This window comes from Bactrocera neohumeralis, chromosome 4 (assembly GCF_024586455.1).
Source record: "Bactrocera neohumeralis isolate Rockhampton chromosome 4, APGP_CSIRO_Bneo_wtdbg2-racon-allhic-juicebox.fasta_v2, whole genome shotgun sequence".
Lineage (NCBI taxonomy): Eukaryota > Metazoa > Arthropoda > Insecta > Diptera > Tephritidae > Bactrocera > Bactrocera neohumeralis.
Genome location: NC_065921.1, coordinates 72443607 through 72512613, shown reverse-complemented (window position 1 = coordinate 72512613; position 69007 = coordinate 72443607). Strand labels below are relative to the sequence as shown.

At 35.5% G+C, this 69007-nt stretch overlaps 13 protein-coding genes across 16 annotated transcripts in view; 6 read left to right on the top strand and 7 right to left on the bottom strand.

Moving 5' to 3' along the window:
- The window catches only part of LOC126755185 (golgin subfamily A member 1), a 4754-nt gene extending 4743 nt beyond the window's left edge, over positions 1 to 11 (top strand). Inside the window, exon 6 of one of the 2 annotated variants that reach the window (XM_050467575.1) lies at positions 1 to 11. This exon is cut by the window's left edge and continues 726 nt beyond it. The gene's annotated coding sequence lies outside the window, so the exon portion shown is untranslated. The other variant, XM_050467574.1, reaches the window with a different exon arrangement.
- Positions 12 to 318: 307 nt separating this feature from the next.
- On the top strand, positions 319 to 831 carry LOC126755206 (uncharacterized). The gene is made up of 2 exons (XM_050467603.1): positions 319 to 428; positions 508 to 831. Exons 1-2 carry the CDS (start codon positions 382 to 384, stop codon positions 659 to 661), a joined length of 201 nt encoding a protein of 66 aa, XP_050323560.1. The 5' UTR covers positions 319 to 381; the 3' UTR covers positions 662 to 831.
- On the top strand, positions 790 to 2008 carry LOC126755203 (mitochondrial import inner membrane translocase subunit Tim10). The gene is made up of 2 exons (XM_050467599.1): positions 790 to 943; positions 1564 to 2008. The coding sequence occupies exons 1-2, from the start codon at positions 793 to 795 to the stop codon at positions 1689 to 1691; spliced, it is 279 nt and encodes a 92-aa protein (XP_050323556.1). The 5' UTR covers positions 790 to 792; the 3' UTR covers positions 1692 to 2008.
- A 21-nt stretch (positions 2009 to 2029) lies between these two features.
- On the bottom strand, positions 2030 to 4528 carry LOC126755199 (leucine-rich repeat-containing protein 10). Its single transcript, XM_050467595.1, has 3 exons — positions 4140 to 4528; positions 2490 to 3074; positions 2030 to 2416 (listed from the first exon to the last, which is right to left on the bottom strand). Exons 1-3 carry the CDS (start codon positions 4317 to 4319, stop codon positions 2174 to 2176), a joined length of 1008 nt encoding a protein of 335 aa, XP_050323552.1. The 5' UTR covers positions 4320 to 4528; the 3' UTR covers positions 2030 to 2173.
- Positions 4529 to 8695: 4167 nt separating this feature from the next.
- On the bottom strand, positions 8696 to 10486 carry LOC126755190 (GPI mannosyltransferase 1). The gene has a single exon (XM_050467583.1). The coding sequence runs from the start codon at positions 10356 to 10358 to the stop codon at positions 8943 to 8945; it is 1416 nt and encodes a 471-aa protein (XP_050323540.1). The 5' UTR covers positions 10359 to 10486; the 3' UTR covers positions 8696 to 8942.
- Positions 10487 to 10593: 107 nt separating this feature from the next.
- Positions 10594 to 10841, bottom strand: LOC126755207 (uncharacterized). Its single transcript, XM_050467604.1, has one exon. It carries the CDS (start codon positions 10839 to 10841, stop codon positions 10644 to 10646), a length of 198 nt encoding a protein of 65 aa, XP_050323561.1. The 3' UTR covers positions 10594 to 10643.
- A 45-nt stretch (positions 10842 to 10886) lies between these two features.
- On the bottom strand, positions 10887 to 11193 carry LOC126755204 (uncharacterized). The gene has a single exon (XM_050467600.1). The coding sequence runs from the start codon at positions 11191 to 11193 to the stop codon at positions 10918 to 10920; it is 276 nt and encodes a 91-aa protein (XP_050323557.1). The 3' UTR covers positions 10887 to 10917.
- Positions 11194 to 12403: 1210 nt separating this feature from the next.
- LOC126755205 (cx9C motif-containing protein 4) lies at positions 12404 to 12823 on the bottom strand. Its single transcript, XM_050467602.1, has 2 exons — positions 12642 to 12823; positions 12404 to 12570 (listed from the first exon to the last, which is right to left on the bottom strand). The coding sequence occupies exons 1-2, from the start codon at positions 12703 to 12705 to the stop codon at positions 12419 to 12421; spliced, it is 216 nt and encodes a 71-aa protein (XP_050323559.1). The 5' UTR covers positions 12706 to 12823; the 3' UTR covers positions 12404 to 12418.
- A 546-nt stretch (positions 12824 to 13369) lies between these two features.
- LOC126755189 (uncharacterized) lies at positions 13370 to 16781 on the top strand. Its single transcript, XM_050467581.1, has 3 exons — positions 13370 to 13924; positions 14178 to 14250; positions 15180 to 16781. Exons 1-3 carry the CDS (start codon positions 13883 to 13885, stop codon positions 16691 to 16693), a joined length of 1629 nt encoding a protein of 542 aa, XP_050323538.1. The 5' UTR covers positions 13370 to 13882; the 3' UTR covers positions 16694 to 16781.
- Positions 16782 to 18404: 1623 nt separating this feature from the next.
- LOC126755182 (PAN2-PAN3 deadenylation complex catalytic subunit PAN2) lies at positions 18405 to 33501 on the bottom strand. Of its 2 annotated transcripts, XM_050467567.1 has the most exons (19): positions 33220 to 33499; positions 32897 to 33087; positions 32539 to 32829; positions 31433 to 32461; positions 31249 to 31363; positions 31056 to 31177; positions 30891 to 30987; positions 27167 to 27253; positions 27003 to 27106; positions 26757 to 26930; positions 26495 to 26688; positions 26275 to 26428; positions 26129 to 26210; positions 24493 to 24676; positions 24214 to 24403; positions 23806 to 24035; positions 23153 to 23374; positions 22577 to 22686; positions 18405 to 19529 (listed from the first exon to the last, which is right to left on the bottom strand). In XM_050467567.1, exons 1-19 carry the CDS (start codon positions 33263 to 33265, stop codon positions 19360 to 19362), a joined length of 3792 nt encoding a protein of 1263 aa, XP_050323524.1. In that variant the 5' UTR covers positions 33266 to 33499; the 3' UTR covers positions 18405 to 19359. The 2 variants fall into 2 exon arrangements, with proteins under 2 accessions (XP_050323524.1, XP_050323525.1); XM_050467568.1 differs by lacking the exons at positions 18405 to 19529; positions 22577 to 22686; positions 23806 to 24035 and having other exon boundaries at positions 23261 to 23374; positions 33220 to 33501.
- Positions 33502 to 33847: 346 nt separating this feature from the next.
- LOC126755201 (uncharacterized) lies at positions 33848 to 34447 on the top strand. The gene has a single exon (XM_050467597.1). The coding sequence runs from the start codon at positions 34003 to 34005 to the stop codon at positions 34327 to 34329; it is 327 nt and encodes a 108-aa protein (XP_050323554.1). The 5' UTR covers positions 33848 to 34002; the 3' UTR covers positions 34330 to 34447.
- On the bottom strand, positions 34390 to 35598 carry LOC126755198 (MRG/MORF4L-binding protein). The gene is made up of 2 exons (XM_050467592.1): positions 35001 to 35598; positions 34390 to 34918 (listed from the first exon to the last, which is right to left on the bottom strand). Exons 1-2 carry the CDS (start codon positions 35440 to 35442, stop codon positions 34725 to 34727), a joined length of 636 nt encoding a protein of 211 aa, XP_050323549.1. The 5' UTR covers positions 35443 to 35598; the 3' UTR covers positions 34390 to 34724.
- A 710-nt stretch (positions 35599 to 36308) lies between these two features.
- LOC126755183 (uncharacterized) lies at positions 36309 to 65856 on the top strand. Of its 2 annotated transcripts, XM_050467571.1 has the most exons (7): positions 36309 to 37720; positions 37872 to 38167; positions 61293 to 62538; positions 62595 to 63041; positions 63097 to 63687; positions 65169 to 65295; positions 65358 to 65856. In XM_050467571.1, exons 2-7 carry the CDS (start codon positions 38138 to 38140, stop codon positions 65743 to 65745), a joined length of 2829 nt encoding a protein of 942 aa, XP_050323528.1. In that variant the 5' UTR covers positions 36309 to 37720; positions 37872 to 38137; the 3' UTR covers positions 65746 to 65856. The 2 variants fall into 2 exon arrangements, with proteins under 2 accessions (XP_050323528.1, XP_050323527.1); XM_050467570.1 differs by having other exon boundaries at positions 36309 to 38167.
- Positions 65857 to 69007: the final 3151 nt, after the last annotated feature.

Sequence of the window (69007 nt, the reverse complement as noted above, 5' to 3'; positions counted from 1 at the left end):
CATTCCATTTTGTATGTATAAGCATTTTGATACATATTTATTTATATATATGTACATATATATTTTGTAAACTTTGTTAATTTATTTTGTTGTCAAATTTTATATATTAAAAGATGTTAAACACGAAAAACAGCAAACGCATTTTAATTATATAATACTCATAACCAAAGGCAAGTACTGAAACTTTGTTTACAAAAAGGTGAAGGTCCAACCGAATGTAATATTCCTTATATACTCGTGAGGGGTATACACATTGCTGAAATCGTCTGGCTACAGCAATAAATGTGGCAACACATTTGCGGCTTAGCAGCTGTCAACGACAAAAACATTGAGGTTATGTCAAAACCAGCTGAGATTACATCGTTGCTTCACTAAAATTTCATGAGGGTCATGTCTTTGGGTTCATTTGGAAAAATTGCTATTTGTTGGTACGTAAAGTGTACAATTATTATTATATTAAGAACGAATATTTAAAAAAAATTATATTTCTTTTTACAAAAATACCAGGTCAGTCATTACAGTTGCTGGTGTGTCTGGGTTTATTTTGTCGAAAAATTCTGTAGATCGCCGTCGTTATCAGGACATGCAAATACGTGAACGCATGCGAAAGTCTAATACTGGTGAATACGAACCTGTCGGTGAAAGAAGCTTCAGCGGTTAAATTAATCAGCAGCCATTGTTTACTAAAGTTTTGTTCCCCGGCAACAATCAGCTCTTTGGAACCAACGCGCATAGTGTTTAATTAGCATCAAATCTCTTTATTAAAACCAAAAACAGAATTAGATACGCAAAATGGCCATGCCACAAATTAGTCAAGCCGACCAGGCTAAATTGCAGTTAATGCAAGAAATGGAGATTGAAATGATGTCCGACTTATATAATCGTATGACAAATGCCTGCCACAAGAAATGCATACCACCACGTTATGGCGAAGCTGAATTAGGTGAGTAAATATTCGTCTCAAAATTAGTGACGTTCTGTGAGTTTATTTTGATTGCGGCTGTGATAAAAATGTGTGTGTGATACATTTGTAAACCGACACTCGCTACAAACTTCTTAGGATTACTACAGCGCAAAGTAATCAGAGTAAAATTATAACCGTTCTCACGAAAGTCGGGTTAATATTATAATGTCCTGTGTGCAATGAGTATCAGCATGACGTAGTTAAAGTTCTTGCATGCCCAATGAAGCCTAGTCATCTACAACCGACTCCCTGTGGGCCGAACCTCTCGAAACCTCACGATTCCTGGGCCTACCGTCAGATTACAAACAATTTAAACTCAACGGGGATTAGATAACCGTTAAAACAACAGCAATAATAACAGTATGGTATAAAAAAACTGGAACGGATGATGTCCTGATAATTTTTTGGTGCTGTTTTCCGTTGCTACAATAGCAATAACAACTAAAATTTAGTGAGAATTCAATCATATGTTTGATTTTTTAAAAAAGTAGAAGCGTATATTGTGGGAACGTGTTTATAGTAAAAATTTGTACATCCTGTAGAAAGAAAGCTACAACAAAAGTAAAATTATAAATAAATACATTCTTTTTTGTTCACAGGTAAGGGTGAAATGGTCTGTATTGACCGCTGTGTGGCCAAATATTTGGATATACATGAAAAAATTGGCAAAAAACTAACTGCTATGTCCATACAAGATGAGGAGCTAATGAAAAAGATGTCTGGCTAAGCTACTTAAAAAGCCAACAACAACTCGGGCCGCAAAACTAATTTAAAAATAAACAAACCAATAATTTTTACTAAAGTAGTTTTAAGTTTGCTGACTTTAAACGCCAGTTCTGCGCTGTTTCCAACTTCCTTTTGTTGACACTTTCCTTAGTATGGCTGTCGATGGTGCGATACTTGACAGCACACCATTGCAACATTTTGCTGTGCAAAAATATAATATTTGAATGTAAATGTATGTGACTGCATTTCATATGAGTAATCCTACTCCACTTATAGTTCAATAAAAACCATTTTGTTTTAAAATAAAATTAAAACGTTTTTTTTTTCTGTTTTTGTTTTGTATAAGTTTAAAAGTTTAGAAGTTATCACATATTTTCAATACCAATATTAAGTCATATAAATATATTTTTAGATATGTCTGTATGTATGTACGTTTGAGAGCACAGCTACCAAAAATACGCTCAAGTCCATAATGCGCATCGTTCATGTAAAATTCGTTATATAGCGTGAAAGTTCTGGTATAAGCATGGAAATATCTTCTAAGTCATTTTCGGGACCACTCTCATCTGTAGTATCCAAGTCACTAGTTGCTATACTATTCTCCCAATCAGAATTTACATCACCCTCTTCTTCGTCTTCATCTTCACTTTGCTCATTATTGCGCGTCGCCAGACGCTGTTGTCCACCCAAATCGAAGCGCTCTTCACATTGAACGTGCATGTGCTCCTGTAAAGAATATAAAATATTATAAATGAAATTATATATTTATTTCTTGCACACTTCCTGTGACCACACTCACTCTAAGCAATTGACGCGTTTCCTCCTCGTTGCACAGTGGGTTCTCACACAGGTTCAGCACACGCACAAATCGTGTGCTAAAAAGATCTTCCTCTGCGGGCATTGTCGCTATGCGATTGTTATTAAGAAAAACAAATTGCAATTTACGCATTTGACGCAGGCAAGCGGGAACTTCAGTGAGTAGATTACTCTTGAAATTCAGATGCACCAGCTTGGTGAGTGCACCGAGTGTGGCGGGTACATCAGTCAGTTCATTCGATTCGAATGTGAGCCAACGTAAATTCGTCAGCAAACCCATACTGTTTGGTAAACTAGTCAACTTATTGCCACGTGCGCCCATCGTCTCGAGGCGTTGGCAGTTGCCAATCTCTTCGGGAATTTCTAATAGACCCGTATTATTGCACCAGAATGTTTCTAATTGTGTTAGATGACCGATTTCCGGTGGCAGTTTAGCGATTTCATTACAACTAAGATTAAGTATACGCAGGTTGGTCAATTGACAAATGACGACTGGGAAGGCATCCAAACGATTGTAGTCCAGTGTTAACACCTGCAGGCGTGACAAATTGGCGATAATGGGTGGCAACTATAACGGAAGAGAATTTACATGGAATAAGATTTGGTTGACTTTTATTAAAAATATTCAGGCAGGTGTTTATTGTATATAACTATAAAATTATGACGGTTCGACATTAAGTCCACCTATTGGAGGAAACAATATTAGCGACGGTAAAGGTACTAGGTACATTGCTTATCATCTACATATATCGCTAATAACAAATAAATTAAAAATATAGCTAATATTGGTTTATGCATTTATAAAAATAGATGGAAATAATTGTTGCAAACAATATAAGCGATAGTAGAAAATCATAAAATTGAACTCTGGTGTCAGATGAAATATTTTGTTTAATTTTTATTTAATTACCAGATGCCGCAGATTTGAAAATGCTTTATAAAATTTTAATTATTTTGCTTTAATTCGGCAGAGTTTGGTTTTATATTTTACATTTTGCTGTTCTAATATCTTATTTCACAACGCATTAAATTTTGTTATTAAAATATTTATAGCTTTATTTTAAACTAATTTCTTCTGAGCTAAGCCAATGTTCATTCTACGCTTCGTAAACTGAATTTCATTTCAATTTATCGTATTTCCGTTTCAATTCCAAACTTTCCAATAAGCCATTGACCGTGACCTTCTCAACAAAATGATAGTCAATATAAAACTCACCCTCTTCACTATATTTGTAGCCACAAAAGTAATATGATTTGTACTATTTACCTATTTTTAGTTTTTAACAAAAACAAAGTCTGCATTTTAATTAAAATTGCAGCATGCAAAGTCAGAAAATACCCAAGAACCTAAGCAATATTCTTAATAAAAATGATAGTCGCTGTACACATTTATACGCGCAATCATACGAAGACATGAAAATTCTGTTTTGTTTACACTCCTTTTTTATCCAGACAAAACAAAAACTTTCCAAGCACAACGTAGTAACCACTCAATGCAAAAAATATCCCACAGCGTACCTACGTACATCAATCAAATAACATACTGTTATGTATGCACGTAAATAAGCTGCATTTGCATATTAAACATTAAAAACGTCATTAAACACTTTGGTGTAATATTCGGTATACGCACCTTCGTCAAATGATTGTGATTCAGGAAGAGTTTCAGCAATATTGGACACTTTTCCACCAAATCAGGCACATCAGGCATCTCGAAACGTGACAAATTCAACGTAAACGATTTGTTATCAATGGCATCCTCGCATATGGCCAGGACGTGATTGTGACGGAAGAACTGATAAATTCGATTCATGTTTACTATTTTGCGAAAAATTTTTAAACGTTTGTTGATACGACACGTTGTTATATAAATTTTTGCTACGTCTGTTTTGTAATTTTGGCCTTTGTTTTTGCATAAAATTGCTGTTTTGTATGTTTCCCCTTTCCGCTTCCTCAGCGATTTATTTGCTTTCGCTTTCGTGAAGCATACGAAGAAATATTTTACGTCAATACTTTTTGATGACTTTTACAAAGTTCTATTAAAACACTCCATGACATTTACAAACGAAAAACAGTCGTGTGTGAAATTCTTTAAAAATTTTTTAAGTTTTTATTTTGCACATTTAAAGTATTTATAGTCACCAACGAACTTTGCCGGGTGAAACGGCAGCAACACAACACATGAAAGCAGGTACTCTACTGTAATAAAGGCAACAGCGTAGCTGGGCAGGCAGTGCAGCGTTGAAGCAGCTGGTCGTTAAAGCACTGATTATGCGAACACACTAACAAAATATGCACCGAAATTGGCAAACAACTGCTGAAATCTCCTATATACATACATATATTTGTACATGTATATAAATAAGTACAAATGTATGCCGCGTCACTTGTGTGTGTTAACTTGTATTATTTCTTGCGATTCGTGTTGCTTTTGCTCGTCTGCATTTTTCGTAAACGTTTTACACAGAAATTTAAAAAAAAGTGAATATATTATGTGTATTCGTGTATAAATAGTTGCATTTCGTAAATAAGCTTATATGCAATTCTTGCGTCCAGCACACGCGTTCACTTCAGCTGCTCGCACAGGTGTAATTGAAATTTCAAACTGCTTCGCTCCAAAACTACCTACATACATACTTATGTACTATATGTGGGTTTGCTATAAACCTGCTCGCATGGGCGGTGCGAATAGTCGGCGTGTGCGTGTTTACTTTTGCCGCAGCGTCGAACGACAGAAGGCACGTCGTAACATTCAGTTTCAATAGCGAAATAGCACGCTAGAGTCTACGAGCACTCACTTTATACCTTCTAAAAATATAAGTAAGCACGCTACTAACGCGTCACTAGCCATACTGTTTGCTACTACAAATGTTATTGTTGCGTGCTGAGCGTGTTTTGCTGTCGGCGTTTTATTGACGACCCTTGTAGTCACAGACGTATGTATGTATGTGCATATGTATGTACGTATACTCTACGAGTTCCAGCGCCTTCGTCGTGGTTCATGTATTTCGCTGGCGTATTTGTTATCGTACTCTCTCTCCCCTTTCACTATTTTTTTCTTCATAAATTTGCATTTTGAGCATTCGCAAATTCGGTTTTTGCGAATTTAAGCGGCGTTTATGATTCACAAACTAACCAACACAATAAATAACGCTAAAGTATTGGCAATCTCTGGCTATTTAAAATAAAATTCAAAAACGTGACGTTTTTCTATTAAACCGGTTTGAGTCGCTCTCAATTCAAGTGTTGACGCACGTGAACAACGGTAGTACTACTACAGCTCATGGCAGTTCGATGAATTTTCAATTCAAAATTGTAATCTTTAATTGACTATTTATATAAATATTGGGGGAGTTCATGGTCCGTAGACATCGATCGTGTCTATACATATGTATATGTGTATACAATATAAAGGGTGTTCCAAACAGATGAAAAAACGTTAACTGCTGCTGCACCGAAGCTGTAATACACTTCACATGTGCATTCCTTATAGCACAAAAGGGTATAAAAAGATCTTGATTGCGATCGCATATTGTACCGTTGGCTTGGAAAATAACCCATGCTGAATTTCTTCAAAATATACATATTTTCAAACGAAAAATGTTTCTATGCAAGAGCTTGATTTCTAGGGTGATCCGATGTCTGCGGTTCCGTCAGATGAGCATTTTCTTGGCAAGAAATGGTCGTGCTCAAATTTTCAGATCAAATTTCAAAAACTGGAGTCGGACAAACTAAAGCTAAATGGCTCAACTCCTCGCTCTGGTCAATAGACTATGTTTATAAACCTAGAGCCTAGTATAGTTAGCAGACGTATAAAAGTATAAAATGGGTTTATATAGGCTTCGTCTTATTTCCTATATTACATTAATCCTAAAGGTATAGATACATTACTAGTTATCCGGAATGCTAGCGCTGCGTACTTTAGTTTATATAATAATTTGTTTATTATGTAAGCTTTAATAAAATAAAATAAAAAAAAAATTGTTACCCGGGGTATGCACCCGGAAGCTTTGTATCGAAATTAACAACACACCTCAAAAATGTCCGTCAAACCACCCGTTATAAACATGTAATTATAAATGCATACACGCACTCACACGATACGCAGCCACAGTGGGTAGAAATCTCGTGCTCAAAACACAATTTCGATTATGTCAATATGTACTTGTCTTATTGTCGTTAATCTGCCTCGTTCACTTATCACCGGACAGGCCCCGATTCTGCTGATCTCATTGTGCATACAAACAAGAGGAAAATAACGATTGTGAACATAGTCAATACCGCTAATCGTTATCACACACTTACTTATAAATGCACCAAAGTACGAGTTCGAGTACTGGTGTACTGGATGCGGGCCGAGGGCCGCGGCACGTATGCAATATGTATGTATGTATGTGCGAATATATGAGTTTTTTTTGGAATTTGTATTTTGAAGCGATAGTATTCGAGGGAATCTCGTAGTATTTATTTAGTATTAATAATATTTATAGATTTCTGTTCTGAGTATTTTTGGCATTGCATTCTAGGTGCAGTTAATTAAAGTGTGTAATTGAGGAGTTGATACCTCTAAGTTAAATTTAAATTTAAAATTAAGTACGTTGTTTCACTTTCTGCTTCCTTGTCCAGATTTTGTGAGACTGAGGTTGATACAACTCGGCAGTCAAACTTTCGGCAACCTCAAAGACCCACGTGTAACGGAACTAGCCGCCTCAACAAATTTGTGATAACCTCAAGGCGGTTTGTCGATTCATGAGGGTCTTTATGGTCACTATACATATAATAGTTTTAGGTAACACAACGAACTGGCACTGTAAGCTTAACAAATGAGATCCCTGTTGGCGCTTGTAACAGGATCGATCTTTTAACCTAATCTAGCCTGACGCTATTTCTAAATCTCTTCGCACTAAGAAAATCTAATTAGAATCTTGTTATATTGGTTTCCGGGAAGCAAGTTTATAAGGCGCTATAGACACAGGGTATTCTCATAATAACAACAATTTTGTATCCCCACTGAATAATAAAGGGTATAATTTCTCTTTAGCACTAAAAAATTGACGGCCTTATCAAAAATGTTATTAAAAATAGTGCCTTGAAAATGTGATCTATTTTATATGTGAATATTTATAGATGATGAACAACGTGAGTACGAAATCGTTGCAGTATACAGTACGACACAAAATTATGAACACTAAACGGGTTTTTATTGACCAATCAGAATACAATAAATAATAATAATAAATAATAATAATAATAAATAATAATAATAATAAATAATAATAATAATAAATAATAATAATAATAAATATATCGTAGCTTGATACGCATTGACACACTCATAAACCGATTGTAAGTTGTAATAGTGATTGATTAGTGGACTTTACAATAGACATGTCTTTATTAATAATGTATTAATTGGAGTTCTTCATCTGGTCTGTATGTACATACTCAAATTTTTCCCTCAGCTTTTAAGATATCGATCTGAAATTTTGCCCACGCCCTTTTCTCGCCAAAAACCTGCTCATTTATAGAAACCACTCATATCGGCTCACTATAGCGTATAGCTGCCATACAAATTGAACGTCCGGAAACAAGTTTTTGTATGGAAAACTTTTTTATTTGACAAAATATCTTCACGAAATTTGGCAAAGATTACTTATAAAATATTCATATACCTACCTTCATACATATGTATGCACTATATGTATATGATGTTTATAATCATTCCATTGGCGAGTACATTTCTGCTTAATACTACAAAATTTTTGAGATACTGTATACGCCAGAATTAAACCAACTATTTCATCTAATCTGTTAATTATATAAACAAACGCTTGCGGTCCAGATGTACTACATAGAACAAAGGTCAAGCATTCACTTTTGGATCCAGCGGAAACTAAATATAAACTAAATGCATACATACTCATATATGTATAGATGTATGTAGAACCTAGCGCTTAGATGGCCAACACGCTGAATATTAACACGCTTCAAACACTCTTAACCCTATGGAAGAGATAATTAAGCAACATTTCGATGGCATGAGTGACCACATGCTCTAGATGCGATAAGCTTATGCATTATCGTCTGGACCGGTGCTTGAGCGCTATTATATCATCGCCGCTGTAGGCTACATAGGAAAGCAGGCTTTATAGTAAAGAGGGCTTCATAGTAAAGATTAAACACTTCATCTGTAATTTACGATTTGTATTCACATTAAAGCTTTTAATTTTATTGTATTGCATTTTATAAATATTATTATTATTAGATTTAGATTAACGCATATTACAAGAGAATTGAATTTGAAATTTATTATAAAAAAATACTTTTGTAAGCATTCCTTGTATTCTTTTTTAATATTTCATATTTTTCAAAGTGCAAGTATTCAAGTGTCCATATGTGTGTGTGTTTAGTACTATATGTATGTATATATGTAAATTTAAAAGAGTTTTTTAAAGTTCACCTTAAAGGATGTAAAGCTGTAGTGTTCAATCAGACGCATTAGCAGATAACTGTTGATTAAGAAGAATAAAACACCTTGCGCGCCAATCCAATAGAATGTGTTCCAGGTCTTGAATTCCAACAGATAGGCGGGCAGCAACCATAACGCTTGCCCTAACAACCATGTACCGAAGTAGATGACAGCACGCGCCAGCGAAATCGCTTGTAAGTTATTGAGGCAAAGCGGCAGCAGCGCCAAATACCAAACGAAGTATTGCGACGTCACCACCGAATTGAAAGTGACCATAACGAAGGCCAACGCAAACACACAGAATGTGAGCGTCTGACGAAACTGTCCAAAACTGAAGCTTAAATAGAGCAATAAGCCTAGTTGTGGTGCCAATATGAGCAGCTTCTCCAGCAGCGATGTTTCCGTTGCATTGCCACTTAGATATTGCAGTAGGAAGTAGAGCGAAAAGTTATGTCGCACATCGCGTCGCACAAAATGATACAAATACGCTTCGTGTATATACTGCCAACCGTAGAGCGTATAGAAGAACCCGGTAACCGTGAAGAGCGCAATACATGTTCCCACAACTAATAACATTTGGCGGCATGAGGGAAATAAAATTTGTCGCAGCAGATCGCGTGCGCTGCGTGTTAGGCTCGTCGACAAGCAAAGATAGTAGGCGAGACTGAAGAGCAACGGATAGAGGCGTAAATGTATGGCGAAGCCATGTGTGAGGCCGGCGGCGAATATTAGCCAGTTCGCGCCGCGTTCCGTATCTTCGGATTTTACGAGCAAATAGACAGTTAAGATGACAAAGAAGCTGGAGAAGCTATCACCGTTACCGCGTGTCGATATGATCGCCGTTAGTGGATTGTAGAGCCAAAAGCAAGCGCTGGCACGTGCAATATTCTCCGGACGATTGCGTGCATCGGTTTCATTGTACTGCTGCGCCGATCTGATTTTGCCAAACTTACTCAGCAATGCATGCACCGCTTTGCGGCATTGCACTTGTAATTGCAGGCGCACAAGCAAGTAAATCAATATCGCCACAAATATATCGAATGCAGCATAGATGACTTTGCCGACGGCTGGATGTAGCAGCACATTGGGCAGCTGCATGTATGCCAAAATGGGACTGTAGCGGTAGGTGTGTCGGTTGAAAGGGCTGCCGTCTTGCAGCACATGCCGCGCACCATCAGTGACCACTTTGTAGTCGATGTCAGTGTAGGGCACCTCCGAGTGCGCGTCATGCCAATGGCCGTAGGTGATAAGCAGCAGACGCAGTGCTATAGATATAAGTAGGTGCGTGCGAAAGCTAAGCTCAAGTAGCAGTGTGCCGCAACGGCTTAGAAGCGTTTTAGTTGGTTGTGGGATGTTTTTCGCTGCAGTGTTAGACATGGACATGTTATATATGTTGATTATAGTTAGGTTTTTGTACAAATAGCTGTCATGCGCTTATAAACTATTTGGTTAGTTCAAGCATATGCAGTTTATTTTGATTGATTGTTTAATATTTTGACTTTGTATTTATATTATTATACTTTTGCATTAAATATTTGTGGGAATTAATTCGACATTTTGACTAACCCATTAATTTGTTTTCATTGAATATGTCAAAAGTAATAAATAGCATCAACAGTTTGTATGAAAAATTTCCATTTATAACAATCCAGCATTTACAAGTACGTTTTACAATTTAGTTTTCATTTCTTTTGCTGCTTTCTGTAAACATTCACTGAACTGCTTGAATTCCTTATCGCAAATATGATGCTGCACATTTAAATCTCGTGTCACACATGCCGCGTAAACAGCTGCCTTATCAGCACACTTGCCCAGTAGCACGGGATAATTGCGTAGTCTCTGCTTAGCTTTGCGCACTGATTCCATTACTTTAATTCTTACATTAACTGTTGACTTTACTCGTTGATATCGTTTCGAGTTTTACTGCACTTTAGTTGCTTACTTAACGTCTATGACCTGGTGGTGGTCCACCTTTTGGTGGCGGTACGGGAACGGCAATGAAGGCGTCGTACAAAGGCTTTGAAAATAGTACCAACAATGAGGTGGTGATAAAGGTTATTTGAAAAAGCCGTGGATTACGTTGAATCCAAGTGCGTTTTGGCAGCACTGCTGTACGACGACGTTGTCCACTCTCTTGTTGGGTTTGTTTTTGCAACTGTTGTATTCTTTCTTGTATTTCAGGTGACGATTTGTAGGGCGGAATAGAAGGTTTTTGCATTATTCACTGAAATAGAAAATCCTACAAATAAAAGATATAATTATAATTTGTTTTGCTTTTTGGTTCTTTGTTTTTACAAAAAAAAGTATAAGAACATACGAAACACTATAGAAGCTTATAAGAATTATGAACGCCAGTGTACAGAAAATCAGCAAAAGCAGTTTTTAGAGCGTTTATGGGGGAGTAGGGTTGTACACTTAACCATTCCCGTCACAGTGGGGCCTACGTTACGGGAACGGATCCGGATTTTTATCTGGCCATGACTTCTCATACCGGCAGCATTCCTCCAAATTACTTCGTTTTTTTTCGAACGTTTTCTCTACAACTAACGTTTTCAAAGTCGGTTGCTTTCCCTAACTTCAAAATTACACTTTGAACACTATTTCTATACGTAGTTTGGAAGGACCAGCGTTTTCTTTTCAAATTTGTTAATATTTTTGATTAATTAATAAATTTTTGCGCAAAAAGTAGCGTTTTTTTTTCTTCAGTGTTCCCAAAACTTCAAAATTACACGTTGAACACTATTTCTATACGTAGTTTGGAAGGACCAGCGTATTAATTAATAAATTTTTGCGCAAAAAGTAGCGTTTTTTTTCTTCAGTGTTCCCAAAAACGAGAAATATAGAAATTTCGAAAAACTCTAAGCGATACCTGAGGAAAACGATTGGATTTCAGATGAACCAACACCGACTTGAACTTTTTTCGAAGACGCTCTAGAAAAATTGTATACTATTAAATATTTCTCCAAGAAATTTTAACAGAACATTTTTCAAATGTCATACTATAATTTACCATTGGTTTCTAAAAATATATTTTAATGGTAATCAACACTACCTGCGCTATTACAAATAAAGAATTTAAGAAACTAATGAAAATTGGTTTCTGAAAGTCGAGCCTACGTAATATTTTTATCACCTCAACTTGCATCAACATCATTACCTAAAATTAACATGCATTTACAACTTGATTATCAACCTACACACGTTCTAAAACCATATTCCACAAATTGTTGTTGCAGCGGCGCAAAACATTTTGCTAATAATTGAAAGGAATACTGCCAGTTCACAGACCGGTCCATGGACGTTGCCTTTACAAAGACCCAACTGTCATGTCACGAAAGCAACATTAATTAATTGTAATTTTAATTTTATTAAACCAAACTATTAACTTAAAAACTTAACACACTCCTACCTTTTATTCAGTAAATGTGTTCTTTGTTATGGCTTTATGAGTTCTGCTTTTGTTCGTCCTTGCCAACGAGGTAACTTCTTTCTAAAATTATTCCTGAACAACAATTTGATTCCTTATGCCACTTTAAGCAACATAGACGCATTTGTTCCAGGACCTCCAAGCACTTGCTCTCTTGATAGTGATTTTCTTTGGAAGCAAACCAAAATTATATAATTTTTTTTAGTACTCCAATGCACACGTTTCCAAAAAATACTCACCGCTCAAGCAGGCCTGTATTTTACATGCGTTTGCCTTACAAGGATCTTTGCGCTTACTGGACATCAAAGAGGAAAATAATTTAAATATTCAATGTTCATTTATAATTTTTATTTACAATTTTTTATTCTACTGTCGGCTTTTTTGCGGTGCGCCCTGGCAGAGCTGCCAGACATGTTTTTTTTAATCTCGTATTCGTTTAACTAAATTGTGATATTTCAGAGGTTTTTGTTAGATTTTCCTGAGTGTTTTAAAGCGCATCTCTTTACAACCTAATCTGTATAAAAATTTATTTGCTGTTAAGGTTAAAAAGTTCAATAGTTGCTCACTATTTACGAAATAACGTTTTCCCAATCTAACATTACATATTCCATTTATTTCATATGATTGAAACTGTTACCCACTCGATATAGTTTAACGAAAATTTCAAAATATTTAAATATGTAGACTGAAAGGTTTTACACAAAATGTTCCGTATGGTTCTTATGACTTCTACGTATATAAGTAAGTAATCATACATTCTCCTGGTTAATGTTTCTTTATATTTTTAATACATATACTTATAAAGATTTCTTCAAAAGTGTTTATAGACTTTTACTACCCTTATACAATATTCGGTTCTTTGGATGATCCCAATATAATACGTTAATTCGTTAACGTTTTTACGTTTTACATCGCTTAATGTTTCTGTACTAAAACGTTCGTCAATACAACTCTGTTAAAAAATTTGACAGCTGCTTCGGTCGTCATATCAAATAGAGGAAAATCTAAGCCGTGTCAATTTTTCTTGTCTAGAATTTTTAACTACTGAGAAAAACAATATTCTATGTTACAGTTTTTCATATTTTGTACGTTTCAATTTCGATTAAGTGTCGTGGGGGAAATAGTTAGTTTATTTGTTGGATGGAAGTGAACTATTTTCTCAGTAACACAGTATAAACATCAACCCCCTCCATTTAGAATTAGAACAACAAAACCAAAAAAAAAAAAAAAAAATACACAAGCAAAAAGCTGCTGTCGACGCCAACGCCAACGTTGTCATCGGTAACGACAGTATTGAGGAAGTAGTTAACGCAGAAGTTGTGATATTGGCGAAAACTGGCTGTAACGGCAGTAAAGATAAAACAAAGCAAATCAGACACCAATTGGACAACATTGCATATATAAAATAAAAGTAAACTCATAAAACAGTGTTTGTTTTTACAAATAAAATTTACAAAACCACTGAATTCATTGCTGCAGCATGCCGTCAAAGAAGAAGAAATACAATGCGCGTTTTCCGGCGGTGAGTGCTACACTTCATCGAAGTGAATGGAAGTGCGAGTGTGTTGTAAAAGAAAACGCGGTAGCTATGAAACAGTAAATGCTATTGTTTCTGCTAAAGTTTCTGTTTAAAGCGTCGTTGTCGGTTCTCATACGCCCCTTGCGTTTATTCGTACGAAAGTTGCGCGTACAAAACTTACACCCATACACACTCACACGTACGCTTTCATTTCGCACAGCGGAAATATCTGATAAGATTTGTTTTTGTTTTGCAGGGTCGCATCAAGAAAATAATGCAGAGTGATGAAGACATCGGAAAGGTCGCGCAAGCTGTTCCCGTCATAATCTATATCCTTTTGAAAATGCTAAGCATGTTTTCATAAAAAGAAAATATTTAAATGCTTACGTTACTCTTCGTGAAAAATCTTGAATTTCGATAATTAAGGGATTACATAAATTTCTTATGCTTTTATTTGATTTTCAACGAAAAGTTCTACGTCAGTTTTTCATGCTAAAAAAAAATATAATTTCATAGTTAAAGCAATATAACTCCAAACGCAAGCAACCAAGTGCGAATTATAAATATTATTTATTCGAATTTACATAATTTGATAACACTACTTTATAATATTTCTTAGAATTGCTTATGACACAAACTTCGCTTTTCTAGTGATTTTAATTTATAATATATTACATACATATATATACACAAAAAATATTTTAATTCGTAGAACGTGACTGGGAATTATATTGTTTTTTTTTTCTAATTTTGCCTATGTACATACATAAATTATCATTATACAATGTGAATTTACTCACATGAACATGTAGCTCAGTGCTAATACATACATATGTATATGCAGTGCATATTTTGTATATACGCTCTAATGTACTATTTTATATTAATATCGTGCAGCCATATTTTCATATCCTGAACAGGGTATATTCAACAAGCTTGTAAAACCATAAAGCAAAATGTCGAAGATCCTATAAAGTATATATGTATTTAAATGATCAGATTTGCCGTTTGTCTGTATCGTTTGCTAATTTATCGGACCACTATTAGCATCAAACTCAAATCCCCGTATGGCAACCTTTTATTTCTAATAAGATGACCTCACGAAATTTGGCATAGGTTATGCTCCAAGCCAACGCTATATTATATTTCTATATTCACGTTATTTAACATAATTCAAACCCTCTTTATAATTTCATTAATCAAGGAAATCGAATTTCCTTAACTGGTATATTGTATATTTTAATTTCCTTATATATACCTAGGACATTGGAACTCTTTGTGGAATCGCTTTTGACGAAAACATTAAGAATAACAAATTCGCGAAATGCAAAAACACTTTCAACATCCCACATGAAGCAATGCATCATGTCCGAGCAGCGTTTCGACTTCTTGCGTGAATTGGTGAAGAATGTGCCTGATATTAGTGTAGCAGAAGAGGCAGCCAACTATAACGAAGAGGACGGGCAGAGTTCACCCGATGATGTTTACCCAGATTCGGATACACCATACGATCTGAGCATGCCATCCACATCAGGCGGCCGCAATCAATACCGTACTACGACTCCTGGACAGCCGAAAGTCAATGGCGGACAAACACATTTCCAGTACAAACAACAGCAGCAGCAGCAGCAATACCAATTAACGCCGCATAACGGTAGCACTATTGACACTGCGGCCATTGAAGCAGATTTAAGACAACGCTTACGTCAACGCCTCAATAACACACGGAGTGTAATTGTGCATACGGCATCAGTTGCACAAGCTGCGGCAGCAGCAGCTAGGCCACCACCAGCCTCACCTACAACAGCAACACCAGCCGCAACGCCAACGCCAGCACGAGGTGCTTATGGCAATTATGTACAGCCCATAAAGTTAATGCGTTCCGAATCGTCACCCGCCAATGCCGCCCAGCATTTGTGGCAAGTATCATCCAATTCGGCTACACAAAAGCAAACGGGCCAGAAGCGTCTACGACATCAGGCGTTATCAGTGCCGTGCAACAACAATAATGACAATTGTACCGGTGCATCGCCAGCCAAGCGGCAAAAGCCCGATTCAATAACACAACAAACACATTCACAAACTGCCATACCCGCGCCCGTTTTCAGCTACGATCTTTGCAATAAGCCCGTTGTAAAGATCGATTACAGCAATTTACCGTTAACGCCTGCCACTTTGGGTGCCAGCGAACAGCCACACACAACACCCAGTATGAGCAATTTGCCGTTGAGCGCGCCCGTGACCAATGCAAACTTCAATTTCAGCGCCGCTGCACCCATTATCAACATTGATTTGTCCAACATTGTGACGAATAGCGGCGGCGGCGGCGACAGTAAATTGCTGAGCGCAGGCAACAAACCACCGGTCCCAGCTGTTGCCACCATAAGCATTGGCGCTCTACCGGTTGAAATGGCCAGTGCTGTGGCCTCACCACCAGCCAGTGGTGTGTGCAGCAACATTGGTGCAGTGGTGAAATCGCCACCTACGTCCAGTACTCCGCCCACAAATCAATTATCTGACTGCAAAATAGACGGCAACGCCGCAGCCGGTGAATCAACATCATCAGCCTCGTCGTCCTGTTGCTCACCATCGTCATCGTCACTGGCATCGACGTCTGCCAACAGCCTACAGGGCGGCGGTAGCAAAAGCATGTTGAAAGCTTCAAGCGAGATAATGGCAAAAATGACTGCAGCCGGTACAAAAACACTTGCTGCAACGTGCAAAAGTTCGAATACACTGCTCGAACTAGACGAAGACTATGACAATATTTGAATTTAATGTTTTAAGTTTTAAATCTTAACATAAACGTTAAGGATTTCTTTCCTCTTTTTTTTAATAAATCAGACTACCAAAATGTGAAGTTGTTATTGTTTATTAGACTGGTATCAAACAAACGCCGTTACTCGGGTCTTTCTCACTTCTCTACAATTAGCTTGACACTCTCTTTCACTAAATCCACAGCGACCATATTCATGAACTGAACGAAGGAGTACAGACTGTTACTTTCGAAAGCTTGTGCTCCTCCACTCTTCATACGACCGCGATTATTGCCAAATTACAGAGTCGCAACAAAATTCTCAAGTCGCTAGCTGGCAGCTTCCGGGGAAAATGACAAGGAAACTTTGTTGACAACATGCAAGGCAATCGGCCGGCTGGTCATAAATCACACTGCACCGATATGTTCGCCTGGATGTAGTGAAACGCAGACAAAGAAGCTTCATACGTGACAAAATGTAAGGAAACGCAGAGAAAGAGGCTTTAGACGATTTCAGGATGCCGCTTAATGTCTCCGTTTGATCCGCCTTCTGGGAACAACATGAGATCTTTCCTTGACAACGTTGACGACATCGAACAGTATGCCGCCCAGTCTTCGGACGCAACAAACATTAGACGTCCAGCGTGAAATGAGTCCCTGCATGTCTCTAACCACCTCTTTTTATGCCTAGCGGACCCCTTCCGACCAACCCCGTTGAAAAAGCACGTTTCCTGGCCCTACCGTTAGATGACTTCGACGACAAACTCCTCGAACCTTGCCAGCCAAGCGGGGATTAGATGAACGCTACAACAGCAACAGGGAAAGCCGGGACCTAGGAATGACTGTAGTGGCAAACAACTACAAAGGAATTGCCTCCGGTCCCCTCTCCTTCCCTGCATATTCATCATATACAAATATCCAGCTTCCTCTTAACTTTCTAAAGTTAAGCCGTCAAAGCCAATAATTTGAAATTCTTTGTTTGAGCTGTTGTTGTTGTTGTTGTTGCACCCCCTTAAATAATTTGGAGTAATACAGCTCAGTTTGTTTTAACTGTTATCTAGTGCCCGTTAGGGGGGTAAGGTTCAGAGAAGTTGTCCTCGAGGTCATCCAACAGTAGGCCCAGAAAACGTTTCGTTTCGTCGGTGTCGGACCTTAGGGTGAGGGCATCTAACACCCTTCTGTCTATGGTCCGACCGCGGGTTAGCTGGCCATGCAAAGACTAGAATAGAGTTTGATAAGTCAGAGTCGATTCTGTATAAGTAGGAGTTTAACATGCTACAATATCTAGAACGAAGCTTCGCAAGGGTCACTCTCGATTCTCGCGCCAACTCGAGCTATTCATCTACAATGGGTGGTGGTTTGACTCCAAATACGTCATTCACTGAGTGGAAGTCGGTGTAGGTGTTTATGGCTCCACAATGAATGGCAGTCAGTGCTTGTCAGAAGTTAATTGCATGAGAAGTCTGGTCAGAGTCTGAATGTCTTATATCGTCGATGTAGTTGAAGAAGGATCTCTTGATGCTCCTAAAAGACCGTTCCGTTCCAATGACAGCAGGTATGATTTCCGCACCTCAGCAGAAACTGTCCGGAGAGTAGTTCATTAGGCTCCTTAACTGTGAGCATGCTTTTAGTCGGATAAAAATCCGCTTACGTAGACCGGATTGTCATGACATCTGTCTTTAGCTACATTTAAAACCGTTATGTGCCCTTAATTTCAAAACACCGCTGTTTGCAATATATATATAAAAAGATTTTATTTAACTTTTCAAAAATATAATTTGATTTTTTTCCTTTCGTTATCTTGTGGTTTTCTCTCTTTTTATACTAAAAATAAATATTGTTGCAAATTTCAAAAAAAAAAAATAAGTGTGTCTGCACATGTAGTCGATATCATTGTAATGTGATTGTATTGGGTGTAGTTTTTTTTATTGAAGACGTAGTAGTTGAGTTTACAAAATGGACAAGAGAGTGTGATTGTTATGCTTTTATGGACTACACCAAATTTCCGGACTGTACTCGAATAGCAACGAATTGCAGCGTAGTAAATAATAATGTTTTTTCTTTTTTTTTTTTTTGTAATATTTAACAATTTCTTTCACAGTGTTTCATGATAGTGTATATATTATTGTTTAAAAACAAACATATGTAAGTATGTATGTATGTATGACAAAATAGTGTACATTCTTTAAAAATCTTCCTTACTACACGTTACACTTGTTCGCGTTCGTATTATTATCTCGTTTTTGTTTTAATTTCTTAAGATCAGCTCGTTTAGTTTAAAAAATGGAATAACAAAGTAGTGTTTTTTCTTAATATTTCTTTTTTTTTTTTGCATTTTTGTTGTTTCTCACGGTTCGGTGTCGTTTTTGTACTTTTTGCCGCAGTATTCTTAATGAGTATGAGTTTTTTTTTTCATTTTTCATGTTTGTACGCATACATAAATTGTGGTGTGTGTGTGTGTATGAGTGTGTGCAGTAATGTTTTTGTGCATTCCATTCACAGTTATGAGCATGAAATCATGTTATGCACATTGCTGCCGCAACAAACAAACGTCCAGTCACACACCAACTCATGAAATTTCTAACAAATCATTCTTATCATTAAAAACAGCCCATCCACACATCCATACAATCGGTCGTCAGTCGTCTGTCGCGCACGCGCACGCGCTGTAACGCGCCAATATTCATTCGTTTTCAGGCACTTTCCATTGCAACTGCTTGCCACGATCGTAAAGCGTCTTCAGTGCGTTGGTGAACTTCTGCTCCGCCATCAATTTCAGGTAATGTTTGTACAGTTGCAATGTGGTGCGCGCATCCTCGACGGAGTCGTGGGTTTCGGATTGAATTTTGGTACCTTGAAACAGGGAAAGATAAATTGTATATAAATGATTTTTTGAAAATATATATGTATGTATGTGAAAGCATACAGTGATACAAATAATGCCTTAAAAGGCAATTGAATTAACTTTTAAATAATTTTTTTATTTTGTTAACCCAAAAATTTAAAAATTTTGATTAAAAATAATTTACAAATTTCGAGTCCCAAAAACTGGCTTGAAAAATTAAAATTTTAATACCAAATACCGAATTGAAAAATTAAAATAAATAAAAATAAAAATAAATTTTAAACTGAAAACTAAAAATTTAAATTTTAATCCTTAAAACTGTATTAAAAATTAAAAACCTTAAAACTGTATTAAAAATTAAAAATAAGAAGCTTAATCCCAAAATTGAAAATTTTAATAGCAAAATCGGTTAGAAAAATGAAAAAATACATTTTATGCACAAAAATGGAATTAAAAAATGTGATTTTTAACTCTAAAAACCGTATTGAAAAATTAAAAATTCGAATCTTAATACCAAAATCTATATTGAAAAATTAGAAATGAAAAAGTTGATCAAAATTAACAACGGATTGAAAAATGAGAATATTAATCCCAAAACCGGTATTGAAAAATTAAAAATAAATTTGTAATCCAAATATCGATTTAAAACTAAAAATTAAAATTTTAAACTAATGAAAAATGTGAATTTTAACCCTAAAACCCGTATTGAAAAACTAAAAATGAGAATCTTAATCCCTTAACCGTATTAAAAAATTATAAATGAAGATTTTAATCTAAAATAAACGAATTAAAAAAGAAAAATTTTAATCCCAAAACTCGAATTGAAAATAAAAAATAAATTTTAAATCCAAGCATCGGATTAAAAATTAAAATTTTAAAACTAAAAACCGCGTTGAAAATTTAAAAATGACAACTTTAATCCCAAAAAACGAATTAAAATATATGAAACTCTAAAAACCGTATTGAAAAATTAAAAATCAAAATTTTAATTTAAAATGACAACGAATAAAATTTTTAATATCGCATAGAAAAATTAAAAATAACTTTTTAAATCCAAATAATACTTAAAATCGCGTTGAAAAATTAAAAATCCAAATTTTAATTCCAAAAATCGGATTGAAAAATTAAAAATATAAATTTTAATCCGAAAACCTTATTGAAAAATGTGAATCCAAATTTTTTATTTACACACTTTTAAATTTAAAAAATATTTTATCAATTTTTAATTAATATAAATTTTTAATTTCCATTTTTAAATCTGTAGATTTCGAATTAAAAATTAATTTCCACTTTTTAATTTAAATCTCATTTTTAATTCCAAAATCAAAAATTTAATTAATTAATTTTTTAAATTATTTTTTTAATTCAGGATTAATTAAATTTCCGTTTTTTTTTTAATTCGAATATGCAACTGAAAATTTAATTTTAATTGATTAAATTTGCAATTTTAAAATTAAAAATTAAATTTTTAATTATACAATTTTATCAATTAAAATTTAAAAATTTTTCCAATTATTAATTAAGTTTAAAATTTTTTTTCCTATCATAAAATTCTTAAATCTGTAGATTTGGGATTAAAAATTATATTTCCATTTTTAAATTCTGATTTTGCAATTGAAAATTAAATTTTAATGAATTACAATTTTTAATTTAAATCTCAATTCTAATTTCAAAATTAAAATTCAATCAATTCATTTTTTTTAATTAATTTTTTTAATTTTTAAATGTATATTTTGGAGTATTGAAATTTCCGTTTTTTAATTCTGAATATGCAATAGAAAATTAAATTTGTATTAATTAAATTTGCAATTTTAGAATTAAGAATTAAATTTTCAATTATCGAATTTCCAATTTCGGCATTATAAATTTCTAATTTTTGAATCAAAATTTTATTTTTAATTAGTAATTACAAAATATATATTTATAATGCCGAAATTGGAAATTCGATAATTGAAAATTTAATTCTTAATTCTAAAATTGCAGATTGAATTAATTAATTGATTTTAATTAAATTTTCTATTTTTAATTTTAACGTCACTTTTAAATACAAATCGGCAATTTAATCAATTATAAATAATTTTTTTATTTTAAATTATCATTAATTATGTTCTCAATTTTTTTTAATTAAAAAAATGAAGAAATCCTTAAATCTGTAGATTTTGGATCAAAAATTAAATTTATATTTTTTAATTCTCATTTTGCAATTGAAAATTAAGTTTTAAAATTAATTAGATTTCATTTTTAATTTAAAAATCTAAATTCTTTGTTAATTTTAATTAAATAATATTCTATAAATTTTTAAATGTATATTCAGGGTTAATAAAATTTCCGTTTTCAATTAAATTTTTTTATTGCAATTTGGGACTAAAAACTACATTACCATTTTTTATTCTGATTTCGCAATTAAATTTGAGTTAACTACATACATACGTATGTATATTGCCAATTTTTTATTTAATAGTTGAAATTTAATTCTTAATTGCAAAATTGGAATTGACATTTTTTAAATAATTAAATTTTTAATTTTAATGTCATTTTTAAATCCAAAACAGAAATTTAATTAGCGAAAATTTAAAATTTTTCGGATTACTGAAATTAAAAAATTTTTTATTTAACGGAAATTTCTAACTTTTTGAAATTACAATTAATTAAATTTCCAATTTCTTAAATTAAATTTAATTGTTAAATTCAAATAAATAAAATTTCCAATTTTTCACTGTTCGGTTTTAAATTGGAAATTTAGTTAATGAAAATTCAATTTATAATTATTAATTCCAAATTATTTTTTTTAATTATAAAATTTGTTAATTAATTAAAATTTAATTATACATTTTTTTAAAATTATCATTAATAAAATTCCCAATTTTACACGGTTCAGTTTTAAATTGGAAATTTAAGTTTTAATACCAAAGCTGGGTTTAATTAAAATTTAATTAATTATAATTAATTTTAATTAATTGCTTTTATAATTAATTTTTTTTTACATTATACAATTTGAAAACCACACAATATGCATACATACATACATAGTATGTATGTATGTAAGTGTGCTTACCCAAAAAGTGCCAGGCGAGAAATCTCAGCGATACCATGCGATGATGTGGGAGATGGAAAAGATGCACAGTGTCGATAATTTGCTCTGACGGCACATAAATATTTATAACTCTGAAAAAAACACCAAAAGAATATAATTAATTTTTTGTAATATTTCGCCCAATTTCGAACTGCTAATGCAAGGTTAACTGCTACATCACAGGGCACCCTGAGCACAAACACTTTTTAAACGAAATCTGCATCGTTGCACCAAAATTACACCCTTTAAAGGTAAACAGCATACTTTTGTGAGTTTATAACAACAAATCAATAATATATAGAGACATATAACATAGCACACGTTATGCCACACGAGCTCGAATAGACAACTTGTTGATATGCGCACACAAAGCGTACATTACGCACTAACCAATCGGTCGTGCGCGCGCATGTGCCACAATACACATATTTTTCCACTATGCACCGAAATAATGTTAGTTTTTTTTAAGCAAATGTACGTGAGTAAAAAATTTTATAAAAAAAAAATTATAAAATTCAAAAAATAGACGAATTTAAGCAAACCAGCATATGTGCACACCTGAAATCATTCTTCAATCCGTGTCCCACAAAAATAACACCAATATCCACTAAATATTTCAACTTTTGATATGAGTTTTTGAGCGCCGTCAGTCGTTTGCTGCTGAAGTTCGCATCCAAATCGCCCGGTTTGATGCCCGAAAATTGCGTCAGATAATCGACAACCTTCTCCTGCGTTGATATGTAATCGTCCATGAAGGGTACACCCTCATCGGGACCTTGACTGGTGGCAACAACAAAAGATATGCAAAAAGTATTTACAAAACATACATACATATATAAGAAATGGTATCAATTTGAACACAACTAGCAACGAAATGAAATCAAATACGAAAAATACTAAAATCTCATTTTTAACTAAGGAAATCAAACAAACAAAATGGAAATTAGTGTAAAGAAAAACTGAAAAATCAAAAAACATAAAATATTGTTGCGGCAATTTTGAAGCTGCTATGGCATAACGCATAGTTGGTGGGTATTTGGGATTGATTTGAGCCAATTGTAAGCTTTGCAACTTGTCTTCAGTTTACTTCCGGAATGCCCGCACACACCAACTACATGCCAGCAACTTCAACATTTGCTTTGCACGTGCGGTTGTTTTTTAACATATATTTTATGGGTTTTTTGAGACGACAGCGCTGCTTATCCGCTTACCCGCGTATGCATGAAATACGCGCCACACTCATGTGACATGGTTTTATGGTTGCTGTTTTGCCATCCGGACGTATTTCGTTCTCTTCGGGATTCAATGTGACAAATTCAGCATCCATAGCGACCAAATCACCTGCCTGTGGCATTTCATTCGCTTGCAATGGCTTAAATATAACATCGCCCATGCTGCTTGGCGCTGACGCTGGCGCTAGCTGTACAGGATTTGTTATATCCTGCAATAAGGGGGTAATTATATATAATAAAAAATTGTAATTGAAATTCGCTCTCTCTTTTCTCTGCTTTGGCAAATACTAACAAAACAACAACGAAAAAAATAAGTATATGGATATGTTCTCATCTCATGTGGAATATGAAAAGAAAAATAAAACAGGCAAGAGACACTTAGTTTACTTGTATGAATGGGTTATGTTGGGGTAATTCCGCTTCCGTGCTGTTCGTTGGCATATCACCTTTGGCGGCTGCAGTTGCAGCAGACGACATAGCCGACGTATCCATATTTATGCTGCTGTAGAAGAGTACGCACGGCACTTTCCAGTCCAGTGTGAACCAGACGGACTCCTGTATCGAAACGGGTGAAATGCTGTTGTGAAAAAATACAAAAACAAAAATTATTAACTGTTCAAATGTAGCAAATGGTGTATGCCATAAGTAGTGCCGTTATTCACTTGCCTGAAATCATTAAAAATGTACCATTGTTGTTGCTCTTCACCACTGCTGCCGCTAGACGCCAATTTTTGTATATGATATTTTTTACTTACGTTAATCAGCGAGACCAAGTTCTTCTGGGTGCCATCGTCAATTTGACAGACCACAGCATGCAGCGCATATTCACGGTACGATTCGCTGGTACTCGCTGCAACAAGAAGAAATTGTAAGAAAAAGCGAAACAATAGAAAAAGTTTATAGATTCTGCAGCTACAACAACAACAAAAAGATATAGAAAAGTCCGTTCCCACGACAGTCGGGTCTAAGTAACCAGAACGTACCCGGATTTTTAACCGGTCAAGGACTGTCAACTCGGCACAATGCCCTGAAATTACTTCAGGAACATAAAAGGATTTGAATATGATTTAGTAGTCCGTTAGTGGCGCTTCCGACAAATGAGCAGTTTCTTGGGAAGTAAAGGATGTGTCTGTTGGTGGATTGGTTTTCTAGTCCCCGCTTAGGTGATAAGGTTGCTTGTCATCGTCATCATCTAACCTAACTCATAAAATCTAACCAGGAAATCTACTGTTCCGAAGGGGTCGGGTCATAGTGAGAGGGGATAATCGACCTTTCCCACAACAGCCGGGTCTAAATAACCGGAGCGGACTCGGATTTTTAGCCGGCCAAGGACTGTAACTCGGGACCATTCCTCGAAATTACTCCAGCAACATAAAAGGTTTTGATTTTGATCGATCAGTTTATATAATTTTTCTGTCCTGGGGAGTAACGGACTGTGAAAAAATTCAGGTGGATATTTAAATAACCGAGTGACTAAATTGAGTTGTTATTGTTGGCGCGGTTAACTAGTCCTCACTTAGGTGATAAGGTTCGGATTGCTTGTCATCGTCATCATCTAACCTAACTCATATAATCAACCAGGAAACCTACTGTTCGAAGAGATCGTTTTATAGTGAGAGGGGATAATCGAACTTTCCTACAACAGTCGGGTCTAAGTAACCGGAACGGACTCGGATTTTTAACCGGCCAAGGACTATCAACTCGTGAGAGAGGGGTTAGCGGGATTCATTGGATATGCAAAGAGACAGTTGGAGTCATGCGGAAATCATTGCACATATATCTGGTATATCGGGGTCTATTCTGGATAAGTAGGAGTTTAAGCTACTACAGTATCCAGAACGACGTTGCGGATGGGTCAGTCTATATTCTCGGGGCAACTCGAGCGCTTCGCCTGCCATGGGTGATTTCGACTCCAAGTACGCCTTTTACTGAGAGGGAGTAGGTGAAGTTGATGTGGGTTGCACTGTGAATGGGCGTGGCAGTCCACTTACAGTCTGTACGTGTCGAAAGTATGTTACGTCCCAAGTCTGATCGGCGCTGTTGTCAATGAAAGACATCCTATAATCGTTCAGATTGCAGTTGTTGTTGTTGCAACGAGTACTTAATCGCCGTTAGGATGATAAGGATTAGCTAGGTTATCGTAGACGTCATCCCACGGTAGGCCCAAGAAACGTGCTGTTTCGACGTGGTCGGATCACAGGGAGAGGGGTCAGATGCGTAGGGTTAGTGGGACATGCAAAGGGATGCAGTATTTTGACACGTCTAAAGCTTCTTCGCAGACTAGGGCATGTGAATCACTTACAATTTGCAAATCGTTTCCTTGCGCTCTCTATGCTCGTTTCATGAATGCTTCTGCGATTCTCCTTATTATCCGCGTAATTGTGCTATAAATAAGTAAGATATTCGCTATAATGCTTAGATGCTTTCAGTTGACATTTTTGTATTTACCTCCTCTGTTTTTGTGTTACTGTGCTCAGTTTGCACACTAAGTTCACCCTGTTCGCTGATGGACATTGAAAAGCTCAGGGGAAACCATGAATTCTGACGCCCATTCGGCGATGTGTTGGTTTGGAAGGATGCGTTGTTGGAAGCGGGTGATTTCCTATTCATTCCACGTTGAAATGGAAAGATTTTATTTAAATTTTGAGCAAGCTAGACGACAACTCACCTATCGGGATGTACAAAATGACAGTCGCTGCGCGAACAGTTGAGACCATAACGACAGGGCTTACTTGTATTCAATATTGCTGGACTTTCGGATGGTGTGTGTAAATTGCGATTCAATTGTCTACGCAGGAATCCCAAATCTTTTTCATTGCTTAAACCACAATTGATTGCCAGTATTTGTGGAAGACAAGTAACCTGTAAATTAGTTATTTTTATAACTGTTTTTTATGTTCGCTTGCAGAAACATCACACAATTAACGCACCTTAACACTTTGCTTCGTGGGTGAGAATTTTTTGCAATTTTCACAAAATGCTTGTATATGCTTTTCCGTACTAAGCGAGGCTTTCAGAATGGAACCAAAATGAAACTGCTCGCCTTCCTTTACTTGCAGCGGATAAGTCAGATTACACGCTAATAAAATGTTCTGTTTAGTTTTCTAGAAAAAAATAAGTAAAAATATAAACATTTTAATATAAATTTCAAACTTTAAAATAACACAGTCAATTACCTCATCATTACATTTCAGACAACGATTAATGCAATCTTGTCTTGTGCCAAAGAGTCGACTAACTTCCGAATCTTCGTTGATTTTACTTCGTTCGCGGTCATCGTCTGTTAAATATTTTTCCGATTAATAATGTAAGTATTCTTTTATTAACGGGATTAACTTACTTTCTTTCATATCAATTGTTTGAAATATTTCGCCTGCTTTGTGGTTAATCTCCAGCGGAGGTTTGTCATTGCCAGCCGAATTTTCATCTGCAAAGAATTATTTATGAATTTAGATCGAAAAATGCAGTAGAAAATGGAATATGAAAAAAATTCACTGCAAATGATAATTTTTTATAAAATGTTTTAAATATAAAATAAAATAACTAAAAATAGCAACAAATATTCAAAAATGAAACAAGGAAAGATAAAAATATAGTATATAAAAAAAAAATAAAATTTATATTGAATATTTATAAAACATAATAAAAAATAATTAAACAACAAAAAAATGTGTAAAAATATAAATAAAAAAATTTGTACAAAAAAATATAATAATATTCAAATTGAAAAATTGGATAAAGCGTTTTACAAAAATGAAAGTATGTTTAAATAAATATAAATATTCAAAAAAGGAAAACATAGGTATATGAAAAGAAAAAAATTTAATTTGAGATATAAAATGAATTAAAAAAATATAAAATGAATTAAAGAAATATAAATGATTAAACACATATTTTTAAAACCAAAATCAAATTTAGAATATTATTAAAAAAAGCACAAAAACTAATAATAATAGTTTAAAACAAAAAACAAAAAATTTGGGATTTTTTAGAAAAAAAAAATATGTATAATAAATAAAAAACGATTAATTAAAATAAACAAAAAATTATTTAATTAAAGTTAAAAACTTAAAAACAAACATAATTATATAATTATAAACATTCAAAAAGAAAAATGTAAATTTAAGATATAAAAAGAATTAAAAAAATATATAAATGAATAAAAAAAGTATTTTTAAAAATAAAAACAAAGATAGAATTTTAAAAATAACAATAATAATAATCAAATTGAATATCGAAAACAAAAAAATTGAAGAAACGTTTTACAAAAATAAAATTATGTTTAAATACATAAAAAAAAATTAAAATTAAAAAAAAAATAAAAAAATATAAAAGAAAAACAATTAATTAAAATAAAATAAAAATATTTAATTAAAATAAAAAAAAAATATTTCCTTAAAATGAAAAAAAATTAAATTTGAGATATAAAATGAATTTAAAAAACTATAAATGAATTAAAAATTATATAAATGAATAAAAAATATATTTTTAAAAACAAAAGCAAAGTTAGAATTTTATAAAAATAGTACAAAAACTAATAATAATAATATTAAAATAAAAAATATAAAAAGTTGGATTAAAGTTGGATTTTTTTTTTAAATATTAAAAAAATAAAAAAACCTATTATACAAAACAAATATATGTATATGTGCATTAAAATATTAAAATTTAAAAACTAAAAATAAAATGTTAATTATTTAAAACTAAAAAAATGTAATTTAATTAAAATTATTCAAAAAAGAAAAACATATAAAAAGAAAAATTAAAATAATTAAATTTAGATTTAAGAGTCAACATACAAAAAAATTATATTATTAAAATTAAAAAAAAAAATAATATAAACGAATGTAACAAAAATATTAAAAATAAAAATTTAATAAAAAAACCTATTATACAAAACAAAAATATATGTATATGCACATAAAAATATTAATATTAAAAACTAAAAATAAAATGTTAATTATTTAAAACTAAAAAAAATGTAATTTAATTAAAATTATTCAAAAAAGAAAAACATATAAAAAGAAAAATTAAAATAATTAAATTTAGATTTAAGAGGTAACATTCAAAAAAATTATATAATTAAAATAAAAAAAATAAAATATGTAAAAAATAATATAAACGAATTTAACAAAAATATTAAAAATAAAAATTTAATTGAAATTGTTCAAAAACAAAAAATAACATTATTAAAATTAAAATTAAAAAAAATAGATTAAAATTTTTAGAAAAAATATTATTTGTAAATAAATAAATAAAATTCCTATTGCAGTTTTAAATAATTTAAAATATTTGAAATCTAAAAAGAGAGAAGAGAAAAATATAATAGTAAAATTAAAAATATACATCTGTATGTACATATATGCGAATAAAATAAATGAATGAAAAAAATAAAAATTAAAAAAAGTAAATAATTAATAAAAACTAAAAAAGTAAATTATTAATAAACAAATTATATATTTTGTTCATAAAATTAAAAATATTTAAAAAATAAAGAAGAAGTTTGCCAAAATAAAAACGAAAATTCAAATTTAAATTATAAAAAACTAAAATATTTACAAAAAATTAAAACAAAATTAGAATTTTATCAAAATTGTAAAAAATAATAATAATAGTATTAAAATATAATAAAAAAAAAACGAAACAAATTGAAAAAGAAAAAAAATATGTTTAAATTAAGTTTAAACAAATAAAAACTATGCTATTGCATCCTCAAAAGCTTAAATAAATTAAAATTATTGTAACCTTATGTAAGAAACAAAAACAGAGAGGAGGAAAGAAAAATAAAAAATACAAAAAAAATATTAAAATCGAATAAAACCAAAAATTAAAAATTTAGGAAATAAATTAATTAAAAAACAAATAAAACCAAAAACAACTAAAAAATGCGAAAAAAAATTAAAAATATAGAAAATAAATTATTTAAAAAATAAATAAAATTAAAAAATTATTAATTAATTAAAATTAAATATCATACTAAGTTACAATTAAATAATAATTTGATTTCTAAAAAAAATATCGTCAATAAAAAATACCTATTATATCCTCAAAAGTTAGTTTTAAAATAATTGCAATCTTAAACTATAATTAAAAATATAAAAATAAAATAAATGAACGGTATAAAATATAAAAAAAATATTACAATTAAAAAAAAAATTATAAAAATAAATTATTTTAAAAATAAATGAAATTAAAAAATTGTTAATTAATTCAAATTAAAAATAATAATAACTAATTACTAAATATTTTTTATTATAATAATTAATATAAAATTAAATAATTATTAAAATTTACAACAAAATAATTATTATTTAATTCAATTTGTTAAAAAAGAACTATCGTCAATAAAAAAATTCTCAAAAGTTATTTTTAAAATAATTGAAATCTTAAACTATAATTAAAAATATAAAAATAAAATAAATGAACGGTAAAAAAATACCAAAAAAAATATTAAAATTAAAAAAAATAATTAAAATAAATTATTTTAAAAATAAATGAAATTAAAAATTTTTTAATTAATTAAAATTAAAAATAATAATAAAATAAAATATTTTCTATTATATTAAATTAAATAAAAATTAATATAAAATTAAATAATTATTATAATTTACAATAAAATAATTATTATTTAATTCAATTTGTTAAAAAAGAACTATCGTCAATAAAAAAAATTCTCAAAAGTTATTTTTAAAATAATTGAAATCTTACGTGCGGATAAAAACAAAATATTTCTAAAAAGGACATATCAAAAAATCATACTCGTACGCAAAATTATCAAACATTTGAAGGTTATTTCCATTTTGATGAGGACTTTAAGAAATTAACAGTAAAAGAAAGGGAACTGAAAAACAAATTCTTCTTGTCAACCACTGAAGAAATTTGTCAAAAAGACTCGCACCACAAAATACATAAATACCTTCAAATTAAAACAGCTGATTTTTTTGTAAATACGAACTCTTAAGTCACCGAGTTTTCAAATATTTTCGAATTGAAAACATATTTAAAGCTACCTTAATATCATAAGTAACCTTCTAGTGGAATGTAAATATAAATGTGAACTATACCAGAACTACTTGTGCTTGTTCCGCTATTCAAGCGGCTTTTCTTCTCCGAGTCCACCATTTCGTAATGCATCTGATGGAGAATAAAACGGTTCCAATTCTGTAAATTAAAATCAGTATAGTTGAGCGATTTATGTTATATTTTGTATTAAGGCAAAAAGGGCTTACCTGTATAAGACTTATTAAATTAACATTGGACGAACGATCGGACAGTATAAGGCCCAGTGCTGATGCTTCAGGCACTGTGCGAAATGAACGTAGAAAATTGCTGGCTTGACATGGAGAGGCAGCTGCGAAAGGATTGACACAAAATTATACTTAAAAAAATAGTTTAGGAATGACGCATATTTATAATATTTACCCGAGCTTTTATCCAACATATTAAAAAGAAAACCGAGTTCACAGGACAAACAAAACTCCTTTTTGCAAGAATGTTCAATTAACTTTTGACGTAGTGGTTCAATAAAATATAAAATCTGAAATATATGTAAATAAGCAGTGTTAAAGCGACTGTGTTCAACGCATGCGTAGATGTTAGTATTTACCTGTAGCATGGAATTACAATAGGAATTTGGTAAGGTAGCCTCCAGACCAGCAAAGCATGTCTGATTGTGCTGTTCAAAATCGAAATCTTGCGTACCCAACTTGGAATATTTCAGTTCCACTTTGCGATAACGTCGCGGTATGATTTTAACACCACTCTCCGTCGTTTTTGTCGAACTGTTCATGCCATTACTGTTTGCAGCCAAACTATTTGGTGTGTCCAATACGTATGGAATTTGATTGCGCCGTACAGTACGTGGATTTGGTGAATAACCGATGGGGCCTTGCATTTTCATACTATTCAGCACATCTGCCTCAATCGGTTTTGGGCGTCGATATTGGTAACGCAACAATTCGGTTGGCCAATCGGAAAACCAATGTGTGCCGGTCACCAAATGTGGCAGGACGATCGATGACAACGGAAATGTGGTGTCTGTGATGGGTACGAAAGGCAACTGCGGCACTGGATCAGCGAACTCTGTATTCCGTGAGAAGGCATTAAATTGTGGTTGCGGTGTATTGACGGCAGCGATAACGCTTATATGCCCCGATTGTGCGCCAAAGGCCATGGCCTGCGATGAGGAGCACACATCGAAACTCAAACACTGACTGCCAGTTGTATTTATTTGATACATTGATACACGTGGTTCGCTCAATTCAACCGTATCTACCAACTGTATTTGCCCATAACTGGAGACCACAGCCAAACGTGAAGTTTGTGATGGTAGAAATTTCAATAGCTGTGGATCAATTAGAACTTGTATTGGCGATATTGAACGCAACATACGTAGATCATACACCATTAGGAAACGATCGGCGGCCAAGGTGCCTTGTCTGCCGCTATAACCACATGAGATAAGATAATTGCCCTGCACATCGAAATCAGATAAGCTGCCAGTATGAGTTTTGATGGTGTGCTCAACATGTAGCGTATTCAAATCACGTAATGTCACCATACCAAAGGGATCACCAGCGAACAAAAAACGTGAATTTTTACGCAGAACTGTGCAACCTGTTGAACCGACGTGCTCCTGAAAAACATAAACGAATTATTATTTATATCATGAAAACATAAAACCTTACTTGAACAACTCTAGTCAGTTCTTACCACTTTTGTTTCTTTCAATGTTCGCAAATCGAATTCGATCATTTCATCTTGCAGACCAGCCATGACCAGACGATGTGGTGTCAGCAATTGCATACATACCATTTCCGACATGCTCTTCGAACGATGTGTGAATTTCGGTATGCCACGACGTATTTGATGTCGCAACGATGTTTGGGTTAATACCAGAATACCCGCATCTATGGTTATAATTTGACGTACTATATCGCTGGCATGCACTTGAAAAGAAGTGTACTTTTGCAATGTGCCGCTGTAGTATGATGTGACGTGGCCCTATATGAAGCAAAAAAACATTTAGAAATGTTGTTGAACGAAATTTGTACAGCATTATATTGTTTACCCCTTGATTACCCATCCAGAGCAATTCTTCATAATCGTCAAATGCTAGAGCTGATACACCGAAATTTTCGCCGCCATCTGCCAGTATGGGAACCAGTTCCATGTAGCCTGGGTCCCCGGAGCTAATATTGAAACCATTAAAATTTGGCGAAAAGTGACCCGTGGCGCGTTGGCCGCCGCCATCGTAGACATCTACGTAAGAGCAAGAACAATAACGTATATAAAATTCAGACGCGATTGGAGTAGCGTTATATGAAAAAGCGGTGAAAGCTGCTTCATTTTCACAACAACAAATCAATTGTATATTTTTCAGCCAACACTTACTTAAAATGTCCTCTGGCGGTTCAGCGCCACAATAAACATAATCCATAAATTTTCTAACTCACGCAAAAACACTGTTGAATACAAGTTGTGTACCCACTCTAAACGTTCTTATATGTATATCAGCGGTATTATTAGTAGAAATTTCTTAAATTTAAAGTGAATTTGTAAAAATAAAAAGTTGCCCGTCTTTTGTTGCATCCGTGAACCCGAAACCAGAGAATTATTAAGCCTACGTTCTCTGCCGAAACTTTCTCAACAAATTTTCTTTGATTTCCCTTTTTTACTGTCTTTCGAATTGGGTTCATTGTTTTCCAAATATACTAGTGCTGCCACACCAAAGCATACAAATTTTGGTTGTTCCTAACAGTTTGATTGCCAACATTTCGATAAACTTCTGCTGTTTTTGTTTATAGCAAACACGTCTTATATTCTGCAACAACTAGAATAAATATAAATTAATCATAAAATATATTTATAAATTAATCATTTTATAGATATTACAAAAACCTTGCATGGTAACAGGATCAAAGTAACGCTATTACGTGCTTACGTACGCACTCTTTTAGCTTTATTTTTTTTTAGATATGGCAAGGTTATGAGTCATATGCAGAAGAAATAAAAACAAATTGAAGAAATAAATCGAAAAGCACTTACATATATTTTTGTTCTTTCTAATTTTTTGTTGTCATCGAAAGTGAAACGTAAAATAAATTTATTATTGTTGAAAATTAGTAAACTTTGGATTTAGCGTATCAAATTTAGTATATAAAATTTCAATCACTAATGCCAGTTAAGGTATTCCAAAATATGTCGCTGAAAGAAGAAGTCAATCCTGGACAGGGGGAGCAGAATCCAGTTATAATTACCGGTACAACTGCACAAACTGAAACAAATGCTGATGTCAGTGATGCTGCGCAGGAACCGCAAGTAACCAGAGAACTGACACAGACAGATCGCATAAATAAGCATTTGCTGAAATCATTTCTCGACCGCATAAATACTAGTGGCATCATGGAACAGTTTTCAACGAATACTTCACAAACAACAACAGCTCAAAACGATCATGATGACTTTGAAGAACAATTATTCATTGGTACCCAAATTATGTAGTTTGTCGGCATGTTTTCTATATTTAAGTTGGTTTCCATTAATGTAAAAAATGCAAATGTGTATTTGATAAATAAATTGTGTATGTGCAATTTTGCAACATGTGGTTTATTATCTTATACTTTTAAATTGTTTTCATAATATATATAAACAATTGATTTGGTAAGCTCTTGAGCATAACTTATTTGTAAAAACAGCAAACAGTGAAAAGTATTAATGTGATATTAAATTAGGATGAACTTAGGAACTACACATAAAAAAAGTTATGTAAATATATTTAAACGTAAGTGTAGGATAAGTTCCAGTACATTTGACGTTGCTCCAGCACTATTCTAATTATTATTTGTATTCTAACACAATATTTGATTGGTAGGCTTAAATACTAAATTTTTTGGTATTTATATGCGCCGCCTCTTATTGCTTTGCACTGGCGGTGGTGTTGTGGATGGACTACTATTAGATTCTAAAGACAGTGAACCACGCGTGCGTTTTGGTGCACGTTTCGGCATATCAGTCAGCTTTGCTGCAATCTTTTTGTCCATCTCCTTTGTATTGTGACTACTGGCATTAGCTTTGTGTGCTGAAGTTTTATCTGCATAACAAATATGAAGCAAAAAACATTGTTTTTAGACACAATAATTTTACAAACGTATGTGTGTAAATACAAATAATACCTGAACTAGCGCTCTTTGTTGTATTATCAGTAGCAACAGCAATAATAGAGGGCGGACCACCACTAGAATCCACACTACTAAGCCGCTGTTTCTCTTCGCTCTCAGCACGTTTTTTTGACAGCAATGCTGAGAACTCGGTCTCCGGCAGTGAAAATTCCCTTTCTTCATTGGGAAATGGCAGCGGTTCCAATTCATCTAATACATCCAAATTGTACATAGTACGTAAGTGTGCCCATATTGCTTCGGCTGGTACATCACGTTGTAAATTTTTCGACAAGCGATCAGCAATACAAGCCATATAGAAATGCTTATTTATACCGACTGGCTTCAAACCTTCCAATGCGAAAAACAATTGGATTTCCTCTTCGGCCGACCATTCGATTTGTTCACTATCGCTGGGAGGCACCACAGCTAACGATGCCTTTTCCCGCGAAACCGTCATATTGGAAAAATTTCTTCAAGAATTTCACAATATTTCACACAAACACGTTTTTAATTATATTGATCAATGGTCTTGTAGTAGACGAATAGATGCCGGCCGAGTTCACAAAACTTGTGCAATTCTCACGCAAACTCGTGTTTTTCTTCTGTTTGTCACCAAAAAAAATGTGCACAAAAGCGCAGAGTCGCATACAGCTGTTTTGCGTGCAGTGTATGTTGATTTGCAGCAAACTCTTTGTTTACAGTGCTAGTCAAATGTTCTTACGCAACCTTTTAAAAAATTGTTGAATAATTGATTATACGTTTGAACGCTGCTCTGTTTAAAAAAAAATTAACTGCAAGTGCATGAGAAACATTTAAAGATTTTTATTTTAAATTTTTATTGTTACTACAGCATAAAATTGAAAGTTATGTTGATGAAATTTTAGCACTAGCTGCAGGAAAGTGTATTTCTTTGCAAGCAGCCTAATGGAACCTGAAGCAAATTGATGAGATTTATTAACATAAAACTGCATTATGTTAACCATAAACTGTTATTTAGCAACTGCGCGAAAAATTTCTTGTTACTATATATTTTTCTGCTGCTGTACGCCGTGTGTACGCCTGTGTTTGTACTGTTTGGAAAATGTGCACAAAAACAAGCAGGCACTAAAAGTAAGGAGCAAAACAAAAACAAGGAAAAATCTTATGTAAATACGTGTGCATGTGTGAGGTGCATGAGTTGCCATCAACTGCGCAGCTGTCGCATTTGGCTCACCCCGCTCACTGCCACACACCGATTAATTGAACATTTCGCGACACCAATTCTCATCCGTGCTGTCGCATAGACAAAGGACACGAACAGATGATACCAAATCGTTGCGTCTTGGATAACTGCCGAATGCGCTGAGTGCAGTTGAGTATTGACTTTTTCCCGTGTCGGACGCATTGAAACAGTGAAGCGCATCAAACAGCGGCGTTACAAAAAAAAAAAAAATTCAGCAGTTACACAAGAGTCCTTCTGGTTGGATATAAAAATCGTAGAGAATTTATCAATATCGTTTTTTTATACACCATATTGCATGTTTTGCATAATTGCTACAACAAAATAAATAATAAAACTAGAGAGCATTGCAAAAAATCGATGATTACAGGCTTTTTGCCGTTTGTGGCAAACATTTGAAGCAATTTTTAAAAGAGCATTGCACAATACAATTAACTACAAGCAGCGCTGGGAAAAAGCAAAGTCGCATGTAATTCCACGCATTCAACGGAAGAACTTTGCAAACTATTTGTATACTTAGAGCAAAATATTCAAGCTAGTAATAGAAATTGATGCCTATTTAACACGGTAAAAGCAAATTAATTCCATAAGGTGCCGCGCGTGGAGTGCGGCAGAAGGGAAAATATCGATTTGTAACATAAAACATATATGTACGTTTGGCAGCTAGCAGCAACAAAGCACAGGACAGCTATACGGCAAGCGCGGATCGGGAACTAACAGCGAAGCCTTGCTACGAGTTGTCACGAAAGGACTAAGCTAAACGGTGAAGTGAACTGGAACGACAAGCAATTGCAAAAACAAAAAAGCAAATACAGTGAACTTTAGTGCAACTATATTTATAGTAAGGAAGGCAATAGTCACAGCTGTTGACAGCGGGGTGAGTGGCGTATCCAGTGCTTCCGGTAGAGCGTTGACAACGCACGGGCAATACCGTTACTTAAAGCGAAAAAAAAGCACACTGCGGCACATAGAGAGTGCGGCAGTTAGAGAGTGCGGAAATTGCAAAACAAAACGTGAGCGTGCAATTGAGAGCAAACCGTTACTGAGCAAGAGCGCACAACTACACTGACAGCAGCAACACTTTGAAGCGCATCCTTAAACGAAATATATATTTTTTTACTGTTAATTAGTGTGCATCAACTATCCTACGATTTACTACGACACTTTGCGCGTACGCCGCTGTGATAGTACGCGCTGTCGTATACGTAACCAATTTTGTAACGCGCTCACCTTGACTCACATTCACTGATTATAAGCAGTGGCTCTAATACGCTGTACGTCGACTAGTTGAAAACATAAATTCTATGCCAAAACCAGCAAAATGTTGCCATAAATTGTACGCACACGCGATAACTTGGCCAAGCGCAAGTTGCATTTCCGCGCCGATATTCTTCGATTTTTTTTAAATTGTCACAAATTTACATGCAAACCACTGCAATACAACCAAAATAAACACTACGTACCAAAAGTAACTAGAATAACGTGAAAAATCTGTGCCAAAGGCTGCGCCTAAAACGTAAATATTTTTTTACCAATAAACAAACGCTTTTGTTTATAAGCGTTACTTACCTTGTTTTCTTGCCTCTTTTTTTTCTTTTACAAATTTGTACAAATTTACAATTTTCGTGTGGTTGTCGGTTCGTTGGTCGGTGAGACCCGTCTATTAGCCATTGCAACAGCAGCTGTAACAACAATTACAACAACAACACTAGCAGCAAATTTACGCCGTTGTCGTTGTTGTTGCTGGTGTCGGTGTCGGCATCGTACGCTGCTTGGTGCCGTCGCTCGCTTCGTAAGTCAAAGTAAAAATTCCGCCGACGTTGGTCCTGTCGCAACTATTCGCTTGCATCAAAAAAAGCCGATTTAAACCAATGCATTTAGGTTTCAAACGTGCAAAACGCCAAAACCAAAAACGTTTTTCGATTAGTAAAAAATGTCTTTGCCCCGAGAATGGAATCTTCCGGTGAGTACCTACACATAATTGCGGCATTGCAAATTATACATTGCAAAAAGGTTGAATAAATATTGTTTCTAAATTAAATTTGTTTTTATTTTGTAACTCTGAAAATCTTGTTCAAAAATAATTTTCAAAATTCTAATTTCAATTATAGGAATGAAAATGGAAAATTATTTTGAAATTATTTAAAAACATATTTTTTTTTTAATAATTTGAATTTTTTAATTAAAAATAATTATCAAATTTCTAATCGCAATTATCGGTTTGCAAGTTAAAAATAAATTTTGAAGATCTAAAATGGAATTAAAAAGATTCTTTTTTAATAAATTTATTTTTTTAATTAAAAATAATCATCAAATGTCTAAGTTTAATTATCGGATTGAAAATTAGAAATAAATTTTGAAAGCCAAAAATCAAATAATTTTTTTTTTCAATAAATATCACTTTTTAATTAAAAAAATTAACAAATTAAAAAGATTTTTTTTAATAAATTTAATTTATTAATTAAAAATACATAATTCACAAATTAAAAATATTTTTTTTAAATAAATTTAATTTTTTAATTAAAAATAATTAACAAATTTTTAATTCCAATTACCGGTTTGAAAATTAAAAATAAATTTCGGAAAACGCAACACGAACGAATGAAAAATATTTTTTTATTAAATTTAATTTTTTAAATTAAAATAATTATCAAATTTCTAATTCCAATAAATAAACTTTAACTGGCCAAAACATTTCTTTTGGGCCCAAAATTTGAAATTTGAAATATTAAAAATAAATTTCTAATCCAAAAAACGGATTAATAATTATTCTTTATTAAAGAAATGTAATGTTTTATGATCTGTGATCCAAAAAATTTAATCAAAGTAGTTTTAAATTTTCTGACCCAAAATTGCAAAATTAGTTATTCTTAATCTAGTCAAAAAAATCGGATTAAAAGGGAGTTTTTCTTAAAGAACTTTTTAAATAAAAAAAAATTAATCAAAAATAATTTTAATTAAAAATGAAGTAAAAAAATTAATCAAAAATAACTTTCAGATTTGAATTTTGTAATTTGAAAATTGAAAAATTAAAAATTTTTATCTCAAATAAAATTTAATTTTTTAAAATTTATAATAAAAAAAAAATTTAATCAAAGTAATTTTAAAATTTCCTCACCAAAATAAAAAAATTTACAAAAATCGTATTAAAAACTACGAGTTTATTCTTTAACACTGGATTGAAAAATAAAAAAAGAAACTTCATCCAAAGTTTATAATTAAAAAATTAAAAATGGTGTTTTTGAATTTGAAATAATTTTACACAAAATTTTCAACACTTTCGTCTTAATTATATTTAATTTTTTTCATTGTATTGTTTCAGTTTCATATTTGTAAAAATTTACTTTTTCAATAAAGTTTTTTATTTGAAAAATAATTTTATAAAAATTTAATTAACAATTAATTAAATTAAATTAATCATTTTATAAAAATAATTTTTGAGCCAAAAATATTTTTAATCCGATTTTGGAATTAAAAATCTATTTTACACAAAAATTTCACCACTTTCATCTTAATTATATTTAATTTTTTTAATTGTTTTGTTTCAGTTTCATATTTGAAAAAATTTACTTTTTCAATACAGTGTTTTATTTGAAAAATAATTTTATAAAAATTTAATTAATAATTAATTAAATTAAATTAATCATTTTATAAAAATAATTTTTGAGCCAAAAATATTTTTAATCCGATTTTGGAATTAAAAATTTATTTTACACAAAATTTTCAACACTTTCGTCTTAATTATATTTAATTTTTTTAATTGTATTGTTTCAGTTTCATATTTGTAAAAATTTACTTTTTCAATAAAGTTTTTTATTTGAAAAATAATTTTATAAAAATTTAATTAATAATTAATTAAATTAAATTAATCATTTTATAAAAATAATTTTTGAGCCAAAAAATATTTTTATTCCGATTTTGGAATTAAAAAATTAAGTTTAAGTGAATTTTTTTTTTTAATTTTTAACTTTTATTTAAATTTTTAATTCCGATTTTACAAATTACAATTAAATTGTCGACTTTTAATCTCAAAATTGGGGCAGCCTTCAAAATTGGCGATATTTTGGAATCTTCAAGAAACAAAGTAAAAAATGACTTCATCAATTGCTTCAAATTTGCAGGGTTTATTTTTTTTTACTTATTTTAAGAATACGATCCGATCAACGATAATATGTAAAAATAAAGAAAAAATCTCTACTAGAAGATATTGTCCGTTCGTTCAAAAAAAAAAAAATAATAATAATTTACAAATTGCGGTGTTTATCAATATCATTGTCAATGGGCATAAAGAGGGATTTGATATTTTCGTCATGTGGGGATGGCTCTTGCAGTCGAAAACATGTTATTTGAAACAACGAGTTGCTCAGTTGACTTCAATTGATTAACTTGACTCATCTAGTATCTGTTCCAATACAAACATGCACTTTTATGCAGTCGAAATAAAGCATTTTTATTTTTCAAACTGACTACTATGTCTTTATGGTATTTATAGTGGAGACCGCTCCTCTGAGAGTATTTTTCCCATAAAAAGTATGCGTCAGTTATTCAGCAGCCCTTTGAAAATTGGCAGTTGCTTCATTTGTAGCGCTGCTAATATTAAGAATTACTCCTTTTTTCCTGTGTCCTTAGAATTCACACGAACATAACCTTAACACTTTTTACAGTAATTTTTAATCTCTAAAATATTTAAATAAAATTGCCTCATAAATATGTGTGTATGTATATTTGTTTGAAATGAATCATAGCTAAAAGGTCTAAATAGTTTTTGTATATACATGTATGTATGTATGTAATGTTCTAAATGTGCATAAATCTGTGTTAAGGTCTTTACCGTCATGCAGTTCCATTTTGCGATGACTAAGCGTTCGCTTTTGTATGCACTTCTTCAACTCGAATGTTTGTTCTTGTGCAGGAAATGCACTTATTTGCAGAAAGCAGAAACATTTCGCTTATTTCAATTAACTTTTTAATGATGCGAGCAATTCCATGGCAAACAAATTATTTTGTTGCGGAACACGTTTTTTTTTTCATATTGCTTAAGGACGAATTTTTTAAATCGATCGAGGTTTGCGAGCGAATTACACGCCGCAAGAAGTTTTGCGTTTTTGAAATAATTATATTTTATAATTTCGATTGGTTTTTGATGATAAATAATGTTTTGAAATCACAGGTAGAAAAGATGCAGTCAATGCTATCTACATAAATACGTTTTTTTATATTTTTTTGAATAATAAGTGAGGTTAGATTAATTTGGTAAGCCAAGCATAGACCAGTTTGGTCCTTTGTGATGCCAGATGGAGTTCAGTTGCTAAGTCCAAGATGAGTAGTCATCCTTAAGGATGCCTGCGCTTGACGCGAATTTTAACAGACTCTGCGGCCTCACTATCGATACATGCTCCAGTGTATCATACCGTGGGGATCTCAGAAGCACACAGCGTAGTCTTGCCAATGTGGGACAAGTGCACAAGGGATGTTCCATTGTTTCCCTGGTGCGCTTCTCTAGTTATTTCCTGCATTATTTTCGTTCTGTCAGCTCCATCTTACTAGCATGTATCGGCACCAGACAGTGAGCAGTTAGTATTCCCATTATGTTCATTCATTCTATCGAGTGTCAATAGAAATTTTGTGTACTGCCGATCTACCGTTTTGCACATGATTTTTCACGTTTTGCACCCAGGTAGCTCATTCCATCGGGTTTTGATTTTCTTTGCCATGCTTCTGTCGAGATCATCGTATAGACAATGCATGGGTTTCCCAATGTTGATCATGTTTTCCGGTGTTAGCCGTACACAGTTCTCGGCAATCTCGTCTACTATTTCATTGCCCTCCATCCCTTTGTGGCCTGGCACCCAATAGAAGTGAAGTTGCTTGCTTCTGACAACACTTTCCACTGCCGCCGCCCTGCTTCCCAAGACACTTCTGGCCGATATGCGATACAAGGTTACTACCTTGATTGCTTTTTGGCTGTCTATGTAGATGTTGACTCTGGAATTGCCTGCAGGTACATTACAGGCCAGCTCCGCGGCTTTCGCAGTAACAAAGACCTCTGCTTGAGATATACTGCAGTGGTCTGGCAACTTAAAAGGTTGCCTTATGCCTAATTCTGGACAGTATATTGCCGCACCAACTCCATCGTCCATTTTCGAGCCATCCATATAGATATTTAGAGTGTTGCGCGTAGCTAACATACCTTTACGCCAGCCATATTTTTCTATGTTTACTTTGAACATTCTTTCCCAGTTGAAAAATTTGATCATGTACCACAACGTCTGGTGTGTTTAACGTGGGTACCTGCTGACGACGGCGCTCAAAAGCACAGCGGATCAATATAATGCGTTGATCAGCGCCCTTAGAATGCTAAGCATTTTCAGTACCAATTGGCAGAGTGGCATGGACACACTAACCACCTTGGTCGGGTTCGAGGCCCATCTAAAACCTCTGCCGTGCTTTGGGTCCGGCATCCGGTTGCAATGCAACTCCACATTCAACTGACAAGGTCAGTTCTTCCCGCATTTGGGTTTTAACTACAACCACCACGAATCTCCACAAAGGGCCAAACCTAATGAGCTGATTGGAGTTACCTCCAAGGGCTACTGCTCCCCGTGGTACCAGAATTAAGTCTCCGGTCAGACCTCGTAGCCGAAGCTACTACCAGTTGAGCTTCCATACAGCTCTGAACTGGTAGCCAGGATATTAGTCGCCTCTTACGACAGGCATGCCTTACCACGGGTATATTCGGTTTCCCCCCTCCGAACCCAAAGTGGGTCCACCCTACCCGCAGGGGTAGGTGTTTGCCCAGCCGCCAATACGCACCGAGCTATGCCCGAAGATTCTATATGTAAATTCTCCTGCAGCCAGTAGTTGTCCCGCCGATTTTGCTGCGCAGTTTTCAGCGAAGAGGTAGGTGGCAGGCTTAGTACCAGTTCAAGAACCGCTGTTGGAGTTGTTCTTAATGCTCCTATTATGCACAGCGCAGCGAGCTTCTGAATCCTTTCCATTGGGTGTAGATGTATTTCAGTACGCCTGTCCACCATACTACTGCACCGTAGAGCAGAATAGGTCTTACAACAGCTTGATAAAATTTTACCGAAAATGGCATGAACCCTATTTAAGTCGAATATGTTTTATTATATAAATTTCGGATCTTATCTGAAATGTTTAAAATGTTCACTAACTTGAAGGTTTTATTCAACTAAGTTAGAATGATCTAATTTAGTTCAAACATGCATTATTCTGAAAGTAGTTTCAAATCTTTCTTATAGAAATCCTCAACCCTAAAGTCTAAAAATTGCCTGCCTTCTCTTGAGACTAATTATACACCAACAAAATCATTCGCTTTAAACAAGAACAGCTGATAATCACTTGACACTTAGTTCGAGCTGTAAGATGGATGCATAAGAATCTTCTAATCAATCTTCCGAAACCCCTGTCAAGCCGCTATCGAGTTGTGTGCCCTGGCATTGTCGAGATGAAAAACAATTCATCTTCTATTGGCCAAAGCAGGCAGTTTCTGGGTGATTGTTACCTTCTGACGGTCCAATTGTTGATAGTACAGGTCCGAATTAAGACCAGATTAGACTAGATAACTACTACCTTACTATTATGATTTCTTGCAATCCCAAAAAACACATAGTAAAACGTTCTTGACTATATTTTCTGGCTTGGCCACCTTTTGCTCCGGCTTAGCGCAATTCGACGACAACCATTTTCACTTGACTTTGCCGTAAGTGACCCACTTTTCAGCATCAGCAAGCAAACACTTCAGAAGCAAATTTGTTGCATAATTAAACCTTATAAAACCTTATTAAGGGGGTACTTTCATGTGAACGCATACATTTTACCACTTTTTAGGTAATTTTTTTTCATGCGATAACAAAATTCTTCTTCTTCTTCTTAATTGGCGTAGACACCGTTTACGCGATTATAGCCGAGTTAACAACAGCGCGCCAGTTGTTTCTTCTTTTCGCTACGTGGCGCCAATTGGATATTCCAAGCGAAGCCAGGTCCTTCTCCACTTGGTCCTTCCAACGGAGTGGAGGTCTTCCTCTTCCTCTGCTTCCCCCGGCGGGTACTGCGTCGAATACTTTCAGAGCTGGAGTGTTTTCGTCCATCCGGACAACATGACCTAGCCAGCGTAGCCGCTGTCTTTTAATTCGCTGAACTATGTCGACGTCGTCGTATATCTCGTACAGCTCATCGTTCCATCGAATGCGGTATTCGCCGTGGCCGACGCGCAAAGGACCATAAATCTTTCGCAGAACTTTTCTCTCGAAAACTGGCAACGTCGACTCATCCGTTGTTGACATCGTCCAAGACTCTGCACTATATAGCAGGAAGGGAATTATGAGTGACTTATAGAGTTTGGTTTTTGTTTGTCGAGAGAGGACTTTGCTTCTTAATTGCCTACTCAGTCCGAAGTAGCACCTGTTGGCAAGATTTATCCTGCGTTGGATTGCTAGGCTGACATTGTTGGTGGTGTTAACGCTGGTTCCTAAATAGACGAAATTATCTACAACTTCAAAGTTATGACTGTCAACAGTGACGTGAGTGCCAAGTCGCGAGCGCGACGACTGTTTGTTTGATGACAGGAGATATTTCGTCTTGCCTTCGTTCACTGCCAGACCCATTTGTTTTGCGTCCTTGCCCAGTCTGGAGAAAGCAGAACTAACGGCGCGGGTGTTAAGGTCGATGATATCAATATCATCGGCATACGCCAGCAGCTGTACACTCTTATAGAAGATGGTACCTTCTCTATTTAGTTCTGCGGCTCGAACTATTTTCTCCAGAAGCAGGTTGAAAAAGCAGGTTGAAAAAGTATCGAACGGCTCGGAGAGGTCCTTCCCGATCCTGACGGAGCTTTTCGTGTTACTCAACGTCAGTTTATACAGCCGTATGAGTTTGCGGGTATACCAAATTCAGACATCGCGGCATAAAGGCAGCTCCTTTTCGTGCTGTCGAAAGCAGCTTTGAAATCGACGAAGAGGTGGTGTGTGTCGATTCTCCTTTCACGGGTCTTTTCCAAGATTTGGCGCATGGTGAATATCTGGTCGGTTGTTGATTTTCCAGGTCTGAAGCCACACTGATAAGGTCCAATCAGTTTGTTGACGGTGGGCTTTAATCTTTCACACAATACGCTCGATAGAACCTTATATGCGATGTTGAGGAGGCTAATCCCACGGTGCGATCTCCTTTTTTATGGATTGGGCATAGCACACTTAAATTCCAATCGTTGGGCATGCTTTCGTCCGACCATATTTTACAAAGAAGCTGATGCATGCTCCCTATCAGTTCTTCGCCGCCGTGTTTGAATAGTTCGGCAGGCAATCCGTCGGCCCCTGCCGGTTTGTTGTTCTTCAGGCGGGCAATTGCTATTCGAACTTCTTCATGGTCGGGTAATGGAACGTCTGCTCCATCGTCATCGATTGGGGAATCGTGTTCTCCTTCTCCTGGTGTTGTGCGTTCACTGCCATTCAGCAGGCTGGAGAAGTGTTCCCTCCATAATTTAACTATGCTCTGGGCATCAGTGACTAGAACACCTTTGGGGGTTCTACAAGAGTCTCCGGTCTTGAAACCTTCTGTAAGCCGCCGCATTTTTTCGTAGAATTTTCGAGCATTACCCCTGTCATCCAGCTTATCAAGCTCTTCGTACTCACGCATTTCGGCCTCTTTCTTCTTCTGTCTGCAAATGCGTCTCGCTTCCCTCTTCAACTCTCGGTATCTATCCCATCCCGCACGTCGGCGTGTAGTGGTCGATCGTAACGTTGCAATCTATTTTCTCTCCGCTGCGACAACTCCTCGATCGTACCAGCTGTTCTTTTGCACTTTCCGAAACCAATGGTTTCGGTTTCAGCTGTACGTAAGGAGTTCGAAATGCCGTCCCACAGTTCCCTTATTGCTAATTTTCATTGGTAGAATTTTTACGTGGCGGGTCCCAAACCCAGCGCACAACCCTGCGGAGGGGATGTTTCGCCTTCTCACTTTAGCTCGCCTTCAAACGGATGTTCTTAGGCTACCCAGAGGATACTTGGTCAAAGACCGGAAGTAGTGAGCTGCTTGAGTCATATGTAAAAGAATCGTTTCTGGCCACTCCCAAGTGAATGGTGATCAGAGAACTTTCCTCACTTGCGTGAACTTCTACATATGACTCCATCCTCCAATTTTTTTTTGCGACAACAAAATTCAATCATTTTAATTTTTTAATATATTTTTATTTGTATTTTGAAATGAAAAAAAAAATTTTTTTTTCGTTTTTTACATTTTTAATATATTTTTTTTTTAAATCAAAGTAGTACCCAACAAAAAAAGTAGTTCACTGGTCATGGTGATAGCTGCTGTTCATGTTGTCTGAAATAAAAAAATTGAATGGATTATTATTCAGTAGTTCTGCGGCTATCGTCCCTACCAAATATAATCAATTTCATTAAAAAACAAGTAAGGAAGGGCTAAGTTCGGGTGTCACCGAACATTTTATACTCTCGCATGATAAAGTGATAATCGAGATTTCATTATCCGTCATTTACATATTTTTTTATTTTGCTGTAAAATTAATTAGATTAGATCAATTTGTGTAGGCATCAGATGGAACTCAAAATAGCGTTATATTGGAAGAAGGCGTGGTTGTGAAACGATTTCACCCATATTTCGTACACGTCATCAGGGTGTTACGAGAATATTATATACCGAATTTCATTGAAATCGGTAAAGTAGTTCCTGAGATATGGTTTTTGGTCCATAAGTGGGCGACGCCACGCCCATTTTCAATTTTAAAAAAAGCCTGGGTGCAGTTTCCTTCTACCATTTCTTCCGTAAAATTTAGTGTTTCTGACGTTTTTTGTTAGTCGGTTAACGCACTTTTAGTGATTTTCAACATAACCTTTGTATGGGAGGTGGGCGTGGTTATTATCCGATTTCTTTCATTTTTGAACTGTATATGGAAATGCCTGAAGGAAACGACTCTATAGAGTTTGGTTGACATAGCTATAGTAGTTTCCGAGATATGTACAAAAAACTTAGTAGGGGCGGGGCCACGCCCACTTTTCCAAAAAAATTACGTCCAAATATGCCCCTCCCTAATGCGATCCTTTGTGCCAAATTTCACTTTAATATCTTTATTTATGGTTTAGTTATGACACTTTATAGGTTTTCGGTTTTCGCCATTTTGTGGGCGTGACAGTGGGCCGATTTTGCCCATCTTCGAACTTAACCTTCTTATGGTGCCAAGAAATACGTGTACCAAGTTTCATCATGATATCTCAATTTTTACTCAAGTTACAGCTTGCACGGACGGATGGACAGACAGACATCCGGATTTCAACTCTACTCGTCACCCTGATCACTTTGGTATATACTCGTATAACCCTATATCTGACTCTTTTAGTTTTAGGACTTACAAACAACCGTTATGTGAACAAAAATATAATACTCTCCTTAGCAGCTTTGTTGCGAGAGCATAAAAAATGTCGAACTTCAAAAAAAGTCACGAAAATCTTGTTTTTTTTTCGTTAAAAATCGTTTAAATCGAAAATAGACAATTCTGGTAGGGACGATAACTATAAATGAGTAGAAGAACATATGTAAATTTTAAAGCAATCGGTTGAATACTTTTTTTTTAGGACCATGACAGTTTCAGAAAATGATGATTCGAGAAAAATGCGTTTAGAAACGTAGCAGCTGCAGACTTGTCATGGCGCCTGGTAGACAGTCGCTTACGACACGTCGGCGACTATGAGCTGTAACTTATCAAATACTATGAATTTCGGTCTGAATTTTTCACAGCATGTTTTCAATAGGTTTTACTGTCAAAATATAAAAAAAATCAGAACGAACAAGCAAATAAACCATCATTAGTAGAATATTATATCCTCGGCACGGTCGCGAGTGCGACAACTATTTGTTTTATGACAGGAGATATTTTATAATATCCTCATTCACTACTCAGACACTTCGATTTAATAATAATATTAGTAAACTAAACGATTACCCTAGCTGGATTCCTAAAGGCGTTTTAGCTTTGATTTCGCAAATGTGGAGAAATCAGAAGTTGATTCAAACCCGTGTCCCAACATATTTGAAAAAAAAAATCGATTTTTCGAAGTGATTACATGAGAAGGTTTTGGCTACATTTGGCCGTCCAAAGCGTGTGCAGTTTTGACAATAAAATTACCGGAATGGGATCGAATAAACCAAAATTACGCTGTTACAGTAGACCATAAACATTCTGCACTTTGTCAGCAATTTGACTAGCGTCTTCGTCTTTAAAAAAAAACTGTTTTATAAAGCCTACGGAAGCTTTGCTGGCGTTAATTTTTTATCTTATCTTTCTAATGCCATACAGCATAACCCGATCGAACTAATATAAAGCGAGATGTAGCTTGGTTAAGCCATCTATTGCAAAGGGAATGAAATTATTTTTTCTACAATTCTATATACATACATATATCTGCTGGGGATTGCTCTGAAGGCGACAAATTAAACATAATTAAATATTTTGCGTTTTATTTACAATTTCCGGGTACTTTTTTGTCACAATGTATATAATATTCAGAACGAACAAGCAAGTAAACCATCATTAGTAGAATATTACATATATCCTCGACACGGTATAAGAATAGACAGCATTATGATGAAATAGTGGAAAAGGAAAGAAAATTAATGGTCAACCGCTCTAACAAGTGTAAAAATGTACATAATTTGATTGTAGCAATCCATGGCGCATTATTCATTATTGAACAACGCCACATTCCATGATTCATGAGGGTGTCAATTAACTGCCTAGATGACGTCAGCAGTTGTTAAGTGAGGTCCATTATAGTAATTATTTCTATACTAAATACAATCTAGTTTAATTTATTGAGAAATAGTGTAAGAGGAAATAATCATATAGTTTTTGCTTTTGTTATACGATATTACAAATTCAAATCATTACGTATACGCACTGTAGTACCAAAAACACTACTTAGTAGGAGTAATCAAAATCTCTGTAAATTCATATCTTTTCAACGGAATGCCATAACTGCTGCAAGCGCTTTAAGTAAAATAACTGCAGTGTAGTGTAGCATGTGACAGGCACACATACATGCAGCCGCACACATACACATAGTGAGGCGCACAAAAACAGTTTTACTTTCAATGCAAAGCCGTTGCGTCTAAGAGAAGCCAACATGCACGTATTTGGAGCACCGAACAGATGTTCTTGAACTTTTACAGCTTCCTGCATGCCAATAATAATTGCAAACACATACATTCACACAAATATGTATATACATATATATATATATACATATATACATACCAACTAAAGCAAAATAATAAAAATAACACAGTTTGTTCACAATGCAACTCAGCGTATATATGTATATGTATATATAAATATATAGCAATATATACATATGTATAAATGTGCCTTTATATGCATGTGTGTAAGTATTTGCTCGTCAGCCGGCAGATTACCTCACACAACTACCGCACAGTTGACCAGTTTTACTTTGTAACTGTTGCTACATTTCATTACTACGCATTTCTCTCTCTCTCTCTCTCTCTCGGAACAAGCTCTTTGTAGCACAATCACTGCGCATGTTCAATACATGATTCTCTTGGCTTTGTTAATCCTTTTATTTTCGCTTTTCACATTTATTTATTTACTGCCTTTGTTAATGGCTGCGCGTTCAGGTCCATTGACACCGCACTGTTTGGTTGCGCACATACTTGTACAAAGCCGCAGTTGCCGCAATTGGTGGTTTGTATGCCGCCTAACGGTTGCTTCTTGACCTTAAGGTGTCATGGGGTTGTGCGCACCAATTTGAAGTTATGTGTTATTGGCGTACACGAAATTCACATATTGTTACATATGCAGGAGTGCAGTTACTATAACTGTAATTCATATATATTTTATTGCAATCTCTTTTGCATATATAGTACTTATATGCATAAATATTTGCTGCAAGTATATAATATACAAATAGTTCCGATTTTTGCACCAAAGCATAAGTAAATGACGTGTGAAGTTCAGTGCAGGGCAAATGGGTTCAACGGCATCTGTATCAGTGTGACCTTAAATGCCTATTGGCAACTGCAAACATATACTTACATATATACACATCATATCAATATATGATATAACCAAATTATATATTCATGTATATTTAATTGGTGAATAATGTTTCAGTAGCTGCATGTGGAGCTTAAAGCTTGTTGAAAGGGACTTTCATTGTATAATGGGTTGTCAAAAAAGTCTTGCGGTATTTTTATTGAATTTTTTTTTTTATTGAAATTGAAATGAATTTTTGATGACTCATGCCCAGCTCTTGACCGATGCTACGGCTGCTACTATGCCGGTCTCTATCGACCAATTCAGCGATTTTATCGCAATTTTCGACGACAGGCCTCCCGGAGCGTGGCGCATCTTCGACCACCTCTACACCAGAACGAAAACGTTGAAACCATCGTTGTGCGGTGGAAATGGAAACTGTATCGGGTCCATAAACTGCACAAATTTTATTGGCGGCTTGAGATGCGTTTTTGCCTTTATCGTAGTAGTACTGTAAAATATGTCGTATTTTCTCTTTATTTTGCTCCATGTTTGCGACGCTATAACTCACGAACGACTTAAAAGAAACGACAATCAATCAAACACGTGTTAGCGCGTGAAATGAGCTTTTCAAAAAGGTATAGCATGACCCGATGCGATAAATGAAACTAGAAGTACGCGCTTTCAGCGCCAACTAGCGAAAATACCGCAAGACTGTTTTGACAACCTTTATATCGGGTGATTTTTTAGCTTATATAAGTTTTTAAAAAAAAAAAAAGCATAAAATTTCAAAATCTCATCGGTTCTTTATTTGAAACGTTAGATTGGTTCAGGACATTTACTTTTTGAAGATAATTTCATTTAAATGTTGACCGCGGCTGCGTCTTAGGTGGTCCATTCGGAAAGTCAAATTTTGGGCAACTTTTTCGAGCATTTCGGCCGGAATAGCCCCAATTTCTTCGGAAATGTGTATTCGCGAAGCTGGAATATCGTGGCTTATTTCTACAGCTCACTTTAGATATTCGACGTAGCCCCACAAAAAATAGTAAAGGCGTTTCGCATGACTTTTCTCTCGAAAACTTCGGGTCAACGTTTCTTCAGATGAATTGTTCTCCGAAGTTTTCCCTCAAAATGGCCATAGAATCGCGAGCTGTGTGGCATGTAGCGCCATCTTGTTGAAACCACATGAGTCAACATTTAAAGGAAATTATCTTCAAAAAGTAAATGTCATGAACCAATCTAACGTTTCAAATAAAGAACCGATGAGATTTTGCAAATTTTATGCGTTTTTTTTTTTAAAAAAGTTATCAAGCTCTTTTGCTCCCTTGATATGGAGAAAGTCAGAACATTCATTAATACGATATATATAGTATGTGTTGCCAAAGCTCAAGAAGTTAAGTCGATTTCTTCTTCTTATTTATTGGCGTAGACACCGCTTATGCGGTTACAGCCGAGTTGACAACAATTGAAGATTTCAAGGGTAGCCAGGACCTTCTCCACATGGATCCAACGGAGTGTGGGCCTTCCTCTGCGTTCCCCGGCGACTACTACGTCAAATACTTTCAGAGTTGGAGTGTTTTCGTCCATTTGGACGGCATGACCTAGCCAGCGTAGCCTTCTTTTTCTTAATTGGCGTAGACACCGCTTACACGATTATAGCCGAGTTAACAACAGCGCGCCAATCGTTTCTTTTTTTCGCTACGTGGCGCCAATTGGATATTCCAAGCGATGCCAGGTCCTTCTCCACTTGGTCCTTCCAACGGAGTGGAGGTCTTCCTCTTCCTCTGCTTCCTCCGGCGGGTACTGCGTCGAATACTTTCAGAGCTGGAGTGTTTTCGTCCATCCGGACAACATGACCTAGCCAGCGTAGCCGCTGTCTTTTAATTCGCAGAACTATGTCGATGTCGTCGTATATCTCGTACAGCTGATCGTTCCATCGAATGCGGTATTCGCCGTGGCTAACGCGCAAAGGACTATAAATCTTTCGCAGCACTTTTCTCTCGAAAACTCGCAACGTTGACTCATCAGATGTTGTCATCGTCCATGCCTCTGCACCATATAGCAGGACGGGAATAATGAGTGACTTATAAAGTTTGTTTTTGTTCGTCGAGAGAGGATTTTACTTCTCAATTGCCTACTTAGTCCGAAGTAACACCTGTTGGCAAGAGATATTCTGCGTTGGATTTCCAGGCGTTGGTGGTGTTGATAGTGGTTCCAAAATAGACGAAATTGTCTACGACTTCGAAGTTATGACTGTCAACAGTGACGTGGAACCAAGTCGCGAGTGCGACAACTATTTGTTTTATGAATAATAATAATAATAATGATATTAATAATGATAATAAACCAAACGATTACCCTCCTCTTGTTCTACTAACGCTGGACCCAATTTACATATGAACGGAATTTGTCGAGTCATGAAAAGCGAGTTTTTTAAGCGCCCAAATCTAAAAATTACACCAAAAAATTAAAAAATCACAAAGGAATCTCTGGAATAATTAAAGTCAGTCCTTAGTCTTGTCCTAAGCCAGAAAAATATCTCGAGTAATTAAATTGTAAGTATCGACAAAGCGCCTTGTATCCAATACAAATCTTTCTTCTTTAATTCCTACTCCCGCCAGCTTAGCTGGATTCCTAAAGGCGTTTTAGCTTTGATTTCGCAAATGCGGAGAAATCACATGTCGATTCAAGCCCGTGTTCCCCCCAACATATTTTTAGCCTTACCGCGTGGACACTAATAGGACAATATCCAGTTATAACCCCTAGAGTTAAAGAAAACTTAACCTTGCTGAGGGCGAAAAGCTCGCTGGTTCTCTTGCGATTAGCTTTGGGGCAGATGGGTATTGCGACCACTTAGATAGTTATAGTTGCGTAGGGCTCATCAAGCTACCGTCAGGTTCAACTTCCAATAGCAAAACATAGCAGAGCTTTGATCCCTTCCAACTCCAACACCAGGTTTAAGTTTCCTTTTTTGCCAATTCATCAGCACGGCAAATGCCTGCGGTTCTGTCATGGCCTGATACTCAAACTAGTCATATCTAGTACTAACTTGACGCCGTTGGTAATGAGGGGAAGCTTTATTAAGTGCAAAGCTAGTATTGAAGCTTTACTATTGAAGTGGATAGTTACTTTCCTCAAGTAGGCTACGCCCGGAGCTGTATTTCTACTGCTACTTCGATGACAGCAACCTTGGTTTCAAAAAGTATAATCCAAGAAGCCTGACAATGGACACTTTAGTAAACCTTCCCACAGCTGTGACCCACCCGTGAAGCCGCTCACTGCTCCTTTTCCTCAGCGGCTACTTCTTACCCACATTTTCATAGTAGGTATGATGGCAAAGAACGGACCGCCGGATCTTGTTTCGGCTATTTCAGAGTGTTCAGTTACATTATCTGTCGTATATACGCGAACTAGTATCTCAGTTTTTGAGATATGGATGTGAAAATGCGCTTTTCTCTCCAAGAAGTTGCTCATTTGTCAAAACTGCCGATAACGAACCATTATAGCATGTAGTTGCTATACAAAATTAATGATCGGAATTCAGTTCTTGTACGGAAAGCTTTTTCATTTGAAGAGATATCTTCATCAAATTTTGCATTGGTTGTTGTCTAATGCCATCGTGCAATTTCCGAAGAAATTCTTATGATGGGATCGCTACAACATATAGCTGACATACAAACTGAACTTTTCAATTGAAGAGATAGATATCTTCACCAAATTCGGCTGATGAAAATGAAGTTCTTGTAAGGAAGCTTTTGAATTTGTAAAGGGTATTGCAGCTTCGGAACAACCGAAGATAACGTTTTCTCTTGTTTATAAATCACATTATCTATATGTGAACTTTGTTTATTAAAAAAAAAAAATCTAAAATCTGGACGTTTCTTTACTTTGGCCACAAAATTCTAAGACAGTGGTTAGTTGGTGCAAGTGTAACTCCATGACTTCCCTTGTTTACATACTGGGTCTCTTCTTATCATGTAGACATCAGCTCTGCACTGTGCTGAATTCATTTTTCTTATCACAATACTAGGTTGGGCTAGGTTAAGTTGATCTGATAGGCCAATAAGCCACGCATAGACCAGTTTAGTCCTTTGCGATGCCAGATGGAGTTCAGTTGCCACAGTCTGTCAAGTAAGAGCGTAGTCGTGTTAATTATAAAAAAAAATTATCTTATGAAACTTTCAAAAACTGCTACAAAGTGAATGTGCGTCTTCCACGAAGCTTCTGTTTAATATGTATATGCCCACACATTTTCAATAGGGTTTGCATCGGGCGACTGCGACAGCCAATCCAATGTAACGATGCCAGATTGAGTTTTCCACTGAGTACAGAGTTTGCTGCGGTGTTTAGGATCGTTGTCCTCCTGCAGAATCCAATCTTCATTTTTTGTGATGAATCATCGTTTGGCAGATGGCAGTAAAACCGTTTTGTCGAATTTTATCATTTTCTCGGCATTTAGGTTGTCAGTAAAGAGGTACAAAGTGCCGAATCCCTGCTTTGAGAAGCAGCCCCAAAGATGCACCTTTATTCCTTGTTTTACGGTCCGCTGAATAAGCCTATTGGTGGAAGTTGACTAGGCTCGCGTGAGAACAGAACGTGCTCATATAGAACATTCGTCAGTAAAAATGACATTTTCAAAATCACTATCAATATTCTCATGCGCCCGAACGAGTCGCTTTGTCACAAGTTTTTCAGTCAACAGAGGCTTCTTCATTGTGTTGCGCCATTTCAGATCATGAGTATGAAGAAGGGTTCGGATAGTTTCGTAGGATATATCTAAATCTTTTGCCATAAATTTTAGTTGTCCTTGCCGCAGTGTTAAAGCAGTATTCCGCGAAAACAGATTCACTATTCTTTTTTCATCTTTTTGTTCACTTTTCCTATTGAACCACGTTCTGGTAATTCATCAACATTTTTAGCCACTAAATATCGCTGTATCCACTTCTGTACAAATGCCTTCGACTTTCTCATATATTTAGCAGCCGCTGATTGCGACATTTTGGGACCTTTCGGGTGGATGCAAAGGAACACAGCCTCGTATACACAGCGTACTTAGCACTCATGGCGTTTAACGTGACTCTCTTTCAAAAGATCAACGACAACTGAATCTTTGTTGACAATGCATCAAGGACAAAGCTTCCCTCTATCGGCTCGCGAAGGAATTATAGCGAAATCTTTCGTTAACTGTCGGTAAAGTCGACCACGCTCTTACTTGACAGACTGTAAGTTCAAGAGGAGTAGTCCTCGTTTAGGATGACTGCGCTTGACGCGAATTTTAACAGACTCTGCGGCCTCACTATCGATACCTCCTCCAGTGTATCATACCGTGAGGACCTCAGATGCGTACAGCGTCGTCTTGCCAATGCGGGACAAGTGCACAAGAGATGTTCCATTGTTTCCCTGGTGCCCTACTCTAAACATTTACTGCAGTCTTTTCGATCTGTCAGACCACATCCTGCGGGCTTGTGTCGCCACCAGACAGTGACCAGTTAGTATTCCCATCATGTTCCTGCAGCCTCTTCTACCGAGTGCCAATGGGATTATCACAATACGATATGTATTTATAACAGCTTTTAGAAGACTATTTTCTTTACACAAAATACATTCCACATATTTATTTACTAGTCACGTCTCAGTTATACATATAACTTGGCGAAGTGCCTCCTCATCATTCCATATAGTTCTTATCATTCCGTAGTTCTAGTTTTATTCGTCGCATCGGGTCATGCTATACCTTTTTGAAAAGCTCATTTCACGCGCTAACACGTGTTTGATTGATTGTCGTTTCTTTTAAGTCGTTCGTGAGTTATAGCGTCGCAAACATGGATCAAAATAAAGAAAAAATACGACATATTTTACAGTACTACTACGATAAAGGCAAAAATGCATCTCAAGCCGACAATAAAATTTGTGCAGTTTATGTACCCGATACAGTTTCCATTTCCACAGCACAACGATGGTTTCAACGTTTTCGTTCTGGTGTAGAGGTGGTCGAAGATGCGCCACGCTCCGGAAGGCCTGTCGTCGAAAATTGTGATAAAATCGCTGAATTGGTCGAAAGAGACCGGCATAGTAGCATCGGTCAAGAGCTGGGCATGAGTCATCAAAAATTCATTTCAATTTCAATAAAAAAAAATCAATAAAAATACCGCAAGACTTTTTTGACAACCCATTATGTATGTACATATGTTAAGAATTTTCGCTTGCAAAGCTGAGTTAGAAACAACAAATCCTTGCAGGCCTCCAATGCTCCGTTGACAAAATACTCAGGATGACAAGAAATTATTTGTAGACTATGCCTTCATTCTCAATTCAAACCTATTTCCACTGAAGTATACATATGTATGTATATTCATTTACAAATACATATACATACATACATATTCGTATGAATTATTCTCCTACTTTATTACTGTGCAGCTACTACATTTGTCCTTGGTTAGTGAGCCCTACACTCTGACCTTGACTGCTGTGTAGGGTAGCGTATTTGACGGACGCGAAGGGGTTACCTTTGAGTTCATGGAATCTTCCCGAACGCCGTCATTCGCCTGTATTTATTCACTTTTTCCCATTTGATGAGTTCATTTATTTATTTGTTGATTCGCTCAAGTTGTGCTGGCGGCGCTTGTTATTAAATCGATTAAACAAGTTAGGTAAATTGTAGCTGCAATTTAAGTAATTGATTGAGTGCAGAAAACTATTTATGAGACGATTTCTTAGATATACATACACACACACATGTTGTATGTATATAACATAGTTTGTTCATTCCTAGGTACATATGTATGTACTTATAAGTGGAACACTTTTAAAGCAAAAAAGAGCGTTACCAAGCACAGCTGCTGAACTCGGTTCTACCGCTATACATGCTTTGCAGACTTGTGTCGGTATAACCGTAAAAGAAATAATGGAAATAATGTATTACTTTGCGTGCTGTTCGCGCTCTCCAATTTATTTATATGGCATAAATATCAAACTACTTCAAATAATTAAAAGCTTGTGAAGCCACACAACTTATGCGCTTGGCAATAAGCTTTGGGCGTGTGTAATAACTCTGTAAGCGTGGCAAAAGTTTTTTTTTCAAATAATATAATCTTCTTCAAACCATCAATTCATTGCATTGAAACATATCTGCGTGATGCTTGTCGTAAGGAAATAGCGTGTAATTATAGTTATCTATAAAATCTTTTTTGCCAATTATTTTCAAATTTAGAAGTTAATATTTTAATGACGGTTTTCGATTATCATGATTTTAATATAAACCATTAAATTTTTTATATGAATAGCAAGGAAGCATTTAGTCAGTTGTCTCTATATAACGCTAAAGTTATCAAAAACAAAAAAAAAACATTAATTTCGCTTGATTCGAAGCTACAATACCCGTCACAAATACAAAGTATTCTGTAAAAGGGCTTAATTGCGATCGTACAGTTTGTATGACAGCTATATGCTATAGTTATCCGATCTGAACGATTTATTCAGAGGTTGCACTGTTGCCTCGGATGATTACCCATGCCAAATTTGCTGAAGATATCTCGTCAAATGAAAAAGTTTTTCATACAAGCGCTTGATTCCGATCGATTTATATGGCAGCTATGTGTTATAGTAATCCGATATCGGCAGTTCCGACAAATTAACAGCTTATTAGGAAGAAAAGGATGTGTTTCAGATCGATATCACAAAAAGTGAGGGACTAATTCGCCCACATACAGACAGACATACGGATAGATAGACGGACAACAGCCTTATCCCACGACGCTCAAGAGCACAGCAGATCAAATTAATGCGTTGATCAGCGCTTTGAAATTGCCAGGCATTCAGTACCAGTTGGCAGCGGGGAATGGACACAGTAACCACCTTGGTAAGGTACGACGCCCATCTAAAACCTGTGCCGTACTTTGTGTCCGGCACCCGGTTGCAATGCAACTCCACATTCAACTGACAAGGTATCAGTTCTTCTCACATTCGGGTTTTAACCACAACAACCGCGATACTCCCCGAGGGTCCAGACCGCATTAGTATGTTAGAGCGAACTCTAAGGACTTCTGCTCCCCTTGATACCAGAATTAAGCCTCTGGTCAGACTTCGTAGCCGAAACTACTACCAGTTGAGCCTCTTTAGTGTTTTGGACTGATGACCAGGGATTGGACGCCATACGCAAATTATACGCACACGCCATTCACGCAAGAATCTAACCCATTCTCATTCTCAGTTAAACGCCTGAACAATTCACGCGCAAACGACACTAACTATTCGGCTTTCCGACTAGTGGAGATCACCCCGCTAACATTTAAACGTCCATCAGCCCAGCTAATTCCCATACCATCCATACCACCCAAATCCTCAATATCCAAGTATATCGGGCATTCCGCAATTACATGGACTCAATCCTGTACTCGCGCCTCACACAAACACCCCGACCTATCATGACCCGTAAGCAGAAAACCCAGACTCAGACGGAATCTGAAATCTGGGTTAAGTCACTCGACTTAGGATCATTGCCTCAACGGTAGATAGACGAACATAGCTAAATCGACTCAGCACAATATGTTGATCATTTATATAAATATTTCATATGATTAAAGTTAAAGAAACAGCACTTGAAAGTCGCCGTGTTTGCATCAGAGAGTTAGTAGGGGATTTCAACATTTCTTATGGGCCTGATTCAAGACATTTTGATTAAAGTATTGGGTATAAAGCGTGTTAATGCTAAACTCGTACCGAATAAGTACTGGCTTTTTAGCCGAACACGAAACAGAGTCATTTCTCTGCCAACGTGTTCGCCAGATTTGGTTCCAGAGACTTTCTTCTGTTTTCGAAACTGCAAGATACGTGCCATGAGTCTATTGTCAAAATCAAGTATTGAGTTCTGAATCAAAATCGCCAATCAATTGACATATGGATTTCAAACTTCACACGAACATTAAAAAAGGTTATACCAATCCAACTAAACATTCTTTAGTTTAATACCGATATTGTAGTATTTTTTTAGCTTATGTGCAGGGTTTTTCAATACATAAGAGTGATATGATTTCATAAAAAAAAACAAAAAAAAACTAAATGTTAAGGAAATTCAATTGTTTTTGTTCATGAATAATTTGTGGATTATCTTCGCAGCAGAATCGATAGTTTGGTTTATTTACCGCACCACTCGGATGAAAGTGAGCCTGATCGAAAAAGATGATTTTCTTAAAAAAATCGTTATTGTCTTTAAGTTGTTCCAAGGCAAAATCAGCAAATTCATGACGTACACGGTGGTCCACTTCTTGAGTGAGTACAATTTTATACAAATGCCAGTTCAAATCCTTTCTCAAAATCCGTCAGGTTGCGGTTGGGGACAGTCTCAATTCCAGAGAACGTCTTGGAATCGAGAAATTGCGGTCTTTAGCAGCACTTTCATGAACGGCAGCAATATTTTCATTATTTCGAGCGGTTCCTCGTCTTTTTGGCACTGGAACATTATATAAAGAAAGTGACCGCTTGAAATTTTCAACATGTACGATTATTATGACAGTAATAATCAAGTGTTTCAATAAAATGATTTTTTAGTTTGAATGTAGTTCCGAAGTTGGTGATATTACCTCTAGGTTGACAGGAGTGTAGAACTTGTTTCTTTGCTTCGTTCGTAATGAACAGGGGAAACCGCGACAAGGTTAGGTTAACATTTGGTCGGGAGACTAGTACTTTTTACAGATGTGAAAAAGCGATTCTTTGATACGCCCACAAATTCACAATGGAAAAGCAAACAAGTAAGAAAGGGCTAAGTTCGGGTGTCACCGAAAATTTTATACTCTCGCATGATAAAGTGATAATCGAGATTTCATTATACGTCATTTACATATTTTTCAAATACCGTATTTTTGTAAAGTTTTTCATCATTCGTTCCTAATGTACTATATATTATACAGAGAAGGCATCAGATGGAATTCAAAATAGCGTTATATTGGAAGAAGGCAACCGATTTCAAATCGTACATGTCATCACAGTTAAAAAATATTATATACCGAATTTCATTGAAATCGGTCAAGTTCCTGAGATATGGTTTTTGCTCCATGGGCGACGCCACGCCCATTTTTAATTAAAAAAAAAGCCTGGGTGCAGCTTCCTTCTGCCATTTTCTTCCGTAAAATTTTTTGTTAGTCGGTTAACGCACTTTTAGTGATTTTCAACATAATAATTTGTATGGGAGGTGGGCGTGGTTATGATCCGATTTATTCCATTTTTGAACTGTATATGGAAATGCCTGAAGGAAACGACTCAGAGTTTGGTTGACATAGATAATAGTTTCCGAGATATGTACAAAAAACTTAGTAGGGGGCGGGGCCACGCCCACTTTTCCAAGAACATTACGTCCAAATATGCCCCTCCCTAATCGATCCTTTAGTCAAATTTCTCTTTAATATCCATTGACACTTTAAGGTTTTGGTTTCCGCCATTTTGTGGGCGTGGCAGTGGGCCGATTTTGCCCATCTTCGAACTTAACCTTCTTATGGTGCCAAGAAATACGTTGATTTCATCATGAGTCCAAAAGCACATCAAACAGCTTGTTCACGGACATAGACATCCGGATTTTCTTCGTCAACAGAATCTTTGGTATATATAACCCTATATTGACTCTTTTATTTAGGACTTACAAACAACCGTCAGATGAATGTGAGATTCATCTTAGAAGATGATTTTCTTAAAAAATTCGTTATAGTTTTCAAGTTGTTTCACGGCCAAATCAGAAAATTTACAACGTTTTCGATGGTCCAGTTTTTTAATGAAAATGTGAAAGGTAGAAATCTGGAAAAATGCACTTGGACTTAGAGTTTCCTAACTTGAAATTTAAACGAACATTCTTTCTGTTAATAAAACTCAGACAGACTAACTCTACTAATTGTCAAAAAGAATCGATCATATTTAGATATTCTTTAAAGAAATCTTTCATATAACTTTGTCATACGATAAACCAATTCAAAGTTAATCATTCAAATTTATTTTACTAAGACTTACAAATTTTTTCTACACGGAACATATTTTTAGTATCCCTATTCTAATTTTCATGATTTCTCATTTTTAGAATTCACGGGGACCGTTACACGGCACGAGTGAATCGTACCCAACTGGTGGAGTCCAGCACCAGTCGGGAGGGTTCATTCGCACATCCACGGACAGCGATGGTGACTGTGGCGTTTACATCACCGATCGGCATAATCATCACGCCGCCACCAATATACCACCATCGCCGCCACCTTCACTTGTCGGCGCTTCGTGTGAACTGCCGACAACGGTTGCTTGCTCTCAACCCGCCCCACCATCATTGCTCACCGAGTATCAACAGTCGACTGGTTCGCTCTTCTCAGTCGTGTCGGCACCACCGGTACCGCTCGCCGAACTTGACGTCAAACAAGTGGATGCGCTTAATAGCGGTGGATTCCACAAGGTCATGGGGATCGCTGGAGGTGTTGGTCTGCAAGCTGGCGTCGGCATGGGTTTATCAACGATGGGTGGTAGTGCACAAAATGCCTACTCGACCACATCAATGGATGCAACAGCTACCGCGGCAGTTATGGCTGCAGGCGCCACAATCAATTGCCCGATGGACGGTACGGCTACGATCGCTGGCACCACCACACATGGCATACAACGTCGTCCGGCAACGTTGCCCATTAATACGCCATACTGTCCGGCACCGGTTAGCCGCACTTTGCACTCGAGCCTCTTGGAGCATCAAATTGCCGAAATTGAAGAAGAGGATAATGAAAATCTGTTGACTGTCTCCAGTATTACAGCGCGTCCATTAATCGCCAAATCGCGTGAGATACGTTCGAATCGACAGTTGCAGCTGATCGAACAATCCGCGAAACGTGGAGCTAAACAAACGCGACGCGCTAATCTGTCCGCACATGCCGCCGACGGCAGGTCCGCCGATACGGATCAGTGTGTAGCGGGCAAGCGTACAACCTCTGCTTCATCACGTTCCTCAGTTAATACTGATCCACCAGATGGTGGTTATGGTTGGCTAATTGTTTTTGGCGCATTTTCAGTGCAATTTTGGGTTGCAGGCTTGGTTAAGTCATATGGCGTGCTCTATGTGGAAATAATGGAAACATTTCCCAGTTCAACGGCAACCGTTGCTTCTTGGATACCCGCCATACTATCAGCATTATGCTTAGTTTTAGCGCCAGTCTCTAGCGCACTATGTCAGCGATTTTCTTGCCGTTCGGTGGTTTTCGTTGGCGGTATATTCTGTGCGTTGGGACTTACGCTTAGCTACTTTGCGACTAGTCTGTTACATTTGCTCATTACCTTTGGAGTTTTGACAGGTAAAATTACTGGACTTCCTTAAAGTAGTCGCTTTAATATTAACTCATTCACATAGGTATCGGTGGCGGCCTCTCTACAACACCCGGAATCGTAATTGTGTCACAGTATTTCGACAAGCATCGTGCGCTAGCAAATGGCATCTGTGTTTCGGGCACCGCCGCTGGTAGTTTTATATTACCGGTGCTTATAAAACATCTCGCAGAGAAATTCGGCTTCCATGGAACGATTTTAATTTTGGGCGGTTGCATGTTTCATGTTTGCATCTCAGCCACACTTTACAGACCTATAGAGGATTACAATAGTGAAAGTGGCAAGTTAAACGAGGAGGAGGAAGAGTCGGCGAAACCGCTGAATGACATCAATCCCAGTACAACGGGCATGCTTACTGGCTCCACATACTTGGACACATGTGATGCTACGCTCAACAATAAATTTATCGAACATCTGTTTCTTGAGGAATCAAAAAACCGACTTAATGATCTATACTCGGGCAAGCAAAGTGGTAAGTATTTTCTTAATTAGGGTTTAGCACTTTCTAACTCATATTACTTCCTTAGCAAATGAAAAGCAAATTGCCGCTGGCCACGAAACTGATGATGATGAGGTAAAGGATGTTATTGGTGAGACAACATTTATCAAGCCAATGAAGAAGGTGCGCAGTTCGGGTATTATGCATTCTGTGGAAGATCTCAGCACCGACTCCACTTGGGTGTATCGCAAGAATTCCGGTACCGATTCCAATCGTGGTAGCCGACGACGTCGAAACGTGTTTGCGAATGACGAAATCATTTCGAAGATACAAGCACATCTGGAGAAACCGCTCTCCCCACCAGCCGTGGTGACACGTGGCCTGAGCAAAAGCATGGAGATACCCACACCAGTTAGTAATTTTACTGACTTGAACAAACGTGGTGAGCTGCATGACCTCAGTGGTGCTATAGTAGCTCAACCACCAATAGATGCTGGCGTCAGCGAAGACGATGATGATGACGATGTACCACGCACCTGCTGTGAACGCATTGAAATGTACTTGGACATTAGTTTATTGAAAGATACCACATTCATATTGATGTGCTTGTCTGTGACATTGATGTCGGTCGGTTGTCCCTACATGCTTTACTATCTTCCGGCACATGTCATTTCCATAGGTGAGTTAAATCAGAGCTAATTTTTGAGAGAATATTTGTTGGTTTCGTCCTGATTAAAATACTTGCCATAAATTACACTGCTCTCTCTATTTTTGTGTTAAGGATTGATGATATATAAAATTGAGAGTGATGATGATGAATGATGAGTTTTGAACTATCTCCGAACCGTTGTTGAAGTTGTATGAAAAGATTTTGGAAATCAGAAAAATAATTTTTGTATGATTCCTTAAAGATTTGGCTTCATTTGATCTGTCTATGTTTGAAGCCTCTAATAGTACCAACAGTAAAATGAGTCTTATATAAAGTTAGTTAAAATACTGTTTTTGTTGTTAGATCGAGAGATCGAGGAGCTGATAAAATAAATCATCCAACCTCGTTTGTTTCAGCCTAGAAAAAATTTGTGATAATACCTAAAATGTTAATCCTTCGAAGACGCTCCTAAAAAAAATATTCAAATAATATTATAATATGATCGTGCTGATTATTCCGGACACCTCAAGGAAACCTATAAGAACTCGGAATTTGCAAATGAAAATATAAATACCTCGCTTGGCAAGCGGGCTGTGAACAATCTGGGTTTACCAAATTCCTTTGCTTTTGGTCTCTATGGGTTAGTAAATACCGACCAAATCACTGGCTCAAAAAGTGCTGGCCTCAAAATGAGCTAAAATTTCGTAAAAAAAAGAAACTTTGCTGCCTCTTCCTAAAGTTCTTTTACCACCGCTTCACATAAACCTTGAATTGATGAAGCCATTTGTAAAGTCACTTCCAAGAGATAGAAGTTGCTTTTGATACTTTGTATCAAGGTTTCCAGGTTTCTCGGAGGCAAAGTTGAAAGAAGATGTTGGATCAGATATTCGACGTTTGATGGCAGATTCAAACTTCAGGTTCAGCACAAACATGACGGATCTTCAAAGAGAAGGTTGAATAGCCTTTAAAGAGGTCATATAGAAATTTTCAATCAATAAAAAAGATCTTAACTACTAACAGTCAGTCAAATCGTCAAAGGAATGTATTAAGCATTTCAAGCTTCAGGTTTCCTAATGATTTTCTTCTTTCCCAACTCGACTACTTTCCAGAAAATTTAGGAGCAGGATGAATAATTTCACCTAGTATTAAGAAGATGGAAAAAACACCAGGGAATATGGAGTGTGTCAATTTTGGATGCTTCAGAGAGATCTTCCTGATGATTCCTACAGAGTCTCACTGGGAAAAAGATATGCATTTCTATAATAAATTATAAACCGAATTCAGTACACTCAACACCATCGGAAATCAAAACAGATCACAACTTTTTTTGCCGACTTATGTAATCGGATTGATCTAACGCAAATAATTTCTAGACTTTTGTAGGTGACTGGGTTGAGAGTAGAATAAAAATAGGAAAGGAATATAAAAAAAAATTGTTTAACAATATTATTTAAAATTTTCTCCAGTATTAGACAATACTCTACACATTCTTTTTATTATTATTCGTTTAGGCAACAACAAAAGTCAGGCCGGTTATCTAGTCGCCGTGAGTGCTGTGTTGGATTTATGTGGACGCTTGGGTCTTGGCTGGTTGTCCGATTTGCAACTTTTCGATCGCAAAAAGACCTACATTTTCTGGTAAGCAAACACATTTTAACAAATACAAAAATATTTTCCTAACTGTAATCTCACCGTTTTAGTATACTGGGCGCCGGCATAGCCGTACTTACAATACCGTCTGAGGACACGCTTTATTTGATTGGACTATCCGCTGCTGTTTATGGCTTCTGTTTGGGCAGCTGGTACGTGTTAATGCCGGTTTTGTTGGCTGACATCTTCGGCACGGATCGTATTAGTTCCAGCTATGGTTTGGTGCGTATGTTTCAGAGCATTGGCGCAATTTCGGTGCCACCGTTAGCCGGCTTTCTACGCGATCTTTCTGGTAGCTACGAGATATGTTTCTACTGTATGGGCGCTTGCATGGTGTTGGGCAGCATACCGCTACTGGTTTCGGCGCTGCTTGAAAGCCGCGAACGTGATCCCTTCGAACAACCCGATGAAAGTGATGAGAACTCTACAGTATCTTAAGCGGTTTTGGATGGAAATTTTTTCTTGACAGCAATTTTATTGACTGTTTTATGATTTGTATAGCACATGGAGTTTAAAAAGTGATAAATGTGTCTCCCTGTGCTTATGCTATTCACTAGTAGTTATTGAACACTGCTTTGATGTTGATTTAGATTCAGTCCAATGTGTTTTTGAAATTCCTATTAGTATGTGTAGCACATAATTTACTCAGACAAGTAGTATAACTATCAATAGTAATTACATATTTACACACATACATATATGTATTCCAACATATTACTATATACTAAGTTGTTGTGCTAGTAGATCATAGATTTCTGGAACCTTGTCGAAGTTTTCTAACGGAAATCATTTGCATATTATCGTAGATTTTAGGATACCTGTTACTGACTCAACTGAAGTAAAACGAATTTATTTTGGAAAAATAAATCTTAAGGCAGTTCACTCAGAATCGTAAATAACCATAAACTGCTTTTGTTCGATAACTGCTTTTTTGTTTTAGTAGACATATCGAGGTACAAAAAATACATGCTACATAAAAGAAGAAAAAAAGTTTGAAACCCATAAACTGTTTTCGAGTTCAGGGGAAATGTTTTATGTTTTAAAGTTCGAAAAAATAAGCGCAATGTGAAGAAGCATATTTCTAAGCACGAATAGCAAAGAGAGTGGAGTGTTTGGCACCTCAGAGTTACCACTGTCGTTAAATACTTTCGGGAATATTTGAACTGAGTTGTGCATTCTTTTTAACTCGCCTATAAAAACAAATCTAAAACTATTTACATGTATTTGTATTATATTGGGTCGTTCACTAAGTAATTTCGTTTTTCCAATTTAAATATTTCTTTAATATCAACTCTTTGATCCAATACCTTTGCCAACTTTCGGACAAGAGACTAATTTCACACTTATAAATTTGTTGATCCTTGCGGGCAAAAAAAATGTCCAAGTCGTTGTTGTCGTCCTGACTTGAAGTGAAGGTTTTTCAATTCAAAAAATTTTACAGAGACTGGAACAAGTATTAGTTCCAAGGTGCCAATACCGCAGAATAGTTGAGTCGGGTAGCACATTTCATTCAAGCTGCTGCTTTTGGCGGGTCAACACATTTGTATGAGGTCTCGCATTATTTATTTATTTAGTTACTAAAATCAAGGAACATTAATTCTTACAGACTATTAGAAAATTATGATCTGAATTAGAAGCAAATAATAAAATTACAATTAAACAAATAGATAACTTAACTAAAAATGGAATTAAGTGTGTTCATGAAGGAAGCCCTAGAGTGAGAAAAATCAAGTAGAACTTACTCGAAAATCGAGTTAAACTCACGCAAAGTACGATTGAGAGGACTTTCTTTCTTAACAGATAGGGTCAGTCAATACCTCCAATAATTACATTGAAAACAAATGAAAGGCAGAGAACGGACCGTCGATTTCAAGTGATTTAAGCTGCAATAGGAATAAACGAGATGTACTATATACGACGGTAGGGGTTTAACAAACTCTAATATAAGAAAGAAACAGGTTTTGGTAGCGGTCAATCCTATCTATTGACGATATGCAATTCTATGGTCGCCAAATGAACACTGTATACTTCAAGATGGAATGAACAAAAGGTTTATACATACAGTAATTTTAACGTATAGGGGTCGGAAAAATTGGAAGCATTTCGACGGACAAAGCCAAGCACAGAAAATGATCTAGAAGTGATATATTTGATGTGATTATTGAAAGAAAAGCCATTGTCAAAGATCACCCCAAGATCATTGATTTATTTATTTATTATTTATTATAACTAAAATTACAATAAATGTGAAAAAACTCTAGCAACTAGGGCTATCGGTTACCATCATTGATTTAATTTACACATTTTATATTTTATAAAAATTATCAATATCACATTGAAGTTTAATTGGACCTTCCGAGTTTTTGATTATTTCGAAAATTTTTAAGTCATCTGCATTGTGGCAAAAATTTAGCAAAAGAGAAACAACATGAAATGTCGTTGATAAACATAATAAGGAGGAGAGGACCTAAAACGCTTCCTTGTAGCACTCCCGAAGACGACATCTCATTGACAATAACAACACAACGCCTATTGGGGAATAAAACTACTGTTTCAATTGTTTTAAAATTTTAAGAGTATATACATATATTTAAATACACATATTTTAATTACTAATATGAACAGAAAATAGTAAGACTTTTTTCATAATTTTAAAATTCGTAATTTATTTTGCAAAATCTATGTCGTCTACCCCAATCTAATCCTCCTTGGCCACAAAACACTTGTGACAACGTTTTTTCAATACTCGAAACAGTTGTTTTAATCAATTTCCCCGGAGCATTCGTTTGAGTTTGCTGAATAGCCAGAAATCACACGGAGCTAAATCAGTTGAATACGGTGGTTGCGGCATGATATTGGTTGAAATTTTGACGAAGCATGAATGCAGTTTATGTCTGTGTATTATTGTGGTACAAAAACCAAGAGAGATAATTCCGGCATCTTTTTACGTACAGCTTCACGCAAACAACGCATAACGCTCAAGTAGTGTGCCTTGTTGACAGTTTGGCCGATCGGGAGTAATTCGGAGTGCACCACACCTCGATAATCGAGGAAAGCTGTCCACATAATCTTAATTTTTACCTGCTCTGACGTGGTTTTTCGGCTTCGGCTCATTTTTGCCACGATATTCGGCCGATTGATCATCTGTTTCTGGGTCGTAAGCATAGATCCAAGACTCATCGCCAGTAATAATACGTTTTATGACATTCTGGTAGTCGGAATTGTTTTACAGACGTTAACAGACGCCTTTTTTCGAAAATATTGAGTGATTTTGGAATTGTGATTTCACTAAACTTGGGTCCAAATGATAATTCAAAATGGTTTTCACTGATCCTTTCGATATTTCTACAATGCCAGTAAGATCTCTGACTTCGATCGATTGAGAATCGTCGATTCTCAAGCACTAATTCCTTTATTTTATTGACGTGTTGATCATCAGTTGATGTTGATGGCCGTTCTGGGCGTGGTTCGCGATAAACAATTATTACCGAAAGCATTTTCCAACATTATGAACCTTTCCGCACACAAAATTTAAAGGAACTTCTTTGTTGAATAATTTTATTCTCTTCAGAAAGATAAACTAATGATTATTCTGATGTAACATTTGGCACAGATATCAGTCATACCAACCAAGAAAACTAGGAAGGGGTTTCCGAACGAAATTTAAATTAAAAGTCTTACTATTTTTTGCCCACAGTAG

Bases quoted from the DNA above. Each gene is read 5' to 3' on its own strand.
- LOC126755206 (XM_050467603.1), top strand. From the start codon at position 382: ATGAGGGTCATGTCTTTGGGTTCATTTGGAAAAATTGCTATTTGTTG. The intron at 429-507 runs GTACGTAAAGTG...CAAAAATACCAG, and splicing joins GGAAAAATTGCTATTTGTTG to GTCAGTCATTACAGTTGCTG.
- LOC126755203 (XM_050467599.1), top strand. From the start codon at position 793: ATGGCCATGCCACAAATTAGTCAAGCCGACCAGGCTAAATTGCAGTTA. The intron at 944-1,563 runs GTGAGTAAATAT...TTTTGTTCACAG, and splicing joins TTATGGCGAAGCTGAATTAG to GTAAGGGTGAAATGGTCTGT.
- LOC126755199 (XM_050467595.1), bottom strand. From the start codon at position 4,319: ATGAATCGAATTTATCAGTTCTTCCGTCACAATCACGTCCTGGCCATA. The intron at 3,075-4,139 runs GTGCGTATACCG...CTTCCGTTATAG, and splicing joins ATCACAATCATTTGACGAAG to TTGCCACCCATTATCGCCAA. The intron at 2,417-2,489 runs GTGAGTGTGGTC...TATTCTTTACAG, and splicing joins AAACGCGTCAATTGCTTAGA to GAGCACATGCACGTTCAATG.
- LOC126755190 (XM_050467583.1), bottom strand. From the start codon at position 10,358: ATGTCCATGTCTAACACTGCAGCGAAAAACATCCCACAACCAACTAAA.
- LOC126755207 (XM_050467604.1), bottom strand. From the start codon at position 10,841: ATGGAATCAGTGCGCAAAGCTAAGCAGAGACTACGCAATTATCCCGTG.
- LOC126755204 (XM_050467600.1), bottom strand. From the start codon at position 11,193: ATGCAAAAACCTTCTATTCCGCCCTACAAATCGTCACCTGAAATACAA.
- LOC126755205 (XM_050467602.1), bottom strand. From the start codon at position 12,705: ATGTCCAGTAAGCGCAAAGATCCTTGTAAGGCAAACGCATGTAAAATA. The intron at 12,571-12,641 runs GTGAGTATTTTT...TTGCTTCCAAAG, and splicing joins AATACAGGCCTGCTTGAGCG to AAAATCACTATCAAGAGAGC.
- LOC126755189 (XM_050467581.1), top strand. From the start codon at position 13,883: ATGCCGTCAAAGAAGAAGAAATACAATGCGCGTTTTCCGGCG. The intron at 13,925-14,177 runs GTGAGTGCTACA...TTTGTTTTGCAG, and splicing joins ACAATGCGCGTTTTCCGGCG to GGTCGCATCAAGAAAATAAT. The intron at 14,251-15,179 runs ATATCCTTTTGA...CCTTATATATAC, and splicing joins AGCTGTTCCCGTCATAATCT to CTAGGACATTGGAACTCTTT.
- LOC126755182 (XM_050467567.1), bottom strand. From the start codon at position 33,265: ATGGATTATGTTTATTGTGGCGCTGAACCGCCAGAGGACATTTTAA. The intron at 31,364-31,432 runs GTAAATACTAAC...CATATATTTCAG, and splicing joins ATTGTAATTCCATGCTACAG to ATTTTATATTTTATTGAACC. The intron at 24,677-26,128 runs GTAAGTGATTCA...TTCTTGTTGCAG, and splicing joins AAGGAAACGATTTGCAAATT to CGAGTACCAGCGAATCGTAC.
- LOC126755201 (XM_050467597.1), top strand. From the start codon at position 34,003: ATGCCAGTTAAGGTATTCCAAAATATGTCGCTGAAAGAAGAAGTCAAT.
- LOC126755198 (XM_050467592.1), bottom strand. From the start codon at position 35,442: ATGACGGTTTCGCGGGAAAAGGCATCGTTAGCTGTGGTGCCTCCCAGC. The intron at 34,919-35,000 runs GTATTATTTGTA...TTTGTTATGCAG, and splicing joins AACAAAGAGCGCTAGTTCAG to ATAAAACTTCAGCACACAAA.
- LOC126755183 (XM_050467571.1), top strand. From the start codon at position 38,138: ATGTCTTTGCCCCGAGAATGGAATCTTCCG. The intron at 63,042-63,096 runs GTAAGTATTTTC...TTACTTCCTTAG, and splicing joins ATACTCGGGCAAGCAAAGTG to CAAATGAAAAGCAAATTGCC. The intron at 63,688-65,168 runs GTGAGTTAAATC...TTATTCGTTTAG, and splicing joins GGCACATGTCATTTCCATAG to GCAACAACAAAAGTCAGGCC.